The sequence below is a fragment of the Pinus tabuliformis genome, chromosome 6, assembly GCF_031772625.1.
Source record: "Pinus tabuliformis cultivar Carrire ecotype Pingquan chromosome 6, CPIR1, whole genome shotgun sequence".
Taxonomy (NCBI): Eukaryota; Viridiplantae; Streptophyta; class Pinopsida; order Pinales; family Pinaceae; genus Pinus; species Pinus tabuliformis.
The window spans coordinates 755,674,323-755,746,411 of record NC_142292.1 but is presented as its reverse complement, the minus strand read 5'-3'; positions in this window follow the sequence as shown (position 1 = coordinate 755,746,411).

Below are 72,089 nucleotides of genomic sequence, written 5' to 3'. Positions count from 1 at the left end.
TTATTCTTGGGCATTGTTACTTTTGGTCTTTTACGACTCTTCTCAGTTCCAATGTCATCCTCAGTAATGACAACATATTCTTCACTGCTAGTTTCAACTTCCTCATCTTCAAAAGTAACATGTCTACCTTTGCTAGATTTATCCACTAGAGGCTTTTTTTTTCTGATCCCTTGGATGTAGTTTTGTAGCATCATGAATTACTACATTTTGCTTGTTTTTCATATCTTCTTCTGACATTGAGTAGAAACTGCTGACAACTTTCATAATATCATACTCTATGAAATGAATGTCTCCCAACCTAATTGAATAACTTTCAACAAAATTCTGCCAAACAAAATATCATATGTCAATAAAAACAAAGTTATAAAAATATAGTGAGACAATTACAAGAACACAAAACACAAATATAAATAACAATACTTACGATATTTTGTGTCATTTCATTTACAATTTGTTTACACAACTTTGTAGATACCTCTCTCGTGTCATACAATGAATATGATAACTGGTATTTAATCCTTTCATGTGACTTGGGTGGTTTTGTAAGTATGTAAACAACTTCATTGTCCGGTACCAAACACATGTCTATGACATTTCCCATCACTTCATAAATTCCATTATCATTAGGTATATCAACATATAGATATATCTGCACATTTTGGCTTTCTCTTTCTTTCACATACCAGACATTTGTTGGAAGTTTCACTTCTTTTGATTTCTTCCAGTATGAAATCATCTTTTTATTGTTTGAGGCACTTGAAAGATGTGTAGCCATCAGCTCAGGTGAGGTTTGTTCAACAATGTTTTTTGAAGATCCACCTTTAAGAGTCTTTGGTCTAGAAAGATTCACATAAATCTTCTTTGATGTCATTTTCCTGAAGAAAAAAAGACACATATAAATCAGTAAATCACAAAAAAATAATAACTTAAATTAACAACGAAAATGATAAATGATAATTAATTTTGTAAACCATAACAATTTTAAAAAAATAAGAAATTTAAAAAATACAGTGCCCTATCGCCCTACCCTGAAAATCGGTCAGCCAACTGAGCCGGCCGTTGGGTCTGGCCCCCCTACCCCACTTCAGCGTCCCAACAATTCCCCCCCCCGCCCACCCCCGCAAACCCCAGCCCCACCGCACCTCGGTGGCCCAACAACCCACAGGGGTGGCGGTTCGATTCCGGGAATCGACCCGCGGGGGGCGGGGGTCGCTTCCAGGAATCGACCCACCACCCCCGCGAGTGGTTGGGCAGCTGGGGTGGGGCGAGGGGCTCGCCAATCGACCCGCCACCCCCGCCGGCCGTTGGGCCGCCAGGGTGGGGCGGGGTGTCAAGCAGCCAGCCCTACCGTCCCTAACCCACAGGCTCGTTTGGATGTCGTGAGCATTACTAGGCCCACCATGCCCACTATGGACGTAGTGGGTAAATTTGGCCCACAAAAATTTTTAATTAAAAAAAAAAATAAAACTTCATTAGCCTTATTTAATTTTAAAATTTACAAAGCAGAAAAATTAACTAACTTTTCAAATGCAAGAATCCTCCATTGAATATGTTGTTGATAGCAATGTACCTTCTCCACAAATTCGCTCCAAGTCTTTTAACGAACCTCGGAAAACCTTGATGTGATGTGAGTAATAGTGATAATGAAATTTATTATATAGGTGAAATTACAGAAATGTTTTACTGTACGGGATGTGAGATTAATTTGTTTTTAAAAAAATAATAACATTTAATTTTGTTATGGCGATATAGGAAACTATGAAAAAACAAATATTATGGAATTGTTTTACAGCACGGTGAATGTGGGATTAATTTGTTTTAGAAGATACTAGCATTTGCATCTTATGTTGCAAAGGAAACGCCGTAAGGCATAGAGTGGGGAAGAATAGGGACATGTGAATGGACATTGTTGAAAGCAATGGTGGATGATAATGGGTTACAATTGCAATGGCTAGTTATGTGTATTCTGAAAATGGATATTTTGTAAATAATAATAGGTTGTGGAAGAATAGCGACATGTGAATGGACGTTGTTGAAAGAAAGGGTGGATGATAATGAGTTGCAGTTGAAAGTATTAGTTATGTGTATTTTAAAAAAGCACAGGGATATCCATAGGCATCGTTGGGCTATTGATTCCTTCCTTGTCTGACTTTGGGATGTCATGGCTGAGCTAGCGCATCATATAAACAAAGGATAGATTCGAAAAATTTATAAAACGGTTCCCTTTTGGAATCGAAAATCATTCGATTTTGCCATTTCCATATGGCCCAGATTGTTAACAAGGAAATGGGCCTCCACTTGCAGTACATGTTGCTCCATGCTTTGGAAGCCTCATAGATAGAAGGAGCATTGACGATGACGAAACCAAAGTGAGTAGTTAAGTTCTACCAAATCAACTGGGATTGAGGACATTGTAGGAAAATATGCAAATTATTTTCAGAATTTGATCTACAAAGGGGGCATATGGCAGGCCCACACCATTTGCGCTTCTGGAGATTCTCCCAAGTGAGATTCCTGTCATGAAAAACCAGCCAAGAAAAAATAATGATTTTTAAAGGGCATCCAAATTTCCAAAACGCTGGGGGAAAAATATTATGACATGTATCGGACTCTGATAATAAAATTTGGAGATATATATGCTTTGCATATACAGCCGATGCACCACTGAGACCTTTCCAAACGAGGCAATCCCTATCTGACGAGCGATACAATCCACGCGATTGCAATGAAATAGTGATAGCATTCCATTGGGATTCCAGAGCACCGGGTAATTGCATTTCTGTAGCAGTTTTCCAGATTGGAATAACACCATCCCATTTTTTTATTGCACTGGCCCAAAAGAAATATCCCCTGCTGTGTAAATTTCTCAAAAGTTGAGAGGAGATACGGATCTTTTCTCCCATACCTGCGAATTCATCAAATCCAATGATAATATTGGATCCGGATTGGAATTTCCAAATAAAATTTTTTCTAAAGAACGACTCCAATCTTTTAAAACCTCTCCATATATATGAGCCGTTGGTGGATCTAGTGGAGCGTTGTCTATACCAATATGTCATGTCTTGCTCATCCATGTACTTAGCTCTAATGGTTTTGCTCCAGTTGGATTCATCCATAATCGCTTTCCACATTGATTTACATAGAAGGGCTCTTCTAAAGGAGTGTAAATCCAATATGCCCCAACCTCCCATATTTTTTGGCCGTGTCAACTTCAAAAGCTTGCTGAGGTGATATTTTATCTTCTCCTTCTGTCCTCCCCATATGAAATTAGCTATCATTCTGTTTAAACTGTTAATAGTAGATGAAGGGATATAGAAAAGGTGTGCCCAATAAACCATGATTTGTAGCAGCAGGGATTGTGTGAGAATGGCGCGACCTCCAATTGATAAGCACCTGTATTCCCATGTAGATATTTTCTTATAGAACCGATTTGGAATACATGACCAGTCGGCCAATCTGTAACCCAAAGGTTTCAAATTGAATCCCAGATGTTTGAAGCCCTTCAGGATAGGAAATGCTTTAATGTTGAAAAGATCTGTTAGAAATGTGCTTATACCTCCATTCACATCAGCGACATAGAATGAAGATTTTAAATCGTCGATATACATGTCGGTGGCTTTTTGAAATCTCCCAAAGATTTCATAGATACATATCCATGTTGATTTGCACAGTATGGCTGACGGAAGGATATCATCAACAAAAAGATTATGCGACATGAATATATCCCTGCAAATGGGGAGAGGCTTGTATATCTCTTGTTGGATCGCTTTCTTTATGTGTAGGCTCAGAGATTCCATAACTAGAATGAAAAGGAGTGGAGATAGGGAGCAACCCTGACGTAAGCCCCTGGCCGCTTTGAAGAAAGGAGTTGGGACACCGTTAATTAGGACTGCATAATTTACTACCACCACATAGGCCATGATCCATTTGATGCACCTAACATCTAGGCCAATCCTAGCTAGTAGGCATCGAATAAAGCCCCAGTTCACACAGTCGTATGCCTTTTTAAGGTCGATTTTAAAAGAGCAACTTCTATTTTCCTGCTATGCATTGAGTGTAAGCATTCTTGAGTGAGAGCCACCGCTTCTAAGATATTTCTGTCTTTAAGAAACCCGTGTTGCTCTGGAGATAGATGTAGAGATAGAGTGTTTCTAATTTGAATAGCTATAATCTTTGATATGAACTTGTACAATACGTTGCACAATGAGATTGGACGATAATCTAAAAATGTGGAGGAGAGATTTTTCTTTGGAATTAGAGAGATATATGTTGAGGAGATTTTTTGGCTTATGAAACCCTGTGTTCTCATTTCCTCGACCATCTTTAGGATATCTGTCTTGAATAATTTAAAGAAGTGGATGAAGAAATCGGTGGTCCACCCATCCGGCCCAAGGCACTTGTCTTTCTAGAATGATTTCAATGTTGCCAATAATTCTTCTTTTGAAACTTCACCAAATAGAGCTTTGCTTAGACTTTCATCAAACATAGTGGGGTATGGGTCTATTCCCCATAGAATATCCTCAATATCACAGACAGAATCCTCACTGTAAGCCCTTTTGTAAAATTTCACAGCTTCTCTAGAAATAGCCTCCTGTGAGGAGTGAGAATTTCCTTCCTCATCCTTGATCTCCCAAATAGCGTTTGTATCCCTTCTCTTATTTGCAAACCTGTGAAAAAACTTGGTGTTTTTATCTTCCTCTCTGAGCCATAATGCTCGACTTTTGAGCCTCCAAGAGGCCTCTTCTTCTAATATCTTTTGTTTTCTTTTTTCTAAATCCCATATATGTTTTCTGATGGTGGACGTCATGGAGGGATTTTTAAAAAGTGTAGATAAGTACTCTAGTTTCCTACACATGTCCTTTAGCTCCTTTTTATTGGAGGCCGATTTCTCTTTTTGCCATTTTTTAACCTCCTTTTGAAGAAATTGTAGGCGATCAAGGAATTGCCGGGAAGAGTCATTTTCCTGCATGGGAGATAGCTTCCATGTATCATTTATAAATTTGTTGAATTGACCAACAGCAAGCCATGCACAATTGAACTTGAAAGGATATCCAAATCTGCGTCCAGCATATTTCCATTGAAAAGAAATGGGGCGGTGATCAGATATGAAAGATGGTATGATGTTCATGGTAGGAGCCCATATCTTTCTGTCAGTCTTTCATGGTAGATAAATTTGTCTAATCTTTTCGCCAGGAAGGAATTGTTGGATCGCCCATTGTCCCAAGTTGGTCCCTGACCAATAGGCAAGATATCAATAAAATTATTTTGTATAATAGATTCCCGAATGAATCTCCCCATCGGATCATATTTCTTTCCATTGCCCCATATTTCGTCATTACAAAAGGTGCAATTAAAATCTCCACCAATTATCAAAGAGTCAATCTCAAGTAGTTCAGAAGAAAGAAGATAATTCCAGAAAGGGTACTGGTTTTTATATGGAGCATAAATATTCAATATGTGAATGGGGTCTGAAGATCCACAGAAATGGGCCAGCACAAGAATGCCAGCGAAACATTGAAAAGCAGCAGTCTTAATCCATTTAGGGTCCCATAATACAGCTAGTCCTCCAGACATGCCCACAGCATTTGAAGCGACCATATGCCATGTTGGTAACATCCGCCTGAAGTAAGAAATGGTTTGTGAGCTATCGTGCATGGTTTCCTGTATAAGAAGCATTTTAGATTTTGAAGAGACAAAAAGATTTTTTAGGGCCAGAAATTTGGGGTCAGCTCCAAGGCCCCGAATGTTCATTGATAGAATGTCGATCATTTGGGAAAATCATTAGGCCGACATGCTCTAAGAGGCCTTTTAAGAGGAATATCTTCAGCTGCAATTTCTGTAATAGGAATTTCAATTAAGGAAAGATCTCGGGTTGACGAGTCCTGTCTTCCCTTCCTACCCCGAAAGTGTCTACTACCACGCTTCACTTTGCGGCGGACAGTTATGTTTCTAGCTGAATTAGGGCTAATATTGGGCAAGGGGGAACGATTGGGTCGATGGACAGTTAATGGCTGAAATTTTAAAGACGCTTTTTTAAGGAGGTCAATATCCTGATCAAAAGAATTACGGGGAGAGGTTCGAGGGGATAGTGGAGGGGAAATAGGGATATATGGAGCCTTACCTTTATGGTCAGGTACATGTCCAAGGGATGGAGGTTTAGGGGAGTGAGCTATATATGGAGATTTATTATTTATATCAAAAGAGCGACCAAGTGAGGGGGAAGACGGGAATCTTTGGATGGGTGGAATGTGAGAGGAAGGGGATTGGGGTGATGAAGATATGTATTGAATATGGGCAGACGCAGGATCAATACATGGAGGCTTAGAAGATGCAGGAGGGAGGGGAATCTCAGGGTCTGGTTCCAATTCATGAGGTGGAGAAATATTGGAGAAGCCCGTTACTCTGGCCGATAGGTCAAAAAAGGACAGCGAGGGAGTCTTAGAAACAGTGGAAGAACGGGGTCGATCAGAAAAACAGTTAGAATTACGATTTGTATGGTTCACAGATACAGATCGAGATTGCGGAAGACTGGCAGATCAATCTAGGGAACGGCCTTTCAGCGAGGATAGGACGTCATTAGTTATGACTGGAGCCCGATAGACCTCCATGGTGTTAGGCCATTCATATGCCGAATTTTCTCTTTCATATGTCGAAACAGGAATATTTACAGCATGGAACTTTTTCTTCTGTTTACCATTGGGGCGACGAGGACAATTACGAAAAAGGTGTCTAGTTTTGTGACAATTTGAACACCTAAATGGGACGCCCCAATAATCTAATCGTTGTTGAATTTTGGACAGCTCCCAAGTTAAATCAATAGACTCTGGAAAACCCCCTTTGAATTCCTTTTCTATGAGAATCTAGGCCACCTGCTTGTCTTTTGCCCCAATACACCTAGGATCGACGTATATGAATCGCCCAATAGCATTTCCTATTTTTTCCATAGATTCTTTGGTCCACAGTTCAAGAGGCAGGCCAGGCAATTTTGGCCAAATGTAATTGTTTTGGGGCGTGCAACGAAGCGGATTAAAACCAATAAACCATCTGTGCAGAGCTAAAAAGCTCTTCTCTTTCACCCAGAGTTTCGAATAGATAATTTCCAAGTAACGTACCCAGAGGAAGTGGAAAGTAGATATTTTATTGAAAATGATTAATTAATTCTTTTAACTAACTTTACATTATTTGATAAGAGAGAAGTAGATTAATTAATTCTTTTAACTATTTATTGTATTGAAATATATTTTTTATAACCTAATATAAAAGAAATATATAATTCCTTCATAATTCTATATAAATAATAAAATAATTAAACATGTATAATTATTTTAATGTTAATATGAAATTTAAATAGAATATCTATAAATATTAATAAAAAAATAGTAATAAAAAAATATTTTAATTTCTATTTTAATTAAAATATTTTTATTTCAACCTTTTATGTATAAAAATATATATTATGAAAATATAAATTTGATTTAAATTTTAATTTAAAATAATATCATAAAAAAATATTTCATTATTAAAAATAATTAAAAAGAATTTCATTATTAAAAATAATCAAAAAATATTTCATTATTAAAAATAATCAAAAAATATTTCATTATTAAAAATAATCAACTCTCTCAAAATTAAGATTAAATTGATCTATTAATTTTTCATTTACATACAGAAGAATCTCAAGTTATCATTGAGATAAATAAATCTCTATAGTACATACTTGTTATATCTATATATATATGAATGAAGATCTTTGCTATGATTTATATTACTGTGGCAATGCCATTTTTCCACAACAAATTCTTTTATTAGTATTTAATACATGACCCTTAAATTTTTCATATACTCAATCTTGACTTAAATACACATGAGTGCATTACAGTTCACTTTAGTTACATTTAGAATTAATAACATCACATCAATCACATGATTATTTTTCATATACTCAATCTTGACTTAAATACACATGAGTGCATTACAATTCACTTTAGTTACATTTAGAATTAATAACATCACATCAATCACATGATTTATCCATGGAAATGGTACATATGATAATTAGATTGCCACCAGGAGGATCTAAATAATTAAGTTCCAATGTACTAAGTTAATGTAGGTTCTCCACAAAACATGTATATTGGGAAATGAAATTACAATGAATGATTCTCTATGCAACACACTAGGAATTGGAAATGATAATAATTCTAATAATTCTTTGAATGTATGGTTTTAATCCCATACTGACTCACTAACGTACTGCTCAATCTCCTTGACCTATGTGATACACTAGACTTTGGTTTTTTTTTCGAAACTCCTTTGCTTTCTTGATCTCCCATAATCCTCTACCTCTCCCTCCTGGCACAATGTTCTTTAATTTCATGTACCATGTTAACATGTGGTCTAATAGTGGTATACAATTGTGCCACCTTTTTCTATTCATCTAGTACCTATTTAACATTCCAAACTTTCTCACATACAAAAATATTTTGTTTGGGATCCTCCGATCCAACACAGTGAAAGAACGTAATTCGCATAGAAGGATCAACGTCCATTCCCATTCTCTACGTAGTTCCACACTATGAAACTTTTGATTGATTTGTTTGGCATCCTAGATCTTGATTGACTACTTCCACTATTATGATTATTATCACTATTCCCTTCACTATTTGGATTTAATTATAATAACTTACTGGGTGATCTTACTTCTTGACGTAGGTGATAAACTCATCTTAAATAAAATCTCTCTGCTTGTCCTCCATTTATAAGGCCGGCATAGTTCGCCCTAATTTGCAGTAGGTGGTGATATCATACCCAAAAGATTCGCTCTCCTAATGGATATAGATTATGCCAGATTGGCTGGATCGGGCTACTTTCTAAATTTAACTTGACTCGACTACCTAAATTTAATGTACTTTAACAAATACAACCTCTGTCTGTGCTAAGTTTGCCCTATTTAGCTGTAGGCGGTGATCATACTGGCTCTCCTAGTGGACATAAATTCCGGCTGCTTGGCAAAATCAGGCATTACTTCTTTCAGTCCATCGGATTTATAGAATCGATCCATCCATGCGCTCAGCAATGGCATTTTCTCTGGATCTATTAAAACGTTATCGGTAGCCTTTGATAATCAATGACAATCACTGACAAACCACCCAATGCGATGTCAAGCAAGCCAAGACCTCACTTTTTTTTTCGAGGTAATGAATGTTGTGGAAGCCACCTGTAATCAAGAAATATGTTATATTTACTATCTGTTTTTTTAATTTTTATTAATACAGAAGCGTTTTTTATTTAAAAAAAATGGCGTTTTTTATTAAAAAAAAATGGTTCCGAGATAACTCATAATATTGAACCAACAACAGAATTTGAAGCCCAAAACCATTCACATTCCGGATTGTTTTCCAAAATGCAGCAAGGTCCCGTATAAAATTACTCTTTACAAGTTTTGTATTTTATGCAACACTTTATACTAGGTATAAAGGATCTTTCCAAAAAATTAATTGCATTTCATTCTGGTTTCTATTACATTCTATATCAAAGCTTCCTTTTCATTATGGTTTCTGTTACATTCCTAATCAACGCACATTGAACAGCGGAATGACAGCTACAGTATCGGAGAGATTCATTAAAAACTTGTTGGCAAGCGAAAAATTTTCAGATGCATATACATTTTTTTTATCTGTTTCTTTCTTTCTTTTTGTACTAGCAGCCTGTTGCTTCTTGGGTTCAAGCCCTAAACGACTCACTATAGGGGATTTGAATCTGAATCTGTGTTGTTTCAACAAACTTATTAACGAATTGAAATGCCCCTGGGGCTACATTTTTTCTCTCTTATCTTTGAACCTTTTTCAATTTAATTTAATAATACATCTACAAAATTAGCAACCGTAAATTTTGAGTATTCTGGACAACAACCAAAAAGGGGAAAAAAAGAAGCGTTCTTTACCACACTTTCACTATGGCACCATGTTTCCAATTCGCCACCGGTCATTTGTAAAGCTCTCAAATTCCGAATTCGAAGACAAGAAGGCAGGGAAGTGTCCGGACACTTACTCCAGCAAAGCCATAGAAGCTGATCCGCTTGTTTCAGAAACTCGGATATGCTTCTCAAACAATCACCTTCGGCCCTCAATAGCTGCAACGTGCTCATATCAACATAAGGCTGCAAAGAGTTGTGGAACGACTGGTCAGGTATTCCTTGAACCCTATTTATCCCGCGCACCTGAATTATTATCTGAAAACTGTTAGAAAACAATATGGACTTACTCGTAAATCCAAACAGTATTAACAATATATAACTTGTAAAATTTTCAGAACTAACATTTTGATTCAAACACGTACATTTGGTTGTATAACCGCATTACGAAAAAGGTCGTCAGTGGGGCGCCAAAGACGACGATGACATCTCGGAAGTTCTCTATCAGCGAAATCTCTGCCCAAGTCTCTGAGGTGATTGTGCATTTTTATACGGTTTTGACAGTCGATCTCCAGAATACACTTGTACTCTAGGTTCTGCAAATTCAGCTTTCCTCCCCAACCATATCCGTCCCATATGCTTATGGCCAGATCTTTATCTTCTTCTATGACGAAACAGGCAATATCTAAGAATATCTCTCTTTCCTGGGTGTCGAGACTGTTGTAACTAATCCTAAGACTGTTTTGTATTTCGAGGGGAAGTACTAAACCCGATAATTTCAGCAATTGGGCTTCCCAATACTCTAAATCTTGTTTATAAAGATGAGACCCTAGCACTCTGAGAGACAATGGCAATCCATCACACGCATCCAAAAACTTTGCAACCACTTCTTCAAATCCCGCACGGGGTTCAGGCTCCTGAAAGGCATGCATGCAGAAAAGCCTTTGTGACTGTTCTCTGTCGAGGCCTGACAGCTTGTAAATCAACGAGACTCCGTTGGTTTAAAGAAAATCCCTATTGCGAGATGTAAGTAGGATTAAGCTATCGGAACTAAGAATATCTTTAAGAGGTGAAAATAATGCTTTTAACTGCCTGGAATCATTGATATCATCCAAAATTACGAGGGCTTTATAACCCAAGAGACGATGAGAAAGCTCTGATTTACCTTCAACAATGTTACTAACTGTCAGATCCCCTGAAGTCAAGCCTTGGAGGAGTTTATTTTGCACAGAAATTAAAGACGTTTCGGCTCTCACATCTTCCAAAAAACAAGATCCACGGTAGGCTGACCTGTTGCGGTTAAAGAACTCTAATGCCAAGGTTGTCTTCCCTACACCACCAGAACCCACAATCCCCACAACCTTGGTCTCCCCGCTGGGTCGCTGCTGCAGCATCACTGTTTTCTCAAAATCTTGTAGCTTTTCGTCCAAACCAGTTGGATATTAAGCTACAAAGAGTTGAGGCTTTCTAATTTTTTCTTCCACCAATTGATCTGCGTTCTCCAGGAGTTTGCCTTCGTCGCTGGTTATTCACAGTAAAACCAAACGTGAGTGCGAAAAACTTCGTTTATCAATACAATCAAACTATTAGGGACACAGAGACTAAAAGTTCTTACCCATAATATGCCTTTAGCTCCAAACCGCAAGTGTGAAACCTCAAGCAATGCTTTTTTCCAATCTGCAATTCTTTGTTGTGGGTATCTCCTTTTCTTTTCATGACCTCGCAAGGCTTTACCATAGACTCCATTGTTGCCCGCCGCGCAACCAATAAATCTCAAGATTTGACCCAATAGTCCATGTTGCCTGTCATCTGTTCTGATCCATAGATCACAAGGATTAACATTATAAAAGATTGGAATAACAGTAAGAATGAACTAAATTACCTTATCGTCTACAAAGGCAGCCCAGAAACGAGCAATGGCTCAGTCATATGGATCTTTGGGAATTCTTGCGAACAGGGTTCGATTTCAGGAGCAGCTCGCTCTTAGCTCTGAGATTCTCTTCCACGAACTGGTAATCGATACCTAGCAAATGCTATGCGAACCCGCACAATGAAGGGACTCATAGTCATACCGAACCGCTTTACCTGCCCCTTTTCTCCGGGTTTTTTTATTTCAGTTTTATTTTAGTTTTCGATCAACGATCGAAATTCGTTCAATCGTCTAACACCATCCATCTAAGGGTGAACAATAGGACACGGCGGCGGCTGGGGGAGTCCATTTCAGATGGGAACGCCTTACGGCGTAATTATAAAAGTTAAAAAAAACATTCATTTGTCTTGTAAATATTATATAGTTTAACTATTAAATTAATTAGGTAAAAGATTTAGTTTACAATTTTAGATTTAAAGATTTATTTCATAAAAATAAAAAAAAAAATTTCAATAAATTATAGAAGAAAATAATGGAGGGAAATACATGAAATGAAATTTTTAGAGGAAAAAATTTTGGCGAAAATTTTTGGAAGGAAAATTTCATTCTTTAATCTATATAATATCATTAGAAGAGTTTGCATTTGTATCATTCAACCTCTTCTATTTGAAATGGATGGATTATTCAGATAGTGAAGTTTCTCTTTGTGAAGCATCAACATTTTCATCGTGTAACAACTCTATTCATATTGATGAATATAACATAAATTCTTCTATTATGAATAGAGAGTCAATTCTTCCACTTAGTCCTAATCCTAAGGACTATGGGAGCAGCACAGATGAAAGACGAGATGAATAATTTCAAATAAATAAAGAGTCACGGTTTCCACTTAGTCCTAATCCTAAGGATTATGAGAGCAACAGTGATGAGGATCATGATGAAGAATTTCAAAAGAATGGAGTGTCACGATGTCCACTTAGTCTTAATCCTATGGACTATGAGAGTAGCAGTGATGAAGAGCATGATGACGAATTTCAAAAGAATGGAGTGGCACGGTGTCCACTTAGTCCTAATCCTATGGACTATGAGAGCAGCAGTGATGAAGAGCATGTTGAAAAATTTCAAAAGAATGGAGTGTCATTGTGTCCACTTAGTCCTAATCCTATGGACTATGAAAGCAGCAGTGATGAAGAGCATGATGAAAAATTTCAAAAGAATGGAGTGTCACTGTGTCCTCTTAGTCCTAATCCCATGGACTATGAGAACAGTAGTGATGAAGAGCATGATGACGAATTTCAAAATAATGGAGTGTCACGGTGTCCACTTAGTCCTAATCCTATGGACTATGAGAGCAGCAGTGATGAAGAGCATGATGAAAATTTTCAAAAGAATGGAGTGTCACGGTGTCCTCTTAGTCCTAATCATATGGACTATGAGAGCAGCAGTGATGAATAATTTCAACTGAATAGAGTGTCACAGTGTCCACTTAGTCCTAATCCTATGGACTATGAAAGCAGCAGTGATGAAGAACATGATGAAGAATTTCAAAAGAATGAAGTGTCACGGTGTCCACTTAGTCCTAATCCTATGGACTATGAGAGCAACAGTGATGAAGAGCATGATGAAAAATTTCAAAAGAATGGAGTGTCACAGTGTCCTCTTAATCCTAATCATATGGACTATGAGAGAAGCAGTGATGAAGAGCATGATGACAAATTTCAAAAGAATGGAGTGTCATGGTGTCCACTTAGTCATAATCCTATGGACCATGAGAGCAGCAGTGATGAAGAGCATGATGAAAATTTTCAAAAGAATGGAGTGTCACGGTGTCCTTTTAGTCCTAATCCTATGGACTATGAGAGCAGTAGTGACAAAGGACAGGATGAAGTACTTAGTCCTAATCCTAAGAACTATGAGAGTAGTAGTGACAAAGGATAGGATGTAGCATTTTTAGTAAGTAAACAGTCACATTTTCGATGTAGTCCTAATTCTATGGACTATGAGAGCAGCACTGAAAATGCACATGAGGAAGAATATCCAATAAACATAGAGTCAAATCTTCCATTTAGTCCCAATTCTAAGGACTATGACAGTAGCAATGAAGAAGGGGAAGATGAGGAATATCCTCCAAGTCAATGTTTGACAAGCACAGCTAATCATAGTGTGGATAACATTCCTCAGAATGATGATGAAAATGCTTATACAAATGATGATCCAATGGCGAAGATGTTTCCAAGAAATATTGTATCGAGGAGTAGGAGCAAACCTTTTCGTATCAATCCAAGATGTTCTAGTTATACAAGGGGTAGAGTAGAACATCTAATGAGAAGAAGTTCTATTAGCGCTCTCATTTCAAGTGAATGTTGTCAAAAAGATTACTTGAAACATATGGATTTCAAATTTGCAATAGAGAAAAGGAAGAGATATTTTTCAATGAATAAAAGAATGAAAAATTCATATTTAGTTGGGTGCATGCAATCTACATTGTCAGGTTATGGTTATCATATTGGGTCTTTATTTATCTATAGAAAGGTTTTAGAAATGTTTCATTCGATGGGTAGTTTTCGTCTCTCGAGAATCCAAGAAAATTTGGAAAAGGATCCCACATTTTATTCAGAAGTACATCATAAACAACAGTTTGGGCCATTATCAAATACTGCAATGTCATGGATGAAAGATTTCTTTTCAAAGCATGGAGAGTGCATCCCAAATAGAGAGACAATACATATTCCAGATAATTTTTCAAGACGAGAAATATACAACTTATACAAAGAATATGCAGAATGTTCTGAGGGACATGATCAGTTTATTACATATCAATATTTTGTGAAGGTATGGAAGAAAGAATTCAACAATGTCTGTATTCCTAAGAAGACAAGGATGGGGATTTGCAGTACATGTGCTTCTCTTAAATCAAAAAGGGGGAAATGTGAAGGGTCAAAAAGTGGTAAGCACTCATAACTTTAACTTTTAAAATTGTATAGTCATCAACTATGAAAACGTATTTCTTAATGGCTTTCTTTTATGTTATGTAGATTCAATTGTCAAAGAACTTCAGGAGCATCACGAACAACAAACAAATGAAAGGAAAAAAGTTGTACAAGCATCGAAAGAAGTGTTATGATAATCCAAATAAATATTTGTGTTTGATAATTGATGGTATGGACCAGAAGGAAACACTTTTACCCCATTTTGTTCGCACGCCCAAAAATTTACAGGAGGAAAATTTTATTCAGTATCACTTGGTCGGTTGTATGGTCTTCAATGGGAAAATGTTGCCAAGGGTGTAATTCATAGCTCCAAATATTCATAATGATGAAAATCTAACAATAACCCTAATTCATGATGTGCTTTCTCATTGGTCTGGTAATCTTCCTGAAGTTTTGTATCTAAAATTGGAAAACACTTTCCGTGAAAACAAAAATCAGGTTGTTTTTGGATATCTAAACATGCTTGTTGAATTGAGAATTTTTCAGAAGGTAAAGGTTGGTTTCTTTCTTGTTGGGCACACTCATGACCATATCAGATGTTCAGTCGTTTTTCAGTCACATTGAGGAGGAAGGAAGTTGGGAGCTTGCCATCATTAATTGAATGTATTAAGAAATAATACATGTCAGAGCCTAATTTTGATGTGTTGGAAGAAATTGTTGACATGTTAAGGTTTATTCTGGGATCGCATGGTGAGGAGAAATGCATTGAACAACTTAATGACATTAGCTTCCAACATCAATTTCGTATCAAAAAAATTGATGGGAAAACACTAATATGGGACAAGAAGTATTCAACTACTGCAGAATGGGCACCGTCATCAAGTTTGAAATTTTTGAAGTTCATTCCAGATCATCCAATATTTGCATCAAAAATATCGTTATTAAAATCAGTTGGTGAAGTTCATAATGCATGCAGACAGAATAGAGATATAATTATTATGATTGCCTAGAAGAAATTAAAAAATGTATTAGATATACATATGAGTACTTTGACATTGCTAATTCAATTTGGTGGGAGTCATTTTTCAATAATCAAAGTGATATCATTTCAAAAACAACAAATGAAGATATACCTTTGAAAAATCCATTTATTTGGCCACAAAATGTGTCAGATGAACATGAGGAAATAAACATTTTTGAACAACAACAATCTCAAGGTATTATTAATTCTTCACAGGAAGAGGAAAGAGAGATGTATATTGGTTCTAGAAGATCTCATGCACAACGTGAAGCCATGGAAGACCTTTACAAGGGTTCAATACAGGATATTAAGGAGGTTTGCATGATCGCAGTGCTAGCAGATGGAGATCCCAATGGCTATCCATTCTGGGTTGCTAAGGTTATAAAGCTATTTACAGAAAATGAGGATGTTACAGGTGTTGAAGTACATTGGTATGCCACAAATACACACCCATTCAATGGTGTGTATAAGCCAGAGATGGTAGTTGACAAAAAAGTTCGCGGAAAGAGAAAAAGAAAAAGGTACAAATATAAATCGTTGCCACAAAGACCTCTTAAAATTGGAGGATGTTGACATACTTGTTTATGACTTCAATTTAACAAAGAGAGGAACTCTTCGCTTCAAGATGATAGAGATTCTGAAAAGGTTGTTACCAGAGGGAACAATGTCGAGATGGGAGTCTGCTAAAACCAATCAAAGACGTGGAAGAATTTTGAAACCTGAAATGGTGGGCATGCATGTGGACTCCGATGGGGCACTAGTTGATGAAAAAGAAGAATATGGAACATCTTCATCTGCATCCAGTCATTCATTTGAAGATGTGAATTGTGATGATGTGCAAGAAAATATGAGTGATTTTGAATAATTGTCTAAGACAGTTTATATAACTGATGTTTGCATTGTATCTTGAAATAAAAATTTTGATTTCCATATGGTGTTAAATCAGAAGTTATGAGTCATTTTTATGTTGTTGGATTATATGTCTTAATTATGACGATTTTTATTGTTTAGAATATCTACAATGCAACATTAAATTAGAGATATAATGTATGTTTCATTCAATATACAAATAATGACATTTTGATTAATTTAGTCATGTAATTTGTTCATAATGTCATGGTTTTTTAATTTTATGGTTGAAAATTTTCCAAATTTTTTTGTATCTTTAATGTTATGGTTGAAAACAATTAGAATTTTAGTGATCTTTAGTGTGATGTTATTATATGTTTAACAACATGGATGAAAACTAATAGAATTTTAATGTATTTCAGATCCCATTATTTTATCTTTATGGTCATTACTAAAACATGTTGAATTTATACTTAGGAAAGAAAAATGTTATTTTACCAAAAACATTAGTGTGTTTTTTTCCTCATAAACAACTATTTTTTTGCACATAAAAATTCGGTTTTACTGGCATTTTTTATAAATGTTGAAAATTGACCCTAAAAAAAAACCATCATTCCAATATCAACACTTTTCGTTTTCAGGGTGTTTTTTGCACGAAAATTTTGTTTTCACTGCCATTTTTAAAACATGTTCAAAATTGACCCTAAAAAAACCATCGTTCTAGTATACACACTTTTCGATTTTAGCACTGTTTTTTATGTTTTTTCAAGGTTTTTTGGCTAGAGTTCCCATTTTGAATTTATATTTCCCGTTTCAAAGTTTACATTGTTAAAGGCTTCCAACCACCAATTCAAGCCTTCCAATTGGCTCCCACAGGTTACAACAAATATTATCCAAACCGATCTAAATCTAGACCCAACACAAGACAAAATACATACCTTACTGCTCACTATTTTGGGTTTGTGTCTCTGTTGTTGACCTTGGCCTGGTTAGGGAAAGACACCAATCCCAATTCTGCTCTCTCTTATAGCACATCGTCCCTCTTAACAACTGTGGGTTCTATCATATATAAGGCTCCTTTTATACACTCAAGTTCTGGGCTATTTCTAGCCCCTTTTAATTCCTAACAGACCTTAGTTAGGGTTGTGTCCCTCCTTCAAAGCCCTATAAAGTGATGCAGCCTTCTAACACCATATTACCGACACAAAAAATACTCCAAAACAGTCATGGACTTACCTTGCTTTTCTCAACCCTCCTACAAGATGGAAATGGCTCCCAAACAGTGTTGAAGATGCTCACCTAAGACTTCTTCTCCTTCGTTGGGCCTACCCTTTCCTCCCTGCAGCCTAAACAGAAGTTTCCTTATTTTCAAAGAGCTTTCTTCTTGTTATGTGTTGCACTCTTGGATGTCCAAATGATCTCTCCTCACCTTCTATTTATACACTATTGAAGGGCTCCACGAGTTCACCAAGAGACATGAATTTTGGCATAATTATCTTCAAGCCTACATGACTTGAATGCCCAAAAATCAATTGTTAACTTTAAAAATTCATATACCATCTTCTACAACTCATATTTCAATTATTTTTGTTGTGTTTGATTCTCCTCACCATCCTCTATCATCTCCATCCATCACATATGGAAAATTCCTCATGGTTTTGGCCCAAACATCAATGGGTGCAAAACCCTAACCTTGGGTTCCATGCCCACAATGACCTATTATGGTGCTCCAACCTCCAAACCCCGAACCCTAGGGCTTGGAGTACCTCCCAAGATATCAAAACCAATACTCCCTCTTAGCGAGGGAGGTACTTCCAAGACTAGGAAGTAACTCATCATCATCATCATCACTACTCGCAACACTCGCCCAATGCTTGGTGCTCACAACTATAGCAATCCCTGTAGTATGAACTATGCCTCTCTTGGAAGTGTCGCTATCATTAGAAGATTCATGTTTCTTCTTCTTTCTTGTATCGCTTTCCAATCCCTCCATGATTCCTTCTTGGCATATGTAGAAGCAGCCTTTCTCCCCACTAACAACACGCTCTTCTTGGGCTACAAAATCTCCCTTTGAACCTGCAAACTCCCTCTAAAACTCGATCCCCCCTAAGCCTTTGAAACCTGGACTTTATTCTCTAGAACCTTTACATGTACCTCTGAAGCCCGCACCTACACTTGCTTCTATGGAACCTGCACCTAGTCCTCCTCCTTCTTATTCTCATGATCCATAGCCTTGTCTGTCAACCTGTATAGACCATGCTTTCTAACTCCAATCACAATACTTGCAGAGCTAGAGCCTCTAGATCTGAGTTTTTCCTTCCCCTCCAAGAATAAGACCTCAAACCCCTTCTTCTCAATCATTGATACAAATTTCACGCTATATCTGAGTCTTGGTACAAACAATACATCCTGGACCAACATCACCCGTCCTGACTCCATCTTGAATGGAACAACTCTCAATCCTCAGATCTCCTTCTGACTCTTATCACCCAACACCATGTGCAACTTTGATTCCCACTTAGCTACAGTATTGAATACCTTTTGTGACCCTATCATATGTTTTGACGCACCATTGTCCATGTACCATCCATCCTCATCGATGGTACCCTACAAGAAATGAGAGATCATAGCAAAGTCCTCCTCCTCCAACCTCATGGTGAGAGCATCTATCTCAACAAATGTGCCAACATCGGCGACCTACTTCCCTCTCTTCTTCTCATCATCTTCTATCTTCTTCATCAGACATCTCGATGAAAAATGACCCATCTCGCCACAGTTAAAACACTTGACTTTACTCAAGTCCTTATTTTGCTTACCCTTCATTCGTGTTTCAAGTGCCACGTTATCATATGAAGCCCTCTTCTTCGAATAAATATCCTCGTCTCGAAATTCTTCCTGAATGAATTCATCCCACAGCTTATTCCATTCTAGAAACTTCTCTTTGGCAATGATCCACTTGATGAAGGGCTTCCATTCCTCAATGAACCCTTTCAAATCAATCCTCACCATATCAAAATCTGAAATAGTCACATTGACTGCAACAAGCTGATATTTGACCTAAGACAATCTCATCAGATACGAAGTCACTCCCTCACCCTGTATCATCTTGGTGGACTTCAACTTATCCTCCAATACCAGTACCTAGTTCTCGTTCTTATTCTAGAACAAATTCTGAAGAGCCATCCACATCTCATGTGTAGTGTTCTTCCCGGACAAATGAGGTATTAGGGGGTCCTTCACACCATCTAGGATGATCAATCTCGCCCTTGTATATAATTCCTCGTACATTTACATCTCCTTAGGGTCTATTGGATCCTTGATCTCTTTCTCGGCGAACTCCCAGATCCTGTTGACCTGCAATACCAATTTGATCCTTTCCTTCGAAGGACTATAGTTGGAAAGCCCATCCAACCTGTCCTCATACCGGAGACCAACTTGCAACTTCGACATTGTAGTGAGCCTTATAATGTGACCAACTCCCTCTTAAGTTGTACTTTGATGTGCAGTCTTTGATTCACTGTCTTCCAAAGTAGCTCAGACACGCTCTGATACCATGTTGAATTTCACGACCCTAGTGCTAGGAGAGAATCTTAAAATCTCTAACGCTACCAAACCAATAATCTCCACAAATCTACTTTGCACAATGGAATATAAATAGCATTAAATCACACATGCATAATTATCGACAACTTTTTACAAAGTTTTCAGCCCAACTTCATTATATTAATCAACATATAATACAATTGTCAATGGCTTTCGTACAATGGATAATGGCACACAATTATCCACAAGTACAAGGATAAAAGATACAATGACAATCTTGCTACAATATCAGCATCTGTGTCATATCTCATCATGTTGGTCCTTTTCTTTCGTTATAATCTCTAGCTACCCCTTAGTCCATCAAGAAACAACACATAGAGACTCCAGGAGGGTTTCCACCTATCACTGTTACACGTCACTTTTGCTACAATGAGCACAGGTTGATCCAATCTGCTCTTCTAGGCTGGCCAATACCTAAGCTCCAATCTGCCAATCTAGTAGCTTCTTTTATCCATCAAAGAGCTACACATTAGGCTCAATCCTTCACTGAATGCATAGTTGTCAATGTCCTTGTCACACTGATCTAGGGCTACTTTGGACACCAACATGTTGCCCTCCAACAATCCAATGATACCCAATACAACTGTCACAATTCCACTATGAAATTTTCTCCTAGGAAAGGCTTCCAACCACCAAGTCAAGCCTTCCATTTGGCTCCCATAGTATGCAACAAATATTATGCAAACTGGTCTAAATCAAGACCCAACACAAGGCAAAATACATACCTTATTGCTCACTTTTTAGTGTTTGTGTCTTTGTTGTTGACGTCGGCCTGGTTAGGGAAAGACACCAGTCCCAATTCTGTCATCTTTTACAACAAACCAACCCTCCTAACAGTTGTGGGTTCCATCATATGTAAGGCTCCTTCTATAAGTTGAAGTTTTGGGCTATTTCTAGCCCCTTTTAATGCCTAACAGACCTCAGTTAGGGTTGTGGCCCTCCTTCAGAGCCCTGTACAGTTATGCGGCCTTCTACCATAGGATTACCCACACAAAAAATACTCCAAAACAATCTTGAACTTACCTTCTTTTACTTGTCCCTCCTGCAAGATGGAAATGGCTCCCAAACAGCCTTGAAGATGCTCATTTAAGCCTTCTCCTTTGTTGGTAATGCCCTTTCCTCCCTGTGACCTAAGCAGAAGTGTCCTTTTCAACAAGATTTCTTCTTTCTATGTGTTGCACCCTTGGATGTCCAAATGATCTCTCCTCACCTTCTATTTATAAGCAACTGAAGGGCTCCATGAATTCACCAAGAGATATGAATTTTGGCATAACTATCTTCAATCCTACTTGACTTGAATGCCCAAAAAATCAATTATTAACTTCAAAAATTCATATATTATCTTCTACAACTCGGATTTCGATGATTTTCATTGCGTTGGATTCTCCTTGCCATCATCTATCATCTATATCCATCACATGTAAAAAACGCTTCATGGTTTTGGCCCAAACATCAATACGTGCAAAACCCCAACAACACATATTTCAATAAATTTGGAATTAAATAGTGGATATAGAATTTCAAAATAACCAAAAAAATAATTTCTAGTGATGTCCTTGTAATAAAAAATTTCCAATTTTAATGAAATATGTGTTCAACCTTGGGTTCCAAGCCCACAATGACCTATTGTGGTGCTCCAACCTCAAACCTTGAACCCTAGGGCTTGGAGTACCTCACAGGATATCAAAAATAAATAAATAAGGGGTCTTAAAACCCTCAGACCCGCAGCTCAAAGAAAACAGAGATATTCCAATCCAAATAAATGATGAGAAATGATCCCATCTCTCCTTTATTTATAGATTTCTCATGGGGCTCTCTCTTCATTGATCTAATGTGATGGTTTACAAGTGTAGCCCCCAAATTGGGATTTTTGCCTCAGGTACCCCAAAATTTACCCAATGTTTCCTGGAACACATTGGATAATGGTTTTCCCCCTTTATTAACGGATATAGCCTATGGAGTTGGATAGGATACTTTGTCCTCCCTTGGGAAATTAATCCATAGGGAACATTACATGTTGGAAAATATGGAGACTTGTAAATTATAACATATTTTCCTTAACTTGATAATTACTTGATATTTTAGTTGGTATTTTATTACTTCTTTAATATTTTTCATCAAGCAATTACCAAAACAAGAAGATCACAAAGAGACAAAGTACACAAGATATAGGCTTTAAGCCAAGGCAAAACCCATCCAAGGGGAAAACCAAGAAAATGATTCTCTTCTTCGTTAGAATCTGCTATACAAAGAGACTTCCAAGACCCAATCCAACCCTCTGCAGGATCTGTTTCAGAACATCTTCCAAATTTTCAATATTGCAACACTGCGATTGCAACTTCAGCCCCTGCAACAAACTTTTGGCCTTGCAATTTTGGCCTCCTGCAAATGCTTCAGAATTTTGGCCTCCTACAATTAGCAGCTTCACAAACCCTAGCGAGACAACAAAATATAACCCTTAACAAATTTTGACTTATTCTCCTCTTTTTCGTCCTCTAGCTTCTCTTCTTTCACCTTTGATATTGCAGATCGAACTTTCTTGAGATGAGTGTCCAAATGAGGTCAAGTTCCCCTGTATTTATAACCTTTCTTAAGGGTCGAATTCCTCCTTTTAGGCCGACTTAAGTTGCTCCTTGGGCTGATTTGGTCGTGGGCTTATCCATGGCTTTTTCTCGACAAAATAAATATTTTTCTTCATAACAATGACTCCAAATGGGACTATGACACATGACCAATATTATTCTTTACCCTAGAAAGACCTAGAAGACCTAAAAGCACAAAGAACATGCTTTTGACTTAATCTTGAGTATGAAACCCAAACTCCAAAATAAAATATAGTTTCTTTTTCTTTCACTTTTCTTTCTTTATAATGAATATACAATGTTAATATTACAATTACATCATAATGAAGTCCGAACCTAGTTACAATTTTCAACGCTCCCTCTTAACTAGAGAGGTATTTGTGGTACAAAGAATCTCAATCTTGAAGCAGTCTCATAAGAAGAGTCGAATTGATAAGACATCTTTTTTCAAGCATGTTTATATCTTTAACCAGCATTGTCCCCGATCTTGGAGACTTTACGTGAGCTGCCACACTACCTCTCAAGGTACATACCCAATCTGGATGTCTACAAGGTATGTCCTTTTAGGACTATTCTTATCTTGGATTCCCAAACCTAGATTCTCATAGAATATTGGCCCTCTTTGACTACCCTTGTCTTGTGTGTACTACCTCATCCTCAAAGAGTACCTGTCATCAACTTCTTTCCCTAGATTCTCCAACCCATAAGAAGTTTAAATCTAGATGCTTATCTAATCCTCCAGACTCCATTCTTTCCTTATGGCTTTCACTAAGACTTATGTTTGTTAATCATAGTCTAGTGATTAACCAATAAAGACAAGAACTAGCTGATATCACTCCCTCTCAATTAGGGAAGATATATCCACCAAACCAAGATTACCTCTTAGTTACTCAAGCTTCTTGTTTGGTAATGCTATAGTCAATACGTTTGCTACCTATTCATCTGTAGGTATATAGTGTAGCTCCACGACCCCATCTCATACCAAGATTTTGATGTACTGGTACTTGTTGTTTATATGCTTCGTATTAGCATGAAACATCGAGTCTTCCATCAATCCTATGCAACTTTGATTATCACATTGTATCCATGTAGGGTTGAGCGGTCCTTCAAACAAGTATGATAACAACTTTCAGAGCCAAATTTCTTCCCAACAGACCTTGTTTGCAGCAACATATTCAGCTTCAGTGCTACTCAAAGCAATTGTATCATTCTTTCTGCTCATCCATGAAACCATGGAAGATCCTAGGTTGAAGCATCCACTTGTTTTTCTTCTTCCATCTATCTCACTGCCACCCCAATCCAAATTTGTATATCCCATGAGATGGATTTATTTACTAGTATACATCAGGAAGTGAAGTATAGTCCCTCGAAAATATCTTAAGATATGATTGGTTGCAATCCAATGATCATGCTTTAGATCTATCTAAAACTGACTAAGGACATTTACTGCAAAACATATGTCTAGTCCTGTATTTACTAGATACAATCAAGGACCCAATCAATTGTTTGAAGCAAGTAGGATCCACTGGACTAGAATCTGAATACATCAACCTTTTCAAGTTTGTAATCATAGGAGTCATCATAGGCTTGTAATAAATCATGCCAAACTTTTGAAGTATCTTGATCACATACTTACCTTGACCAAGATATATCTCTCATGGATTTTTCCATACTTCTAGTCCCAAGTAATAATGCATAATCGCAATATCCTTCATATCAAACTCAGTTATTAACTGCTTCTTGCATTCCTAAATCCGCTGTTCTACACCTGAGACTAGTAGATCATCCACATACTGGAGTATGATAATTGGTTCACCTTGGACCATCCTGATATAGAGGTTAGGATGAAATACTCTTGGTAAAACCAAGTCTTAATAGGTATGCATCCATTCTTTCATACCATGCTATAGTTGCTTGCTTCAAACCATATAGAGCCTTCTTTAGTTTGTAGACATGAGTCTCCATCTGAATATTTCAAATCGTTCAGGTTTCTCAATGTAAACCTCCTCATTAATGGTCCTATTTGGGAAAGTTGTCTTGACATCCATTTGATGGATGTTCCATCCCATAGTAGCATCTAATGAAACAACTGATCTTATTGTTGTGAACCTAATTTTGGGAGAAAAGGTTTCCTCATAATCAATTCCTTATTTATGTGAGAAGCCTCTTGCTACAACTCCCATATACAATGTTCTTTATCCTGTAAATCCACTTTGAAGTTACTATAGACTTGTCACTTGTCCTAGGGACAATTTCCCATACATCATTCTTCATTATGGACAGGTATTCCTCCTGCATAGCATTCCTCCACTCTTGATGTTTAGTTGCATATTCATAGGAGGAAGGTTTCACTTCAATAAGCCTTGTCATGTATGCAACATATCCTAAATACCTTTTTGGTCTTTTACTTTCCCTGGAGGTCCTTGATGTTGTATGTCCTTTTGCTTCTTGAAGAGTGATTTTCAGGCAAACAGGCCTCTTCCAATTTTCTGGGACAATTACTTTTTGTATTGGCTCACAAGGACCTTCAACATTTTCTTGAGTATATGTTTTCTCTTTACCATCATTGTCCTAGAGATATCCTCAAATATAGGTATCTCTTCTTCATTAGAATCATTTAGAATATCCATTGATTTCTTATAAGTTATTCTCTCATCAAAGATGACATTCATATTTACTTCAATTTGACTATCCTCCTTAACATAGATTCTATATGCCTTTGATGAAGCACAATACCCAACAAAGATGCCCTCTAGATTGGTAGGATCCAACTTATTTCTCTTTTCCTTGGGTATATGAATATACACAGGACATCCAAATATATGAAGATGATCCACACTTGGCTTCTTTCCTATAAATGCTTCTTTCAGAGTCATAGTGTTGAGGATCTTGTGAGGAATTTGATTCTAAAGGAAAATGGTTTTTGATGACGGGCAAAGCCGACAATACCCACATTATGCAAATAAAATTTCATGTCACTGGTCCCAGGCCTTAATCACCTGATCCATGGTGAAAACCTTCTCAAATAAAGGGTTAAGGCCCCTTAATTAAATCTCATGCAGAACCGTTTATTTGACTATTCAATAGTCTGAACTTTAGTCAACCTTTCCAGCAGAAAGGTTGTTTTAAGTTATAAATTCCCCAACTCTACATGCCAACTCATCATTTATCACAATCGTGGAGATTCAAAGGACTCTTAAGAATATAGCATTCAAAACTCCCGATTTATGATATGTGATTGCTCTTTCCTCCATTCCATGACCTTGCACATTTTCTGACGCTTACTTTTATCGCATTTAGCCTCCACCATAGATCACTCCATCAAATCAACTGTTTTCGCATCATATCGCCACTTAAACCCATTCATCCACCGAAACTCAAATCACTTAACTCGCATTTGATAAACTTCTCGGGTTCACTCAGGCCCAAGCCTTATCGGCTTCAATCTGCACGGTTGATCTCACCCTTCAATTCGACGGTTGATGATTCACCCAATCAACCAACCTAATTGGTGATCCTCCACCGTTGATCAAGGCACTTTTGATCCAACGGTTAACACCGATATCAGATGGGAATCTTGCGCGACGTTTAACTGCCCTTAAGGAGCTGATAAGGAATATAAATCCTTGACCTATAAATGTTCGGATCTGATTTCGAAATTAAAGTTCAATCGCTTTATGACCCGATATTCGTTGGATATAAGAGGCCATCTAATCTACGGCTCACGAGACTTCAACTAGAACATGGATTAAAAAACGGCCTAACCCCCGCAGTTGACTGTGGCCTAAGATTTGAATATGAGATCGACGGCTAGGAGTGAGTGTGGGGCTTCAACCATGATCAAGAAATCCATACACTCCTACCTCCGCAGTTGTTGAACATCGTCGATCTAACAGATATTTCGATCTGACGATCCAGATATACTTCTGTGATTCACCTTCTGCAAGCACTTGGGTTTAATCTCCATCGTTCATTTCTTTTACTTAATGTTGCGCGACTTAATCTTGGCCACCCATCACCTTCAGCCTCGTTCATTGATCTTATAGATCCAACGACTCTTGTGCATCGTCACCTCATTTCTTCATCCTTCTCTTTACTTTGGCTTTTATGCCATTTCTTCAGTGTTCCTCTATGGTTTTGGCTTACTTCAGGGTTTCTAGTTTTTGGTTGTTCTGCAACACAACTCCCTCCTAAGCTTAACTCTGTGTACTCTTATTCACTTCCATCCTTGAACTTCACTTGGATCCTTTGATTAGATTCATCGATCAAACCCCAATCCTACATACTCCCCTTCTTCTCTGTATTCAGCTCGAACTTCACCTGCATACATATACTATGCAGAAACTTCTAATTCACACACAATTCATAACTCCATTAATCAATACACACCACACAATTCAAAATCAAATTCTTTTTATTGATAAATAAATATTTACATAAGAGTATCTCTCTCTCTCTGGCCTGATATTCTAATCAGTGGCCTCTGTTTCACAATCTTCCCGTAGGCTTACAGTCAACTTCTTCACACTCTAACTCCCTAACTAATTAACTTGACTAACTCTTTTTATGCCTTTTAGGCTTACATTTATACAAAAGGATTCTACAACCAATTCCTAGTTTAGATCCATAACCTTCTCAACAAAATCCTAAAATCTCTTCCTTATCTCTAAGGATCATCTCTAATCCACAAAATCATGAACTAACTCCTAATCTAAGTTTTACAATTAATTCTCAAATCTCTCAATCTCTCAACTATCCTGATTCTCTCATGTTCTCCTACATTCGAGAACATTTACAAATATGCCTCACTATACTTAATTAAATCCCTATTCTAGCTTCTCTCATTAAAATCACTCAAAAACCTTAATAATTACATTAATTCAACACTTAGAAAACCAACTTCCTTGGAAACACAAGACCCCCTATGTCTACTAAAATACAATGATTTTTCTTGAGTTGAATGCTCCTGCGTCAGACTCCCAAGGTTGAAAACATTCATGACCTCCTGATCATGTGTCTTCATATGCTGATAGAAAACCTCCAAGGTGCCAAACTTTAGTTTGTAACTGTCTGAAAGTTTTGCACCTTTGCTGATGTTGTATGTCTGTTGTCTTTTGTTTTATATTCCTCTTCTTGTCAATTAGGTTCAAGTTCTGATTGATCATCGTTCCTGTTGTTATTTCCCTCATCCTCGATTGTTTCATCATCAACTACCATAGTTCTTCAATCTCCATTTCCAGCACATCCTTGGGCTGGTCCATACTCTGCCATTTACTGCTATCTCTTCCTCTCTGCTTCAAGTCGTTGTTGTTGTCCACTAACTTTGGCACCTTCACATTCTGCATCTCATTGCACATTGTCCATTCATACTCAAACTGTTGATTACTTTCCTCAGCCTTTTCTACTTCAGCTTCTGCTATTACTCTTGATATTGCTCCAGGTACTACTGTAGATATTTCTTCCACCCAAGCTTCCTGAATATCCTTGAAGATATCTTCCTCTGCAACATCTAATTTCTTCTCCTTGTCTGCAACAAAACCTGTAATCATAAAACAATTGTTAAAATAAAAATCATAAGGCTTCTGTGCCTTTTCTTCCTTTGGCAACAATTCAGCTTGCTACTCTAATTCTTCCTCCTCTGTCAGCACATCAGTATGTTGTTTTGAATTCTCAACAGAATTCACAAGACTATCAACTAGTCTCTCCTCCACACCATCTATTTCAATGATGTCTTCCTATCCTTGTCCACTATAGTGAACTTCTTCATTCTCATTCAGTTCTAATTTTACAACCTGAACACTTACTTTTTGGTTTTCTAGCCTTTTCTCCAAAAGACTTAACTCATGCCATAAATTTTCCATCTCACTTGGAATTTCTCCTAAAAGCTCTATACAATCCTCACTATCTTCTTCTTTGTCACAAGTATAACTTCTTGTTGACACTACTTCTTCATTCTTGATTAGAATAAAATTCTGATCCTCCATCTCTGTGATAGTTTTAGATGTTTGTCCATCACTCTCCCTTTGGCCATTTAAGAAAATCAATTCCTTGTTGTTCTTACCAATAGAAAATTTCTTATCATAAGACATAATTGTCTCATCTCTACTGAAGATATTTCCTCCACTAAGCAAGGAATTTATGAACTCCTTCTGCTGTAATAACTCAACTTGATCTTCATTTGAAAGATAGTCATCATCATACTTTGCTTGGAAACTTTCAGCTTCATTCAAGACAATTCCATAAAATGGTTTGTCTTCTGCAATACCTGCATTCACGCACAACTTGTCAGTTGTAAAACCAAAAGACCTCATGATCTCATTTGATGATTCAATCACCAATTCCTCCCATTCTTACATGACTCAAAAATATCTCGATGGTCTTCTCCTCAATCTCATCAAGTCCTTCACTTGATTGCTTGATATACTTCTCTACTTCTTCTTTCATAACAGAATTTAGATTCTGCATGTCTTCTTCCTCCTTTCTGTCAATATCAGCAAATTTTCCTTCTTCACGTGTTTCACCTGCAAACATACACAAATTGTCAGATTTAAAATCATGTGACCCTTTGGTCTCACTTGAAGTTTCAGTCTTCAAGTCTTCATCTTCACCCAGAACTTCACCGTGTTCTGCTTCACAAATGCAAACTTCTATTTCCAACTCAGCTTCTCTAAGTTCTTCCACCAAGCTCTTCACTTGCCTTTGTTGTAGCCTTCTCTGTAACTTATGCCACTTCACTGGATTTTTCTTCAAGACCCAACCTTGTTTCTATCTTTCCTCTAGTATCATCCTCAATACATTGAGGTGTTCTTTTGACTCAGCAATCTCTTTGCCAAATTCCTCTTGACTCATCCTCTTTCCATTTACCTTGGCATTCTCTTTCTTCACTTTTCTTCTGTTGTGGTCTTCCTCAGAACCTCCACTATGACTATCAATAGTCATCTTCTTCTCCATCTCTATGAGTTCCTCACTCACTCACTATGAGATGCATTAAAGCCTTTGCAATAGCAATTCCTCCCTACTTCCACTTACCTCACCAAGCTCCCCTATGTACTCAATCTTTTGGCAAGCACTTGGTTCTTTGTCTCTGGAACCTCTTTTGAGCGCTTTTCTCCACTCCTTCTAGGCTTCAACTCATCTGCATCTTTTAAGAACACAATTTTCCTCTTTATCCAACCTCTGTTGGAATTCCTCAAGGTTCTACCACATTCTGCTTTCATTCAGAAACTTTTACCAGCTTCTTTTATCCCTTAGCAATTCTACCCACATCCTCTATGGAATTTCCTTTGTGAGCTACAACAATACCTCTGCAGTAACAAGTCTCCTTCTTGCTACATATGCCTCACTAAGCTTCTCTCCTCTAAGCTCAGTCTTTTAGCATTTCTCTGGTTCTTTCCTCTGGAACCAATTGAGCACTCCTTGCTCTAGGTTGTTGCAGTCTTCTCACCTTCTTATGTTGCTACCTTCAAGATCTCTGCATGATCTTGTTCTACCATTCTCCTGCACTTTGAATGGATTGTTCTCTGTCTCTTGCATCTGTAAATTTTGTTGCACATTATCTCTGTGTGCCTACTATTTGTCAGATTAGAATCTGATCTCCTCTTGCCTGCATACACATCTTAACACATAACTCTGTTCTAAATTTTCTCAAAGAAATTTTCACACAGAATTTCTTTGTGTTGCTTTGATACCAAACGTTTCAACCACAATTCTGCTCTGATACCAAATGATGACGGGCAAAGCCGACAATACCCACATTATGCAAATAAAATTGCATGTCACTGGTCCCAGGCCTTAATCACCTGATCCATGGTGAAAACCTTCTCAAATAAAGGGTTAAGGCCCCTTAATTAAATCTCATGCGGAACCGTTTATTTGACTATTCAATAGTCTGAACTTTAGTCAACCTTTCCAGTGGAAAGGTTGTTTTAAGTTAGAAATTCCCCAACTCTACGTGCCAACTCATCATTTATCGCAATCACGGAGATTCAAAGGACTCTTAAGAATATAGCATTCAGAACTCCTGATTTGTGATATGTGATTGCTCTTTCCGCCATTCCATGACCTTGCACATTTTCTGACACTCACCTTTATCGCATTCAGCCTCCACCATTGATTTCACTCCATCAAATCAACGGCTGTTGCATCGTATTGCCACTTAAACCCATTCATCTGTCGGAACTCAAATCACTTAACTCACGTTGATAAACTTCTCGGGTCCGCTCAGGCCCAAGCCTTATCGACTTCAATCTCCGCCATTGATCTCACCCTTCAATCCGACGGTTGATGATTCACCCGATCAACCAACCTAATCAGTGATCCTCCACCGTTGATCAAGGTACTTTTGATCCAACGGTTAACAGCGATATCGGATGGGAATCTTGCGCGACGTTTAACCGCCCTTACGGAGCCGATAAGGAATATAAATCCTTGACCTATAAATGTTCGGGTCCAATTTCAAAATTAAAGTTCGATCGCTTTATGACCCAATATCCGTTGGATATAAGAGACCATCTAATATACAGCTCGCGGGACTTCAACTAGCACACGGATTAAAAAACGGCCTAACCCCTGCAGTTGACTGTGGCCTAAGAGTTAAATGTGATATCGATGGCTAGGATTGAGTGCAGGGATTCAACCACGATCAAGAAATTCATACACTCCTACCTCCGCATTTGTTGATCATCGTCAATCTGACGATCTAGATCTACTTCCGTGATTGACCTTCTGCAATCACTTGGGTTTAATCAACTTCGTTCATTTCTTTTACTTTATGTTGTGCGACTTAATCTTGGCTGCCCATATCCTTCAACCTCATTCATTAACCTTATAGATCCAATGACTCTTATGCATCATTTCTTCGTCCTTCTCTTTACTTCGGTTTTTATGTCATTTCTTTAGTGTTCTTCTGTGGTTTCGGCTTACTTCAGGGTTTCTAGTTTTTGGTTGTTCTGCAACACAACTCCCTCCCGAGCTTAACTCTGTGTACTCTTATTCACTGCCATCCTTGAACTTCACTTGGATCCTTTGATCGGATTCATCGATCAAACCCCGATCCTACATACTCCCCTTCTTTGTATTCAGCACGAACTTCACCTGCATACATATACTATGCAGAAACTTCTAATTCACACACAATTCATAACTCCATTAATCAATACACACCACACAATTCAGAATCAAATTCTCTGTATTAATAAATAAATATTTACATAAGAGTATATATCTCTCTCTCTAGCCTGATATTCTAATCAGTGGCCTCTGTTTCACAATCTGCCCGTAGGCTTACAGTCAACTTCTTCACACTCTAACTCCCTAACTAATTAACTTGACTAACTCTTTTTATGCCTTTTAGGCTTACATTTATACAAAAGGATTCTACAACCAATTCCTGGTTTAGATCCATAACCTTCTCAACAAAATCCTAAAATCTCTTCCTTATCTCTAAGGATCCTTTCTAATCCACAAAATCATGAACTAACTCCTAATCTAAGTTTTACAATTAATTCTCAAATCTCTCAATCTCTCAATTATCCTAATTCTCTCATGTTCTCCTATATTCGAGAACATTTACAAATATGACTCGCTATACTTAATTAAATCCCTATTCTAGCTTCTCTCATTAAAATCACTCAAAAACCTTAATAATTACATTAATTCAACACGTAGGAAACCAACTTCCTTGGAAACACAAGACCCCCTATGTCTACTAAAATGCAATGATTTTTCTTGAGCTGAATACTCCTGCATCAATTGTCATGCATGCCTCTCCCCATATTAATTGAGGGAGATATTTATCATGTAGCATAGCCCTAACACATTCCTCAATAGTTTGATTCCTTTTTTCTGCCACGCCATTTTGTTCAGGATTATAAGGAACAATGAGCTCCCTCTTAATCCCTACTTCCTTGTAGAAAGTTATTAATTCCTTTGAGGTGTATTCTCCACCATTATCAGACCTTAGAGTTTTGATCTTTCTCTCGGTTAGTTTTTCCCCCTCATTCTTGAACTCTGGAAACTTTTTTAATACCTCATCCTTATTCTTGAGAAGGTATATTGAAGTCTTCCTTGAGTAATTATCAATGAAAGTAACATAATATTGATGCCCACCAATAGATCTAAAAATTTCTTTGATCTGGTGTCACTACTTGCAAATGGTTTCTTTACGTTCTTGCCTAGAGAACATCCCTTACAAGTCCCTTCAAGTACATCCTTCAATTCGGGGATGCCATTGGCCGTTTGACTTAGATATGGAAAAATATTACAATAAAGGTGCCCATACCTTTTATGCCATAGTGCAGAGGGACTCACATCTAAGTGAAATAGGGCCTGGGCCAAAGGTGTATAGAGTCTATATGATGTCCCCTCACGAATCCCAATTACCCTCACATCATCAATACTTGAGCCCTTGCCCCAAACCAAAACCTTGTCATCAACAAAAGAAAATCTATCACCCTTATCCTCTAGAAAAGAAATAGAAAGTAAGTTTTTCTTCAAACTTGGAACATATAAGATGTTGTTGAGGTGAATGCTTCCACCTGACTCGAGCTCCAATGATGTAGATCCAGTGCCTTTCACTGGATAGCTCTTGTTATCTCCAAGTTTGATTGAATGAGATGAGTTACCCTTAGATATGGTTTGGAGTCGACTACATTCTCCCATCATATGTTTCGAGGCACCATTGTCAATAACCCATACATTCTCATCCTTGAATGTGTCATAAAAAGTGGAGAAAAAACTTCCATTTGTTACTTCCTTTGCAATCTTGGAGATTATCTTTAAACGACAATTCTTGATCAATGTAGTGAGATTTCCAAGAAGCTTGTAACCCTTCTTCATAACCCTTTCCATAGTGCCAACTGCAATATGATCTCCAGTGTCCTTCTTGAACCTTAACTCTAATACCATGTTGGAAAATATGGAGACTTGTATATTACAACTTATTTTCCTTAACTTTATAATTATTTGTGATGTTATTTGGTATTTTATTACTTCTTTAATAGTGTTCATCAAGCAATTACCAAAACAAGAAGATCACAAAGAGACTAAGTACACAAGATATAGGCTCCAAGCCAGGGAAAAACCCCTCCAAGAGGAAAACCCAAAAAATGATTCTCTTCTTCTTTAGAATCTGCTTTACAAAGAGACTTCCAAGACCCAAAGACCAAATCCAACAAGCCAACCCCCAACAAGATCTTCTTTAGAATATCTTCCAAAATTTCAATACTGCAATATAATTACTGCAACTTCGACCCCTGCAATAGAATATCGGCCCTGCAATTTTGGCCTCCTGCAACTGGTAGCTTCACAAACCCTAGCGAGACAAGAAAATATAACCCTTAACCAATTTTGATTTATGCTATTCTACGTCCTCCAGCTACTCTTCTTCACATTCACTATTGCAGATCGAACTTGCTTGAGATGAGTGTCCAAATGAGATCAAGTTCCCATGTATTTATAGCATTTCTTGAGGGTTTAATTCCTCCTTTTAGGCCAACTTGCACTGCTCGTTGGGCCGACTTAGTGTTGGTGTTATCCATGGATTTTTATCAGCAAAATAAATATTTTTCTTCATTACAATGAGTCCAAATGGGACTATGACACATGACCAATATTATCATTTATCCTAGAAAGACCTCAAAAGACTTAAAAGACCTCAAAAAACGAAGAACGTGCTTTTGACTTAATCTTGAGTATGAAACCATACTCCAAAATAAAATAAAATTTATTTTTCTTTCACTTTTCTTTCTTTATAAAGAATAGACAATGTCATGATTACAATTACATCATAATGAAGACCAAGCCTAGTTAGACTTTTCAACATTACAAACCCCCATTCTGACATTGCTTGTCCTCAAGCAATTGCATATTTGTGTGTTGTACAATATTTCCTTCAATTCTAAATAGTGAAAACTTCCTTCAACCCCTACAGTTTTCATAGTGAGAACATTATCATCCTTATTCAGTGCTTGTAGCCCAATAACCAACATGTCGGTTGGAGATGTCACCATGCAATAGTCACTGCTTCCATTCACTGGTTTATAATTCAATCCTGGGTCAAGAGTACAAATATGTGCTACTACTTAAGCAAGTTCTACTTTTAGACATGCATTTTCAACCTCCATTTTACTTGTTCCAACAATTTCATCACTATCACATCATTTATCAATCATCTAGGGTTCATATTATTTACCGACATTTATAGAACCCTCTTCATTTGGGACTAAATGATAGCTACTTTTAGATGAGGAGAACAAGTTTTTCACTTACAAATTATGATCACCCTTAGGAAGTGGCCCTGCTAAGGCTTTTGGAGCCAAGCACATCAAATCTCCATCATCAACGTCAATCAAGTTGGTTTCAAATAACCCATATTTTCTAAGACATCCTAAGGAGTATGTGCAAGAATATATTTTAAGGCTTGTCCTGGTCTAATCACATCGGTCTTTCTTATTCTATCCATTTTTTCTGTCTCCTCACCTACTTGCCTTATACAGAGTTTTATTAAAGTCCTCCTTCTAGCCACCTCTATAAGGAAGTCCTAATATGTTTCACCAATTTTTCAACTCAATTCAACAAATATCTCATCCTTTTGGTTTTGCGGAGTCTTCAATGCTTCTTCCCAAACAAAATCTTCATCAACCCATTGACCTTGTAATTTCCTTAAACCAATGTTCAAGATACCAAACTCTTCCTTAATCGCCTGCACATTCCTTTCTTCTTGAAGGATCTACTTTTTGAGGGAATCCCACCCTTGATCTAGAATTTTACTATATTCTTTAATTCTATTAGTGTAGCCAAGTGATTCTTTCATGTCACGCACCATTTTTTCTTCTTGTAAAATCATACTCTCATGCTCAATTCTATTTTGTATCTGGCATTGCTTCTCATCGATTTTTGTTAACCTGTCTTTGTGAAACATTATTCATTGAGGTAGCAGTACCTTTGCAACTTTCATGATTTGCCTCGATATTTCTTATAAGATTTTCCAAACCTTTCTCTTGTATGATTGGTCTAATTTCAGGATTTTGAACAGCTAGACTTGTGTATTACCAAACAAGCTTGATTTTTCATTAGGCGCGTTGAATGGTGTTCCTCCATAGCTTCAATCCACTTGTGTTTCCTCAAACATGAGAAGAATATTGACCCCCTCCCCTTTGGATTAGTTATTTTACTATTGCATCTCTTTTTGCAACATAATCAATCATAAACTACACAATGGCCTTAGCTCCACTTTCAAGAATATGCGTTGGTGGTATCTCCAATGGTGTCTCTTCACCTTTAAATTTTTGAAAATTTGTAAGCATACGAAAACAGTTAGGAAGGATGTTTATTTTCTCATTGCTTCTCAAAAATGCCAAGATTTCTAATGGATCATGGGAGCTTCTATAAGTCAGCAAAATTGTTTTCAACATTCAACTTAACAAAACTTGTGGCAAGGCACAAACTCTCTAGTATCAATTCCAATTCATTGAAGCTTACATCAATTTCTTTCAAATTGGTTAAAGAACCCATGGTTGATAGAAGGCTTTTTGTTTTGTTATAGTGCAATGTTAGGACTTATAATGATTCAATCTTTCCAACAGCTTCAGGCAAAGCTTTAAGTTGATTGTAATATGCTCGAAGTTAAACAACACATTGACCAATTGTATATGGTAGCTCTTTAATTTCATTTGTCTCAATACTCAGTATTTTCAAATTGTTAAGTTGTCCAAAAGACTCGGGCAGTGATGAAAGTTGATTTTAACTCAAGTCCATGGATACAAGCCGAGAAATCTTTCCAACTGAAGTAGGAAGATTATGTAAGTGATCACCATGCAAAACTGGATCAGTTAGACTAGACAATGCACTGATGGAATCTAGAAGATTCATCAGTTGATTTGCATGAATATCAAGTTTCTTTAACTTGGAAAACCCTTCAATTGACCTGGGAAGGGTCAATAATCTATTTTTAGAAAAAATGATTTCAATAAGATTATTAATCTTTCCAATTAATTTGGGAAGCCACTAAACTTATTCCATCAATATTCCTTGAAGATCCAACTTCTTGGCACCTTCCTTGGCAGTTATCTCAATAAGGTTAGCAAGCTTTATTAAATTGAGCTTCTATCCTCCTTCAGCTTCTATATTGTCTATAATCAATCCCACAAAACTCATGTTTTCTACTTTGGCTCCAACATAATTCCTTTTATCATCCCCTTTAGATCCTGATCCAAGTGGCTCCAGGGGCACAAACATGACAGAGAGGGCTTATGGAAGCTCAAAACTCAAAGTGATCAAAAAATTTTCAAATTAGGACCAAAGCGTAGATCTTGTCGTCCTTATCACAGCAATGCGAATGGTTCGTCAATCCGAGCTCGTATGAGGGAGAACGAGCCAGTCAAAGTTTTGGTCAAAGTTGGGTTGTGGGCCACGTTTAAGTGTCCTACAATTTGACTGGCCTCGGGGCATGAAACCTAGCTCCCGAAAGCTATCAAAATTGTGGCCTCATTAATTTGCCCAATATCCCTTCTTTTCTAAATATTTGAGAAACACCCCTATTGTAATAAAAAATCAAATATATATATATATATATATATATATATAGATGAGGTGGAGGGCCACCACCCCCGCCACCCCCAAAATATATTACATAACATAAATTTTATTAAAAGGGCCAACGGGCCATGACCCCCGCCGGCCCAACTGCAACCATAGTCCAAAATGTTATATTAAAATTGGGGTCGGCAGCCATCACCCCGCCGAACCCTCCAAACCTCCACCGCATATATTAAAACATAATGTTCCAACGGGGGTGGGCGGGCCACCTCCGGTGGACCCGACCCACACCCCAACACCTCCAAACATGCCATAGTTTAAATGATGAGGCCAGTGGGTATCGAGCATGTGCCAGCCACATGAGCTGGCCCGCCACCATGTGGCGGCCCCATGTACAACCCATGAACCATCGTACCACCAAAACAATGTGCTAAGAAATATAAATGTGCAACCACATAAATGCACCACGCCCCATTTTCAAACGTGTTATGGAGGTTATGGGGGCAAGCCGCCTAATGGGAACCCGAGTCCCCAAAACAAAATGTTTACAGTTTTTTGTAAAACAAATGGCGTATTAAAATGGAGGGGTCAGGGTTTGACCACCCGACCTCCTCCTTACTATGAGGACTTCATACCAATCCACCTACAACAAATTCCTTGGTAACTCTGCCCAAAATTTAATATAAACCAAGCATTTGCCCAGTGCACCAAGCATGGAGGAACCAGGAGCGCGCATGGAAAGTGAGGCAGGGTTTCTTTTAATTAATTTATTGCAGGTGGAACCATGGACCTGAGAAAAACACAGGCCGAACCATGATTGGGCAAAATTCTCAGGAGGGTGAAATTTTTGCAATTTAATTTATTGCAGGTGGAACCATGGACCTGATAAAAACACAAGTCGAACCATGATTGGGCAAAATTCTCAAGAGGGTGAAATTTTTGCGGTGTCCAAATTGGACAAATTTTATGTCGATCTTACACCTCTCAGCGACACAAACCCGATGGCGCAGTCAGTTTCCTAATCTGAGCAGAATATTTGCAGAGGACTCAGTGGAGGGAATCTTTAAGGAATCTAGGGGGAATCTAAAAGATTCCTTGAGCCCCAGATTTCCACTTTCTCAGAATTCAGAAATTTGACAGTTGATTTTGCACTATTTGACGCCAAAAATTTGATGGTGCATTTAGATTTTCCATTTGATCACTTAATGTTTTGGCCACTTTTCAAAGTGGAGTGCAAGTGTCAGTATTCATGAGCGAGCAGGCATTTCCATGGGATTCGATGCTGCGACATTGATTGTACGACCAGCTTCAACAGTTTGACATCCTTTGCTTTAGATGGCTCCAGGATGTGAGGTATATGCAGTGTGTTCATGTACTTATTTTTCTAAGCATTGTGTTGTATAGATCCTTGTTTGATGTTTGATGTGGGATCTTGTTTCTTACTTGTTTCATGATTCCTGCTTGATGTGACACGGAATCATTTGTGGGATGTACTTGTTGTCATGATTCGTCATCTTTCATTTGAGACCCCTTTGTCATTATGTTGATGGGATACTCATGTGTCGCCATGTATTATTGCATTGAAATCCCTTTTATGCCATGTTGGCAGGATGTTCATTATCATCATGCATGAGTTTGTGTCATACTGATAGGATTCCTTTTTTACTAAGAGTTGCTACAGCAGAACATCTCTTGGAGCCACTCCTGTGTGAGGGAATTTTCCTTGTATGATAGCAACCTCACCTCTTATGTACATCATCACTATTGACAGCACTTAATGCAGTGGCCTACACCATCTTGACATCAGGGCTTGGAGACGTAATCCCTCCTAGACGAACTCCGTTATCAACGGCTTATGTTTTCATGTGTTTATGAATGTCATGTTCCTCTTCTTTACATCGTGCAGATGTATTCATTTATGTTCTTTTAAAAATGCAATTTAACACATCACGGAAGTAAAAGGTCTTGGAAGGGTCCTTTGTCACAACCGGACCTGGATCAAGAGGTATTAGAGCGGTCTTTGCATGGATGTGAATTGCAAGCGTGAACAATGGAACGTGCAGTGACAGTGGATGAAAAAACGATGTACGAGACCATGCTCAAAATTTCCAAAAGAGTGGAAATAATGTATGAAACTCTACAGAAAGAGACAGAGGAAAAGGAGTGATTTCAGCTTCAATTGCAAGCCACGGAAGAGGCCTTGGAAGAACTAAAGCACAATAACCAAAGTCTTCAAACAGATAATGTTAAATTGAAGATGCTTTTACAAGAAGATAAAGAGGAGAAACATAGTCTGTTACGACAGCTACAAGAAAAGGACGAGGCCTTAGAAAAGTTGCAGCGTGACCCACGTGAGGTAAAAAGTAGTTCTCCATCTTCATGTATGTTTCTTGATGATGATTTTGTTGTTTTTTAAAATCATATCACAGGAATTGGCTCCAAATTGTTGAAGAAAATGGGGTATGAAGGAAAAGGCTTGGGCGTTATTGGCCAAGGCATTGTCAACCCCATCAAAGTAGAAGAATTACCCCGTCAGACAGGACTTGGGTATGTCAGAAAGGAAGTTGGGGAATGCACCGACACAGCTAGCAAGCCACCAACAATAGATGATGAGAGGCCCTCATCAGTTCTTTCCAAATCGACAGAGGAGGTAAAAGATGTTGATTTCCTTTCGATTTCGTCTTCACATAGTATGATTTATGTTGGAGATTTGGAGATCATAATTACAAAGAAAAACATGAGGCTCCTTACCAGGATGAGGTGCAAGGAGGAAAAAGAACTTCGTGTTAATAACCAAGGCATAACTCAACCATTGGAGGCTGTGTAGAGACCTAAATTTGTAGGCTTGAGATACACTGAGGGAGAATGCTCGAAGGTGCCATATTCTTCTGAGACATTATCGAAATCGTTGAGGAAAGGAATGATGGGAACACATCCCCATCATTCCATGACAGTGCACATTGCAAGGAAAGATTTGAGGCAAACTCTCATCGTCATAATGACATCAAAGACGGCAAGGAAAGGTATAACCACTCTCGAAATTTGAATGTTCATTTCAATTATAATCATGTTGTTAATGATGGGCATAAATCAAGGCATCGAAAGACATGTACCTTTTGTGGATTACATAACCATACATTTTCTAAAAGTTGGAAAAGAATGGAAGCACACAAAAGGATGAGGCGTGAAAAACCCTCTCAACAGCAGGTAAAGCAGAACTGGAGGAAGAAGATCTATTGCAATCATTGCAATAGAAATAGCCATCAAAGAGCCACTTGTTGGAGGCTCCATCCACAACAGCGCCTTTAAGACAAAGTGTCGGTGCATGAACCAGGTGAAACAATTGTTCGACAAGCAAAACCACCACAGGGGGATGACCCATTCACAGCAATAAGTGAAAAATGGTTTCTAGATATGTTAGCGTGTCATGGTCGTGCTTTTGTAAATCATGTGTTTCATTTTAAAATGTAAACGTGATGATGTGTTTTCCATCACTTGTTTAGCAACAATGATGTCTGGTCTTATTTTGAGTTGCATTTTAAACTTTGAAAGTAATGTTTTGTTTCCATCACTTGTCAAAGAAAAAATAGTGTTCGGCCTTATCTTTGTAAATCAGGTGCTGCAGTGATCATTTGTTTTCCATCACTTGTTGGAGCAACAATGATATGTTGGCCTTGTTTTCGTAGCTGGGGTATTGTGTCCATTTCGATGTAAACTTGACCACCAAGTATGTGTTATAAACTTGTGGCAAGCATGGGATTCTTGGGTCATTAGTAGGTCATGAAAGTCAAGCATGTAATTTGCATAATGGTACTATAGGTTGCAAAGGTTGCAGGTGTCGGCTCGTCGCTTAAGGCTCCGAAGAAAAAAGGTGAAGGGGATGTAAGCGAGACTTTCATGACGCTTGTGATGCAGACTAGGTACAAAAAAAATTGCAGATTATTTTTCATGTTTTTGGAGGACCAAAAGCTCCTTAGTGGGGAGGATTAATCCAAGGGGCTCCAGGGACACACACAGGACAGAGAGGGCTTATGGAAGCTCAAAAATCAAAGTGATCAGAATGTTTTCAAACCAGGACCAGAGCGTACATCTCGTCGTCCTGATCACAGCGGTGTGAATGGTTCGTCAATCCAAGCTCGTATGAGGGAGAATGAGCCAGTCAAAGTTGGGTTGTGGGCCACGTTTAAGTGTCCTACAATTTGACTGATCCCTAGGCATGAAACCTAGCTCCCGAAAGCAGTCGAAATTATGGCCTCGTTAGTTTTCCCAATATCCCTTATTTTCTAAAGATTTGTGAACACCCCTATTGTAATAAAAAATAAAATATAAAATATATATATATATATGAGGTGGCGAGCCACCACCCCTGCCACCCCCAAAATATATTACATAACAAAAATTTTATTAAAATCGCTGACGGGCCATGACCCCTGCCAGCCCAACCGCAACCATAGTCTAAAATTTTATATTAAAATTGGGGTCGGCGGCCATCACCCCATCGAAGCCTCCAAACCTCCACCGCATATATTAAAACATAATGTTCCAACGGGGTGGGCAGTCCACCTCCGGTGGACCCGACCCACACCCCAACACCTCCAACCGTTCCATAGTTTAAATGAGGAGGTTGGCAGGTATTGAGCCTGCGCCATCCACGTGGGCTAGCCCACCACAATGCAGCGACCCCATGTACAACCCATGAACCATCGTACCACCAAAAAAACGCGCCAAGAAATAAAAATGCGCAACCACATAAATTTACCACGCCCCATTTTTAAACATGTGCTATGGAGGTTATGGGGGTGGGCTAGCCAATGTGAACCCAACCCCCCAAAACAAAATGTTTACAGTTTTTTCAAAACAGATGGCATACTAAAATGGAGGGGTCGGGGTTTGACCACCCGAACTCCTCCTTACTATGCGGACTTCATACCAATCCACCTACAACAAATTCCTTGGTAACTCCGCCCAGAATTTCATATAAACCCAGCCTTTGCCCAGTGCGCCAAGCATGGAGGAACCAGGAGCGCGCATGAAAACTAAGGCAGAGTTTTTTTTAATTAATTTATTGCAGGTGGAACCATGAACCTAAGAAAAACACAGGCGAACCATGATTGGGCAAAATTCTCAAGAGGGTGAAATTTTTGCATTGCCCAAATTGGACAAATTTTATGTCGATTTTACTTCTCAGTGACAAGAACCCGATGGCACAATCAGTTTCCTGATCTGAGCAGCAGATTTGCAGAGGCCCTGGAGAAGGGAATCTTTAAGGAATCTAGGGGGAATCTAAAAGATTCCTTGATCCCCAGATTTCCACTTTCTTAGAATTCATAAATTTGGCAGTCGATTTTGCACTATTCGACACCACAAATCTAATGGTGCATTCAGATTTTCCATTTTCTCATTTCATTTTTTGGCCACTTTTCAAAGTGGAGTGCAGGTGTCAGCATTCATGAGCGAGCAGGCATTTCCATGGGATTCGACGCCGCAAGATTGATGGTACGACCAGCTTCATCAGTTTGACATCATTTGCTTCAGATGGCCCCAGGATGTGAGGTATATGCATTGTGTTCATGTACTTCTTTTGCTAAGCATTGTATTGCACAGATCCCTGTTTGATGTTTGATGTGGGATCTTGTTTCTTACTTGTTTCATGATTCCTGCTTGATGTGACGCATAATCATTTGTGGGATGTACTTGTTGTCATGATTCGTCATTTTTCGTTTGAGACCCCTTTGTCGTTATGTTGATGGGATACTCATGTGTCACCATGTATGATTGCATTGAAATCCCTTTTATGCCATGTTGACAGGATGTTCGTTATCATTATGCATGAGTTTGTGTCATACTGATAGGAGTCCTTTTCTCTTGGAGCCACTCCTGCGGAAGGGAATTTTCCTTTTATGATAGTGACCTCACCTCTTATGTACATCATCACTATTGACAGCACTTAATGCAGCGGCCTACACCATCTTGACATCGGGGCCTAGAGACCTATTCCTTCCTGGACGAACTCTGTTATCAACAGCTTATGTTTTCATGTGTTGATGAATGTCATGTTCGTCTTCTTTACAGCATGCAGATGTATTCATTTATGTTCTTTTAAAAATGCAATCTAACACATCACGGAAGTAAAAGGGCTTGGAAGGGTCCTTTGTCACACCCTGACCTGGATCAGATCCACTCATGACAGAGTACCTGTTAAGAAACGTTGGATTTCTAGTTTCCCTAGAATCCATAGTGGCAGCAATGTCTCCATGGAAAACACCATTCGCATCAATTTCCTTGTTCTTCCAAGGTCATGTTATCTCAACAGTACTTTACATACCAAATTTCTTACCCACACTACCATGAGATATGTTTGTATTAGAACTTGTTATAGTTTTAGCCAGATCACCTGCCAAATTATCATTTTTTTCCCTCAGTGACTTGTTTCTCAAGTGTAGGATTGTTGCAATCCTTTAAGAAAAGTTATCCTTGTGAATTACATTCAAAAATCCCTGCAACAGTTTTGTTTTTTTCACTACAACCATTGACAATCCTTGCTTCAACAAAATCTGATTGGATATGATTTCTATCGTTGAAAATAATCCCTTTTCCTAGAGTATCCTCATGTATTCCATCTCCTTTTCTGGTATCTTCTTCCTCTTCCTCATAAACTGTTGAAAACTAACCAATTGTCGATTATGCATCCGCTTTTTCCCCTTCTTCTTCAAAGTCATCATATTGATGGTCGTTCCCACAATTACTAGTAGTTGTTGAATTTAGAAGAGGAAATTGTTGATGTATGAGGACTCTTTCATCTTTATTGACAAGGTACAATGAATTATTAAATTGATTTAACAAATCCATCACTATCGAATCTTCTTCCAAAACAGCTTTGGAATATAATTTGGGCATATATGAGGCATTTGAATTTTTAAGATTCTCCTTGTCTGACTCATCTACAATACCCAAATTGTACAAGCTCCTTTTATTCTTTGCATCTTTTAGTACCCAAATTGTACATGCTCTTTTTATTCTTAACATCTTCCTCTCTTGCTAGATTTCTGCAGGCACTCATTTGATTTTTTTTATAGCCATGACCAATCATTTGGGTGTGCCTTTATCCATGCTTCAATTTGTTCTCCCCTTTCTATATTGCCCTTGACATGATCTTCAATTTTTTGCAAAAATTCAGTGTTCTCCTTCCCCAAGGGGGACACTAATGCATGCTACCACATTTTCACATAACCCTCTAAGATAGTAAGAGAGCCAACTCTAATACCACTGTAATATCCCAGAGGGATTTTTTCACTTAGGGTTTTATTTTTTACTAGGGTTTTCAATAAACCAAAAAGGATTATAAAACCGCAGTGTGCATTCACCCATTTATCTAACAATAGGTATACATCTATGTAATGCACGAATAATATAAAGGATCTGCAACAACAATATGATTCCTCAACAAACCAGAATGAGTTAGGGTTGACCACACAATGAATAGCAGATGCATTCAACCAATGATCCACTAGTAAAATTTTGATTTGCAATGTCGAGCGGGAGGTAGCTAAGTGAAGAAGGGGGAACAAAAAACTAAATCTGATTTGGGTCTGGATTTGTGCTAAAAAGATCATGGTAGATGTTGCACTAGAGTTTTCATGTCAGCTATAGTTGTGGGGGGCTCAACCTCTCATCCCCTCCCCCTCTTCCAACTCGTTCTCCATTGTGCGCCCCCTCCCCTAAATTTGTTGCCTTCAACAAACTGATACAAAGCTAAGTTCGATCGGTTTGTGAAGAAGTAGGAGTGCCCCCAAGTTTAAGGTAAACCCAGTTAAATCTAGATCCATAGCCATTGCTCTACATGAAAGAGGCCCGATAGGCCAATTTATGGGTATATGTCCATCTCCCAAAAGCCTCAAGTAATGGGATCAAAGAAACTAGACCCCTCTGGTGAAAGGGAAAATAGAAAGTGCAAAGGTTTCTACACTTTTATCTTTGAGCTCAAGGAAGACAGGATCTCATCTTTAGAAATGGGACATACTTCATGGGAGCTCAGGGATTGTATATAGATAGATGGAACCTCAACTTCAATCCAGAAAATGATGTTCCTTCTGTTGTCCCTGTCTGGGTTAAACTACCTCACCTCCCACTTCATTGATAAGATGAGGAAACCCTGAGGAATATAGGAAACTCTTTGGGTAAATACATTGACAAAGATGATGTCAAATACTTCATGTACGTTTGTGCCAAAATATGTGTGGAATTGGATTTGGAAAAAATTCTTCCATATGAAATCCAACTCACTTTGGATGGGTGGTTAATCCTGCAACCTATGGATTAAAATCATCTCCACTTTAAATGTCAATATTTCCATCCATATGGGCACTTTTCGAGAGGTTTCCCTAAGAGAGAAGAAATTTTGTTTTCCCAAGTTGATGAAGGCTAATGGCATATTCAAAGGAAAAAATGAGGTTCTCCTAGATGGGCTATTACTCAAGGAGGAACGGAAACTCGTAGTCCTCATACTACCCAGAGTAGGCAAACAGTCGACCCTCCACCATTGGAGTGAGGTAAAACTAAATTTATGAATTTTCAGAATCCCTTTGTGACCCTGGAAAAAGTGCAGGATGATGAAGACCCAAATCACACTTAGAAAAAGATCACACTCAAACATCTCCCCCAGCCAAACCATCAAAAAGAAATGTGGAAATCCATGATCTAGAAGATGCATCAACCCCTCCAGTTGTCACAGAACCATTGGCATCTGAAGAGGAAGATGAGTATGAATCCTTTAAGAAAAGGAATTAATTTATCGAAAATATCACCTCTACAGAAGACAAATCGGAATTTGAAATTGAAAGAGAAGTAGTCAAAACAAAATCAAAAAGGAAAAAAGAAGAAAATTGAGCAAGAATATTGCCAAGAACAAGTAGAAAAGGAGATAGAAAAGGGGACACAAAAACTTATAAACAACCCAACCTTTAAGATGTCCAAAAATCAAAAGAAGAATTCCATAACAGATCCCTCCCTGGGGGAGGCTCTAAAATAAAAAATAAATATTGAATACAATCTCTTGGAATTGCAGAGGGATGGGTAATGATAAAACAGAACAAGTAAAAAATCTAATAAGGCTTCATAATCCTCACATTCTACTTCTCCAGGAGACTAAATTGGGAGAGAAGGAAGCTCTTATCAAATGTCGAAAATTTTGGAAAAATACTAATGTGGTAGCGTCAGGATCAAGGGAGGCTTCGGGTGGGGTGAGCTTATTATGGTCGTCTACCATATTTCATCTTCTCTATGAGGAAAAAAATCCTCATTGGATCAATACCAAATTAAAAACATCTACCCATGGGAAAAACTTGCAATATTTTCAACATTGACATGCCAAATAATTACTAAGCTAAAATGGAGTGTTGGCAATCCATTCTTGGCAAAAATGATTCCATTCAGAACACAAATCTCATCTTTGGTGGGGACTTCATTGTAACCATTCATCAATGGGAGAAAAAGGGAGTATCTTTAGTTCATGATTAATTCCAAGAAAAAATGGAGGATTAATAGCTAAACTAGACCTATTTGATGTCAAACCCTCTACATAAAAGTTTACATAGAGCAACAAACATTTGGGACCAGGCTACATTACTGCTAGGTTGGATCGTTTCTTGGTAAGTAGTGATTTCCTTTTGTATCACTTATTTGTCTTTTCTTCTTCTTCCTAAGCTCATTTATGAAAACTAAGGAGGCTTTATAAGACAAAAACATATTATGGATAATATCGTTCTTGTCCAAGAAGAAATACACTCTAGCAAATCTAGAGACAAGGGGATGGCAATTAAGCTCAACATGACCAATGCTTTCGATATAGTCAAACATTCTTTCCTCTTATTATTCTTAAACAAAATGGGATTTTCTTATCTCTTCTCCTTGGATAGCACCAATGGTTAACGAATCCTCAAAGGGTTTTTTTCGATCCTCTCATGGATTGACACAGGGTTGCCCCCTCTCACCCTTTTTGTTTATTTTAACAGTGAAATCATTTAGTAGAATACTTGAGCATGAATATGTCCTCAACAATCTCCCTCGAATTCACTTCATGTAAGGCATTCTAAGCATCAACCACTCTCAATTTGTTGACACAATATTATTAGGGGGAGTGTCTTACATAATAGCCAGAAGATTCAAATATCTCCTAGATGAATTCATGACAGTCTCAAGGAAAATTAATGAGGGCAAGAGTCAATTATACAAATATAATATTAACACTTGATTGCAAGGAAGAATTTTCCACCCTCGACATTTCTGGCAGGGATGTTTGGAACAATGTTAAATATTTGGGGATTCCAATTAGCTTGAATATGATCCCCACTTCTTGGGGAGGATGTTGATGTCAGATCCCAGATCGAGCATCACATCCTTAATCTCATGCCCTTCCACCAAAGCATTGAGCCTAAACTCCCTTCCAGTCCTCCGCTCCCTCTTCTTGACCCTGTGGGAGTGTCATTCTGAAAGGTTAGTGGTCATACGCCCATCTGACTCACTTCCACCCCCGATTACCATTTTGAGGGTGTTTCGTAGCTTCCCTGTAAGCTTAGCATCTTCCAAAATGTCGTAAATGGAACCATACATCAATAACCTTCTGAGATTGACCTGAAAAGTATTCCTACTGGTGGTTTCCATGACCCCTAGGGCCACTGTATAGTGTTAGAATCCCACCATGGAGCATCTTCTGCAGCTGGAGGCATCGGGGGTGCAGACATATCTCGAAATGTCTCAGCAACTTCTCTGTAGAACTCCTTGCACTAGGAAGCGCAAGCCCCTCCGGGTCCTTCTGTTGCGCAGGGTGAAATGGTGAAGCTCGGGTCTCAGCCTTTCGAACCCTTGGTTGATAGGGGTAACCTATGTCTTCACCTGTATGAGCCCCTACTTTGGTAACAATATTGATGGTTTGTCTATATATTTCGTCATCCTACCTCAGCTTTGAGTTAATAAGTTTCGCACCCCTCTAGCGGGCACGATCTTCCCACTTATAGTTAGTTCTCATTGTCTTGGTCGGCATTCATTATATACGTAATTACGTCATTCGAGATAGGAACCAGAATCACCCACCTCCTCTTTTCAATTTACTTATTGGGTCTCTCGTAACTAAAAAAGAGTTCGACAGGCTCACCCTTGCCCTCCTAACGTCAAGCAAGCGGGTTCATTTGACTTACTTTTTGATCAGCTCCCTTGGCGGAGGTTTTGGACATTCTCCCTACGAGATTGGCCATTTTAGCTTGGCGGAGGTTTTCGACCAGCTTCGAGTGATTTCGTCAAGCCTCTCCCTTATGGTCGAGCCTGCTTGCGCATCCTCGGGTTCAACCAGCAAGCGAGAACAAGCCCCTTGGTTCATCGACCAGCCTTTTGAATTGAGGGGAAGAAATCGATCTATCATTCATGGCATAATAACATATATAATATATGCATTCACGCTCTCTCGATCGAATAGGGTGAGGAACGAACGCTCGACTATAAGGATGCGTAAGCAGGCTCGACTGTTAAGGAGAGGACCTTTAGGTGCTCGACCATAGGACCTTTAGGTACTCGACCATAAGGATGCGTAAGCAGGCTCGACTGTTAAGGAGAGGACCTTTAGGTACTCGACTGTTAAGGAGAGGGAGAGGAGAGGGCCGCCATCGAGAGGATGCGTAAGCAGGCTCTCAATCTAAGGCCGCCATCTTGATCTCTCCAAACCTAACGTGATGGTTAGTTTACCATCATGAGGCTCTCTATCTATAAACCCGGACAGCCGGCAGATTCGCTCTGTGCGAGCCAGAGTAAGCCCCTACCTAGACTCCCCGTAATATCGTATACAAATAGATCTAATTATATATGTAATTATGCATTTCTTCCCCTCAACCCTGGGCGAGCCCTGCTGCCCGATCCTCGGTCTGTCGTCCTCCTCATTATAGTCGATCCGCTTCATTTGCCTATCGTCGCCACATATTTCTGATCTAGAAACACTAATTTCTCTCGTCTCGTTGGGGTCTGTTCACACCATATTTCCATATTACCTCAGATAGGGGGGGGAAGTCATTTACGACGGCTTTTTCTGGGCTTTTCTTTTAGCTCAAAAAACTCCTGGTCGTTTTTCATGAGTTTATACGATTTACAAGTGGCTGTTACGGAAAGGTTCGAAAAGCGAAGCTTTCCTTGCACTAGGAAGCGCAAGCCCCTCCGGGACCTTTTTCCATCATTTGAAAATGAGTCGCGCATAAAGGAAGTCGTTTTTGCGAAAGCACTTTCCGTAACGCGGATACACCACCAAAATACTGGCCTTTTGTTTTGACCATAAGCCCCCCCATAATCTTCAGATAGTCCTTCATTTTTCTCACCTGGAAAATCCTATCGCCTGTCTCCTGGCATTTCTTGCAGGCACATGGGCGGAATAGAATACTGTTGACTTTCCCCTCTTCCAATTCCCCCACCCTTTCCTTTTGGCAGATGTCTTTCTTTCTTAATTGAACACAGGGGGAGGGGGTATTTTTTCGAATAAGGTCGATCCCCGCATGTATGTCGTGGCTATAAATGCTAACCGCGCCCTGTAAGCGCTTGGGGACGTCCCTGGGTAATATACCCGTTAGCATTCCAATAGCCTGACAAAATGAATGAAAGAGATCCCTCTTGAGGAGGGATATCAGATTCTTCCCTAGTTTGTCGCAAGGTAAATAATAACGGATTAACCCGAGGGCTACCATTTTGTATCGATAGCTAATGGCCACGGGGTTCTTTCCCAATCCCAATACAAACTTTTGACTTGGCTTCAGAAAGCCCTTTTGGGTTAGTCGATAGATTACTCTATCCATTGGTACTTTGAGAGTGAGGTTACCTCCCTTTTTATCCACGTAGCCCACCTCATTGAGCCCGCTGAGAGGAGAGCCCATCACTGCCAACCGGTGTTCCCACCTCATATAGCACACCCCCACACATAGCCCACCTCATATTGACAACCAGCCGATTGCCAATCATTCACAAACGGTCAGATAAAGATCCAGAGGCAGCCGTTCTCGAGTCCGGGGCATCCCTTCTTTTTTGGTAGCTTGTTTGAGTCATATCCAGTCCAAGCTTCAGTTGATCCGGTTCAAGAAGCAGATCTGGTTGGAGATCGAAATCGATACCTAGCAGCAGAGATAGAGACAACTATAGCAACAAAGCAAGCACTAGAACCAATTGAAGTTTCTCCGCCTTCACCCGTTGATTCATTTTACCAAGCAGCATCTAAGCCCGGAGCAGGAGCGGGAAAGGCATCTGACCAAGTTTCTCCCATTGGATTCAGTTGAAACATAACCTAGCAATAGAGCCATAGGCCGAGGTAAAGACAAGGGTAGGAGCACCAATCGCAGGTGAATATGTACTTGGAACTAGATATGGAACCACGCGAAGGTCTGAATAAATAGCTCGTTAGGTTTACTTATGAATTTCGGCAGGACCCCGCTCAAAAGCCGCTTAATTCATTCTGGTATGCCCATGCGAAGGTGATAGTTTGGCTGTTGGAAGTAGCTCCTTGTATGGCTGGTTCATATGCTTCTGAAACCCCTGCCTTTTTCCTAGTCCTTGACTCGGAGAGCATGGCTTACTTTGTTCTATATACCTTGATGTTGCTTTGACCATCTCTCGCTGCTTGGTCAACAGAATCTGGATTTGGATCTCAATCTCCTACTGCTAAGTGAATAAAAAGGTTCTGGCACGGGGTATCTTACATACGATATTATGGGAACTAGAAGGGAAGCTATGACGGGAAGGGATGCTGGGCAAGATGCAAGTTCTGATGGTGGTGGATAAGCTGGATCGACTGACTCTTGACCGGCAGCTAAATCGACTGGATCAAATGCATCTACCTCTACCTCTGTCTCTGCATATTTATGTAGCTGTAGACCCATACCCATAACCCACCAGCGAGCCAGATATCCGTATATAGAGATCGAGATCCAGTTTCTGATCCAGTACCAGTATATCCTGTTTCAGATCCTCCAGCAGCAGCATTCCTTCCAGTAGCATATCCAGTAGCTAAGGGAGAAAAGTCAGCATCGTGCATCGGTTCCAAAACAGACAAGAAGACATCGGTGAACAGACAGACGAAAGAAAAAATATCCACCACCTGTATCGAGTGGATCGACAGCATCAACTAGCGGCTCTCGGCAAAGATCTACGGCGATGATGTTATCCCGTGTATCGGCTAGCGGTAGCAGTAATCGGTACCTACCTCGCATGCTGGCCTTCCTTCCCAAAGAGTTTGTAGATATGATTGACTTTGACCGCTTACAGTTCAATCTCTCTATCTGGGTAGACGCACTCACTCACGCTCTTAGGTAAGAGAGAATGAGCTATAGATTCCATTCAACCTGATCCTTCCCACCCGATTGGATAGATGTAATTATAGCCGCTTTGGCCCTTCCTTTCGAAAGAAACAGTAGGTAAATCCACCCGGTAAATAAAAGGATAGATCGGGCAAGCTACCTTTCATTCTCATACTCAATGGGTTGGCCCTCTACATGTATGGGTACTGCGAATTCACCCATGTCGGCATCGGTTGAGGAGAATCATTTCGACGTTCTTCAACACACACCGACTGAGACGAAAATGGTTGGGTGCACGGGAAGTGCAGAAGACCTTTTATGCTCTACCAAAGGTCCCGGAGGGGCTTGCGCTTCTGAGGGCAAGGAAGTTTAGCAAAGCTTCCGGCGTGACTTGAGCCGGCTGATTGGTTCTCGGACCGGAGATTGGTTTCCCAATGATTAGTTTTGGGGTGTCGCCAGATGAGTTATATCGGGTTGGTTAGCAAAGGCCGCTAATGACTGATCCCCGCTATTGAAGGGTTATCTCTTATACAAATGGATAGCCAGATAGGTGAAGATAAATAGAGATTTGTGGAAGAGAAGCAACTCCTAATACCTGATTGAAAGGCAAAGAGTGGGAGCTGATTCACCATCAACATTCCAACCAAGCCAAGGCTGGCTAAAGCGTATCATTTCGTACTTGACTTAAAGAACGAATAGAATAGGGAGAAATCCACTTGACTACCATCCATTCATTCATCCAGCCGCCCCATGTCATCCATAATCGGGGGGAGCAAGGAAAGAGTAAGGAAGCTTCCATGAGGAGGGCGCACTATATAAAAAGCATAGGTATAGGTAAACAATGATATCTCTCCAAATATAGAAAGTAAACCACATGTGGACCCACTAAGTACCCTTTAGAAGATGCGAAAACAGATCCAGTCCCTGAAAATTGAACTCCGTAATAGAAATTGAAATCTCCCTTGCACTAGGAAGCGCAAGCCCCTCCGGGACCTTGCCGAATCACATCCGCTGCTGGGAAGGCGGCAAGAAAGAAATCTAGTAGGTGTGCAACGGGTGAAACAACCTTCCTCCTCGCTGCTGATCGATGTACCCGCCCAGCTGTATGGGGAGAGGAGTGAGTGAGATCCCCCCAGATAATGGCTCTGGGCCCGTTCTTCGGCGGGAGAATAGCTAGATACAAAGTAACAAGCTTGGAAGTGAGGATAGGAACTATGGAATGTGGGGAAAAAATTATCGGCGTTGGAATGAAAGGTCCCGGAGGTGCTTGCGCTTCCTAGTGCAAGGAAAACGGCATATATAATACGAAAACAAAGGACGATCTTGAACCAATAGACCCAGTATTAAGGCTAAGGGATAAAGTATAATTCAAAGTATTGGGCAACTAAAATATATGCGGGCGTGCAGAAAATGCATAATTACATATATAATGTGCCAGCGCCTAACTTCCCACATCAGAAGCCCTGATATCAAAAACCAAAGAACCTATCCGAATGGAAGGTTGCGTGAGTAAAAGTTCGACATCGGGTACTCAAACCAACCGACTGACTGTGAGGGGTGAAATATCTCTCCTCCCCCAGCTTAGTAAAAGTGGCATGATCGATGAAATCGCCCAAGAGCAGTGGATAAAGCAATTGGATTCATATGCTTGTAAGTGATAGCCTTCTAACGTAGACCAGTCCAACCAATGACTGACTTACATAAGTATCAAACCTGTCATAAACGACTGAATTATGTAAGGAGCGAAGCCGCTTGTCCCTCCGGGGGCAAGGTAATTAATCGTCACAACCGGAGAAGCGCCAATCGAAAGTGTGGAGTATCTGACCTGATTGACCCCTACCAGTTCTATTGGCCCGCCGGCGAAAGCCGGAAGCTTGGCGGATCCAACGCCAATGAGAATCACCTTTAGACAAAGAAAAGGGTCCGATTGGGAAAGATTTCCCGTCCAATTGACACAACGGGGGACGCAAACCCTTCTTCTAAGAGACTGGCCACTGTGCGTTACCAGTTCGATAGAAAAGGGCGAGTGAGAAACCTACCAGATGATGGCTATGGGACCGTCTTTCGGCTGGCGGTAGAATAGCTAGATACATAGAAACAATCTCTTAAGTGAGCAAGTTACCCAAGGTAAGCGGGGTACAACCTATCGAGGGGAGAGTGGCTATAGGCAAGAAGTACCACATATACTTAGATCAAATGCCAACCAACCTTCCATCCCGTAGGATAACACGAAACGGAAGTCCCTCTGAATGAAAGAGAGCGTGAATTTCAGTCCGACATCAGGGCATCCCAACCTACCAAAAGATGTGAGGCGAGAAATCTCCTTCATTAGAGGGAAAGTTGTAAACCGATCGATGCAATCACCCAAAGGCAGTGGGCGAGCAATTGGCGTACACATGCTCGTAAGTGATAGTAATCCTAATTGTTCCTTGAATAGGACCACAATAAGTGAATAGCTAATCGAGAGGGTGGATGACTAATTGCCCCCAACTTATTATTATTCTTTTGAGGATAACCGATCGAGACCCGTTCAGCTTTCTCTTTATTGAAACCCAGAGCCTATTGGCCGAGGATCTCATATTAATGAACACACACTCGATATCAAGATTTACAAGGAGCGAAGCCGCTTGTCCCTCCGGGGGCAAGGACCGGTAGGGGCTTGCTTGACGTTAGGAAAGCAAGGTTTACATCGCTTCTGAGACTGGTCTCGTTTATAAGAGTGGTATTGCTTATTCGGTGAACGGAGTCAAAACCTGGTCGACAATGAGATTAGGGCGCTGCCTTTCTGCCCCGCCGTGGAGCTTTACCCTCTCAATCCCACCCTTTGTGGGGAATTTTTCCCTCTCCCTCTCCTTCCCTGGTTAGGTATGGCGGGTATTTGTACACCATCCAGCTGCGATGCCGAGTCCATTCCAGGTATCTGGATATCTGGTAGAGTTGTCCCTCTTTCAATTTAGGGAAGGCTCCATGCAGTTTATAATAAAGTTCCTTTGGGCCAGGGGGATTAGTTCTTTTGATACCCGCATGGTAGTGGATTTCCCCCACCTTGGACTTGATTTCAGCCATGAGAAATAAGGAGGCATTAGGAAGAAGGTGCTTCATTTTTGAAAGTATTCTAGTTTGGGTGTTATCGATATAAAAGGTAATCATTCTGTCATCCGAAGGATCGACAAACCCCAAAGAAGATAGTAAGGCCTTCCTCTGTGATGGGCAGGTTTGAAGGACCTCTAAGGATGACATAGCGGTAGGGGACTGAGCTAGATCATCTACTATGCTGTATTGATGAGTGGCTCTTGCATGCGAATTCTGAGCGGTATGACGTAAAGGGATCTTCGGTACCTTAGGGGGTAGATCAACCTTAGGTCACGGTATCTTCAAGGGGCCACTACTAATGGGTGGAGAGTTGTTGGTATCAGTTGGCATTAGCTCAGCTATTAGCCCATATTGTCGACTGTGAGTCACAAGGTTCACTTTGGTGGAGTCCAAACATCAAATTTGATTGGAATGTCCAGGAGGATGATTATTGGACGATTGGCCTGAAGATTGGTTCTCGGACGTACTCACTAGGCCTTGTGATGGAAAAGGGTTTATTAAAACAGTTAGTTGGTTTACAGGTGGGGGAGCCGGTTGGGTACCAGGTTGACCCTATCGGGCCCTAGCTTGGTCAGTTGCTTCCTTTAACTGAAGCAATTCTGGGAGAAGAGAGCAATTAGCCCATAAACACCACAAATAGTGCAAGAATGATTGGTCTGAAGCATGATCCGAGATTCAGCTATTGACTGCCTACACCTGATAGTAGTTACTTACCATACGACCTAGACCTTTTAGCCCTGGCTGGATGGCTGGCTTTCTTTCTAGCTTTCTTTCTGGCTGACTAACTGACTGACAGGAACTTCAATGGCTGGCTTAAAAGTGGGAATTTCACTAATGAAACCTGGCGTTGCCCATCCAGAGTCATACTAGCCGTACAACACTTGTGGGCGGCGTGTTCGCTAAGGCACTTGACGTTCAACCCCTCGACTTTAGCCGTATCCGTTGGTCATTCATTATATATGAGATTATACCACCATCGCTGATTCATTCACTTACGATATTAGAGCATCGCTGATTCATTCACTAATTCGTTCATTCATAGGCTTTTGAGATTCCTTTCATTGCCATTGCTCCATCCATGCATCGATCCGCCAGCCGGGTGACTGTTCAATCGCATCCCGCCATCCGGGTAACAACGATGGGAAGGACCTCCATCGCTCCATCGCTCCATCGATCCATCCATGCATCAATCCGGTGACTACTGGGCACTACCGCCATCCATCCGGGGAACAATGGTCAATACAGCCGGTGACTACTGGGCACTACCGCCATCCAGCCAAGACTGTTCGATCCCGCCCGGCATTTCCCTTCCCGCCATCAATAAATCCATAACTAAATCCATCGCTCGATCGATCAATCCGGGAAACAATGGGAAAGACAGCCGGATAAGACAGTGAAATCCCGCCATCTGAGTAACAATGGGAAGGACCGCTCTCCGGGGTATGATGGTAAATACCGCCGTCCAGGTAACGTGTAAGATAGCGTGTAAGGAGGCCAACCGGGTAACGTGGAAGTAATAGGGTGTAAGAGGGTTGGAATAGGTTGGAAGTAAGAACATGGAAGAGGGTGAGCCAGGCAACGTGTAAGGCAACGTTCTATAAATGTGTAAGTAAGCAGTCCGCAGTCAGGAACAAGCCACTAACTTACCTCACTCGGGAAGGTAAAGCAAGCCAGCCAGGCGTAAGGTATAGCCATCCGAGGGAAATGGGAGCCAAAGCCAGGGGAATGGGAGATAAAGCCAGACAGCCCCAGCCAGGGAAGTAGAGGGAACGTAAGTAGGGAAGCAGACAGTATAAAAGCCAGGGTACGCGTAACAGTCTGGAAGCCAGATAGGTAACGTGTAAGGAAGAAAGCCAGGCAACGTGGAAGTGGGGTTTGTCTTAGGCATTTTGTAAGGCATAATCCCCGACCGTACTTGGCAGTTTGCTCATAAGCCCCGGCCGTACTTGTCGGACTTGGCCTTCAATCCATTCGTGAGGAAGCGAGAAGCTACTCTCTTTTGGGCTATGGGTCCTAAGACACAATCCAACCAAAGGGAGAGTCGGGAGAGACAGATATCGTTGCTCGACCAAAGGGAGAGTAAGGATGGATATTAACACCCTTACTTACCGGGTTGGAAGGCGAAGCCTGACCTCACACCCACTCCTATTGACGGGTTGGAAGGCGAAGCCTGACCTCCCTCCATCCATGGGCGCAGCCTTACCTTCCCTCCATCCATTTCGCTATTGCTCCTTGTACCCTTTCCTCGATATAGTAATTGACTCGATAGAGATAGTCACCCGAAAGACTTACTCTGACTCTTAAGGGAGCTCTGCTCAGGTTTTACAGAATTCCATCCGTAATAACTGAACTCTACGGCACCGAGGAATCGAACCATAAGTCACATAAGAGCAAGCATCCGTTGAAGCAATTGCTTTTTAACCAGAACCAATTGATCTCCAGCTAAGTGAAAGCAACAGAGCGAGCATCCTTTCCTCCTGTAGAAGCACCTGTGATTTACCTCGTTTACCGAGTCAAAGTCCCAGGTGTTGATCTCCTAGTTCGATAAGCAGTATAAGTTATGGTTTTTATATGAAATCAGTGAATGATCTAATTGATCACCCGGCATCAGTGTTAGAGGCCCGGATGCAGTAGATTCACCCGCAGCTTAGATACCTGGCTAATGACCGAAATCGTATGAGTTAATACGTTAAATAAACACTTTATGCATGAATGAGATATCTCTTTGTATACGATATTATGATTGATGATTCGAGCGAATCGTACCTATAAACCGCCTAATTGATGGTGAAATGGTGGTAGTTATATATGAGCATATGGTAGTTGCGGCTTCATAAAATAGAGATTCAGATCGTAATGACATATATAATTCAATGTAGACCGATTCACTTACTCGATCTATCTCTCTTTAGCCAGCCTATGTTGCGGTAGTTTTCCAGAGGCATGCATCGAGAGTGGAATCTCGTCTGAAAGGATGCGTAAGCAGGCTCGACTGATAAGGACCGGCAACGGGGCTCGACTGATAAGGACCTTTAGGTACTCGACCCCAAGGGAGAGGATGCGTAAGCAGGCTCAACTGTTAAGGAGAGGACCTTTAGGTACTCGACCCCAAGGACCTTTAGGTGCTCGACTGTTAAGGACCCTTTAGGGGGCTCGACTGATAAGGAGAGGAGAGGGAGAGGATGCGTAAGCAGGCTCGACTGTTAAGGAGAGGACCCTTTAGGGGGCTCGACTGATAAGGACCTTTAGGTACTCGACCCCAAGGGAGAGGATGCGTAAGCAGGCTCGACTGTTAAGGAGAGGACCTTTAGGTACTCGACCCCAAGGACCTTTAGGTGCTCGACTGTTAAGGACCCTTTAGGGGGCTCGACTGATAAGGAGAGGAGAGGGAGAGGATGCGTAAGCAGGCTCGACTGTTAAGGAGAGGACCTTTAGGTGCTCGACCATAAGGATGCGTAAGCAGGCTCGACTGTTAAGGAGAGGACCTTTAGGTGCTCGACTGTTAAGGATGCGTAAGCAGGCTCGACTGTTAAGGACCCTTTAGGGGGCTCGACTGATAAGGACCCTTTAGGGTGCTCGACCATAAGGGAGAGGAGAGGAGAGGACCTTTAGGTGCTCGACCATAAGCCCCCCACCCAATAAGTAAACCCAAGAGGGAGAGGAGAGGAGAGGAGAGGAACTTTAGTTGCTCGACCATAAGGACCGGAAACGGGGCTTGACCTTAAGCCCCCCCACCCAATAAGTAAATTGAAACTTTAGTTGCTCGACCTTAAGGACCGGAGGGGCTCGACTGTTAAGGAGAGGCCCGGTAGGGGCTCACCATTCCGATGGTGAGGGATTTATCACTCGACCATAAGGATGCGTAAGCAGGCTCGACTGTTAAGGAGAGGACCTTTAGGTGCTCGACCATAAGGATGCATAAGCAGGCTCGACTGTTAAGGAGAGGACCTTTAGGTGCTCAACTGTTAAGGACCCTTTAGGGGGCTCGACTGATAAGGAGAGGAGAGGGAGAGGGAGAGGGCCCTTACTTCTTCATAGGGGTCACTCACTATTCATATGGTGAGGGATTTATCGCTCGACCATAAGGATGCGTAAGCAGGCTCGACTGTTAAGGACCCTTTAGGGGGCTCGACTGATAAGGACCCTTTAGGGTGCTCGACCATAAGGGAGAGGAGAGGAGAGGATGCGGAGCACGCCCTTTTTTTGATTTATTTGAGAGGGGCCACCCAATAAGTAAATTGAACCTTTAGGTGCTCGACCATAAGGGCCGCCATCGCCGCCATCGATTTATCGCTCAACCATAGGCCCGGTAGGGACTCACTATTCATATGGTGAGGGTGCGTAAGCACACTCGACTGTCCAGGAGAGGGATTTATCGCTCGACCATAAGGGCCGCCATCGCCGCCATCGATTTATCGCTCGACCATAGGCCCAGTAGGGACTCACTATTCATATGGTGAGGGTGCGTAAGCACACTCGACTATCCAGGAGAGGGATTTATCGCTCGACCATAAGGGTCGCCATCGCCGCCATCGATTTATCGCTCGACCATAGGCCCGGTAGGGACTCACTATTCATATGGTGAGGGATTTATCGCTCGACCATAAGGGCCGCCATCGCCGCCATCGCCGCCATCGAGAGGAGAGGGCATTTGCGTGCATTTTACGGCGACTTTACACACCCAAGCGGGTTCCGTGTTAGTGCCCTGCGTAGGCTAAATATAACCCTAAGAATTTGGCCATTTGGGGATGCGCTTTAAGGCTCGACCATAATAAGCAAGTGGTGGGTTGGGGTAGGATATACCTTCTGATCCAGATACCACCTTAGATCTAGCTATGCTTGCGGACCTGTGCTACCTATTATATTCTTGACACATTAGGGAGGGTAGGGATCTCCGTCTTAATACACTAAACTGGTCTCCCGATCGATGTTGAACCTAGTAAAGCAATAAGTGCTTTAACAATATGTCCAGCTGAACATGGTGCCAGCCAGCAGCTGCCTTGTAATTTCCCCACGCAAATAAATAGGGATATGTTCTTCACTCCCACCCAAACGTGTAATTAATTTGAAGCGATTGACCCTGGTCTGTCCGATCGATTCAGCAATAAGTAATATGAGCATCCATGCCATCAAACAATATCTGGAGCAAGGGGCGACAGCCATGGTTCAATCAAGCAAGCAAGAAGTGCCCTAACCGTTCATCCAGCTTCATGCAAGAATCCCAGAGCTGCCTGCCTTTCTATATCCCCACCAAAATCACTAGGGGTATGTAACCCATTCCCAATCAGTCTTCCTTAGAAGCGCTTCATACCTTTACCGATTTGTAACTGGTCCTTTCATCTGGATCCAGAAGTAAGTCCACTGGTCCATCTTCGTTGAAAAGACTGTGTCCCTGAACCCACTAAAAGTGTCAGGCTCTGCATGCGCTGAACCAGGTATCCTCCCACACCCCCTATAGAAGGTCATCTTCCTTTCGAACATCCCATTGAACAATACCAGCTTTATTCAACTAGAAACTATCCGGATCTCCGAGAGCTATTAGCTTTAGCTGCCCGTGAAAGAGAACTACAATCAATCCATCATTATGAAGTTATTGACCTTCCGGTTGAATCCCATCCCATCCGGCGCTTCTAAGGTAAGGGAAACATTGCTGACTAACTACGTGGATTCTTGGGGCTCCATGTCCACTAACTACCTTCATGGGCTTCCAGGGGCGCTCTTTCCTTCTTCTCTCGCTGGCGGCGGCTTAGCGTTTTCTTCTTGTTTTAGTGTTTTCTTCTTGTTCTCGCTTAGCTGGCTTCTCTGATGGCTTCTCCTCACGTGGCTTCGATGGCTTTTTTTGCGGAAAAACCTGCGAAGAAGCTGGACAAATCAAGTCTGGTAGAACCAGTGGTTACAGGCACTAACATAAAGCAAGTGGGCACCCATTTCCTTCCTAGCGATGTTGTTTTAATTTATCAATAGTATCCGGGGGTTCATCCCGGCCCGAACATTAGCAATAGTACAACCGTAACGCTGGTTAATGTTGTATCCCTGTGCAGCTCTATGTGAAGCCCTTCTATCAATCCATCCATTCAATGCAGTAAGATTGGTGCATTAGTAAGTTGGGAAGTCAGTAAATATGGGTTGGAAAATATGGGGGGGGGGGTTTAGTGATAACACTTAAAAATAGAAGGAAGGTAGTAGGGTAAAGGGTTAATAGCAAGAGTGCCATATCTACAAAGCATTCCTGGCTTCATCAGGGGATATATAGATGCTGCTTCAGACAGTAATCTTAGTGGGTAGACACTATCACTATAAACCTTTAACCTACTCTTCAGAGTCTTCAGCTTTTTTAAGACATTATTAGGGCATCCCACTTGTATGAAAGCGAATCTCCTTAGAGATGTAGGTCGTTATAACGCCGCCTACAACCTCACTCTCTTCCCGCCGATGACAAACTTCTGCTGGTCATCCTTTGGATTGTCATACCCTTACAATGCCGCAGCAAGGTTTCAGGCTTACAGACCCCTTGGTGACTACTGAACCTTACCCCTTCTGGAACGAAGGGATCTTCTTTATACCTTCACCGGTTGGTTTATCTCGGGCGGTTATATATGTTATTTCCCCATTCATACCACCCTTGAATTTTCTATGTTATATTGGGTGCTGCGTGGTTCGCCCTCCTCTCCCGGCTCGGTTGGTTGGTAATCTCCGTGCGTGGGTTCCCCGTCTTCGAGCTCCTCCACTCCAGGAATAAAAGAAAGATAGAACAGGGATAACAACTATTATTCTGCCTTCTCATTAATCAGATCTTTTAGTGCTTTCAAATCAAGAACCAGTAGCGATTGAAACCTCCCCTCCCCCTTCAACAGATCAGTTTTCGAGAGTTGAAACATTTGAATGAGATCTATTATCTGCTTGCTGCCTATTATGCGCTTCTGGGTCAACTGCTGTTTATACTGACCTGCTTGCTTTCGTGTGAGTAAGAACCTCCTGTCCTGTAGAAGTAAGAGCAGCTAGCTTAAGGATCAAGAGCAGCTGAAGTGAAGTATCATCAGCACAGCGTGTGATTGCCCAACCAGTTGATCCAGGGCCAGCAGCTCGATACCAGCCTTTGATCCCATCCTCCATCCTATCCAGCCATAGCACGCCTCGAGATCGGGGAAATTCCATAATGAAAGGTGGCATGGCTCTACCGCTCCACCCAAGGAACGAAGTATACGCTGAACCAGACCAGGTTTTCTAATAAGGGTATGTGATTAAGTTGTTAGAAGATGGGAAGCACTGAACCTTCTCTTCTTCGTTGTCCGAAGACGCTAAGTTACAAATATAGTTCCAGTTGCCCGAGATGATAAGCTTGACCCAGAAGCTTATCCAATTCCAGGCGCAGATCCATATACAGATCAATCAGAAGTGGAGACAGTTGACTAAGTGAAGGCATCACCCTATCAATGGTAACATTGATTCATCAATGTAGGGTGGGCGTGGGAGCGAAGGCACCAGAAGTGGAGGGGGCATAAATAGAAGGCGGCAAAGAAAGCATTGGCATCATAGGCAAAGTAAGAGACAGTTCTAGTTGGGTTCAAATCCAGTTGATGATCGAGATCGATATATAATGCCCGCATCGAAGGGGCCCCGGAAGCACCACAACATTGGTGGCTACGCAGCTGTCCCTATTTCTGGTAGTCGAGGTGCTGCTGCCATCCTCTGCTGACTCGGATGCTTTTAGGGAAACTCGGTTAATTACCTCTTCGGGATCAACTGTTCCAGGTCATATACATTCACTGGTTCAAGGTATTATTATCGCTTAGCGCTTGTGCTAAGGTGTAAAACAGATTGACCATAGGGAAAGGACCTCTCAAGCTAGAAGAACAGAGGTTACTTTGTACTCTCTACGGATGCATGAATAGGCGGGTCGGTCAAATGCTGGCATGGGGCAGCACCGACTTCATTATTCTTGCTCACTCATGTAGGGGAAGGCTCTTCTCTCTAGATGCCCGGGCTTACATAAAGTGGCAGTATAGGCTGGGCCTTTGTGGAAATTGACTCTTTCTTTAAGTTAGACACCGTGTAAGAAAATAGGTTGTTATTGGTCGGTCCTAAAGGTAAGAGTAGATTGCTCCTCTGTTCCCTACTAATTGCGTAAGAGCCTAGTTTTCTCTTCCCTCTGGGTGAGTCGCTTCTTTCTCCAGCAGCTATTGCTAAAGTCGGGGTTGGGGGTTTTACTGTATTTACTTATTGGGTGGGGGGCGGCTGCTGCGGGCTGGGATAAGAAACCGGTGCTCGTTCCAAATATGGGGGCAGTATAGCGGGCAGTAGCAGAAGGAAGGGCGGGTTGTTTCGGTAGCGCTTATTAACAAGGCTCCTTTGTTGGTATCATTTCTTCCGCGGAATATTCTTTGCTCTTTCCTCTCCTTAACAGTCGAGCGATGGCAGCCCCCTTGTCGAGAGTTCGATTCCTCACCAAAGTGCCGCGGGTGGGGGAACAAACAGATAAGTACGGTGATTGGATTCGAGAGCGTAATTACATATATAATATATGCATTGTCTGGGTTCATTACATATCTAATGAATGAACGCATAATGACATATCTCATTCATAACTTCACGTACAAGGACAAGGTTCAATTTACTTATTGGGTGGGGGGGGCTTATGGTCGAGCCTGCTTGCGCATCCTTCGTGATTGATCGATTGATGGGTGCCGACCACGCCATCAAAGCGGTGTGAAGCAGGTTCAATGCCTGCAGAAGGGTGAGGAGCGAAAGCGCTCACCCACCTCAATCCCCGGTGAGGAGCGAAGGCAGCGGATTCTCAGGGTCTAATCTGACCGGAAAGACCCGTTGGATTCTAGTTCTCTTTTCCTGCCAACCAAGGCCCGGTAAGGTGCTCGACCATAGGACCTTTAGGTACTCGACCATAAGGTCCGTCAGGGGCTCGACTTTTAAGGAGAGGGAGAGGGAGAGGATGCGTAAGCAGGCTCGACTGTTTAGGCCGCCATCACCTTTAGGTACTCGACTCTTTTTTTACTTATTTGGGGGGGCCAATAAGTAAACCCAAGAGGGAGAGGATGCGTAAGCAGGCTCGACTGGCCGCCATCACCTTTAGGTGCTCGACTGATAAGGACCTTTAGGTACTCGACCATAAGGGAGAGGAGAGGACCCTTTAGGGAGCTCGACTGATAAGGACCTTTAGGTGCTCGACCATTAGGGAGAGGAGAGGTCCGGCCAACCTTGATCCTTCGGCCAACCTTGAGCCATCGGCCAGCCTTGATGGTGGGCCCCATCCTTGACCCTTGAGCCCTTGATCCTTGAGCCTTGACCCTTGAGCCTTGAACCATCGGCCTACCTTCGGCCAACCTCCATCACCTTATCAACTATTAGCGTATGATCCTCAAATGGGTGAATCCTCGTATGTACCGCTTCCTCATTATAGCTACTGTAGAGGTGGGTCAGATTCATGAATAGTATGTGGTTAAGTTTATTCAGATATAGTGGAGTTATTACGCTTTATAAGGGTGAATAATCGAAAATGATTTGTGGATTAGTGGGTGCCTACTTAGTATATTTTGGTGCGTTTCCGCTTCATGTTAGTTTGACTCTCTTTAGAAGTATTTGATGGTTAGTATTATGTATATTCACTTAAAATGTGATTTTTATTTGATATATTTCATTTTTTGGGGGGTAGCTTAAAATACTACCATTTTGTATTAGCAACATAGCTTGATTGTTCTTCGTTTTTTTCATATTTTTACTAATTTTATCTTCATGTTATTTACCGTAGAGAGAAAGGCTTCAATCGTATTGTACTTTTCACTCACTGAGCCGAAGGCTCAGTGAGTGAGCCTGCGGTTCAACACTAGGACTCAATGAAGAACCCTCAGGCCCTCATTCCCTTGCAACAGATCACCCTGAAGAAGTCAAAGAACTGAACTCAGGTTTCAGAAGTGTCCACAGGGGCGCTATTCCAGAGGCCAAAAATCCCACCGAAGACTAGGATGCAGAACTTGAAATTAGCGATGCGGGAGGGTGAGCTTGTCGAACTCTCGACGAAGGAGAGGACGATGATCAATTCAATCCACGAGAGGGAGGGAAAGTCGACCACTTGCAGAACTTTAGAACAAAAGACAAGGTTCTCAGACTAAGCTTCAAAGGCCACCCCAAATGCGCATGGATTTCTCCCAAAAATCAGAAACTTCAACTGAAACTTCAGAAGTAGGCAAATTCTGGTTGACGGATGCTGAGTGTCTCTTCCTCGGAGGACTTGACTGCGCCTTCCCGATATGATCGGTTGGCGGCAGGCTGGATCGCCTAACGGCACAGAGATCCGCCTGCATAATGAGGAAGCGTTACATACGATGATTCACCCATTTGAGGATCATACGCAAATAGTCCTCTCCTTAACAGTCGAGCCTGCTTACGCATCCTTAATAGTCGAGCCTGCTTACGCATCCTTATCAGTCGAGCCCCCTGTCGGGTCTTTGTACGTGAAGTTATGAATTATATATGTCATTATGCGTTCATTCTACGTAATTACGCTTTAGCAGACAATGTTGCTATTATATATGTAATTACGTGATCTCAGAATTGATCAAATCATATCTCGGTATCTGCTGTCAAACTAGAAATATTGTAAGTAAAGGGACGAAGTCACTCACTATTCATATGGTGAGGGGCTGTGTGATCCTTCCTTCCATCATACCTACCTATGTGGTATGGGTAACCAACCGTATAGCCTAAAATAGAGAGGTGAGCATATCTAAATCATAGAGGTAAATGGAAGACCCGTTCATCTGAGCAGGAGTCACAGTGTTTCTTCGGCCTGTGTCCCATCCTTATTTGATTTACTCCCTCCCCTCCTCATTGGCCTTTTCCAAAGCGCTGAAAGCCACTTTTTACCTCCAAAGCCGTACCATAGCTCTAACCTCAAATCCATCCTCAATGGCCATTTCCCCTGCCCTTGTAGGCTCACCCTCACCATATGAATCGTGAGCCGATGGCGGCCCCTACTGTCGAGAGTTCGTCCCTCACCCTACCGGGCCTGCCGGGCCTTGCTTTCCTAACGTCAAGCAAGCAATAAATTCCTTGCCCTCAGAAGCGTCAGCCCCTCCGGGACCTTGATTGAATGCTTGCTGGGTCTGCTTCTCGGGTTCTGGCTAGGCTCTTGCTTGGGTCTGAAGGCTTGCTTCAACTACTTATCCTTTGGCGGCGGTTTGAACATCTTTACCTCTCCTCTCCCTTATGGTTGAGTACCTAAAGGTCCTTAACAGTCGAGCCCTCTCCTTAACAGTCGAGCGTTCGTTACCTCACCCTGCCGGGGGCACCCTATATAGATTGGCCATTTTACCTTTGCGGCGGTTTGAACAAGGAGAGAGATTTATGACTGATCATTATATATGTCATTTCATACATGACCAGAGAGATGTGAGTGAGATAAGGTCCGGATGGAAGAAGTTCACAATTCGATCTCTCAAAATAGCATAATGACATATATAATATATGCATGATCTGCTAAAGCGTAATTACCTATCTCATTCAGGCAGGGAGATCGTCATGATCGAATTCATGACGATCTCCCTGCCTGAATGAGATAGGTAATTACGCTTTAGCAGATCATGCATATATTATATATGTCATTATGCTATTTTGAGAGATCGAATTGTGAACTTCTTCCATCCGGACCTTCTCTCACTCACATCTCTCTGGTCATGTATGAAATGACATATATAATGATCAGTCATAAATCTCTCTCCTTGCACTAGGAAGCGCAAGACCCTCCGGACCTTCTCTCAGGAGCATCTCTCTGGTCATGTATGAAATGACATATATAATGATCAGTCATAAATCTCTCTCCTCGCACTAGGATGCCAAAGCTAGTAGTCTTTTGCTGGTCTTGCCAGTGGGCGGGCTGTCACTACTCAGAGGGGGTATTTCATAAGTGGAAGGCAAGGCAGTCAGGCACGGGCATAAAGCATAGAGGAAGGATGGAGATAAGGTGAGGCAGACTCGGATGAGACGAGTTCGGGTCAGGCAAACTCAGGTGAGGTAAACTCACATATGGGGACTGAAATCACATCTATTTTCTGATTTTAGAAGCCAGAGCAAGAACGTCGTATGATGGGAGACGAGTCATAGGTAGAGTGGAAGCGATGATAGAACACAACGGAGACGGTTTTTGACATTGAACAATCGACCAGCCTCCCCACCAAATAAGTCAATATAGGGCTTTTACCCACCTTTCTCTTGCTTTATCTTTACAAATCAAAAGATCCTATCCTGTACCCAACCCTTCCCACAAAATAATGGAGGAAATAACGGTATGGATAAGGTAAGGAGACGAATAAGAGATCAGAAGTGGGGAAGGAGACATTTCATAGAGCATACATAATATTAGTTACTGAATTTGTGATAGCGGGGCTTAAACTTTGAATACTATTGTTAGTTGTGCACCCCGCCTGGAGGAGGCTTTGTGAAATTTGACCAGCTTTTTAGCAGAGTTTCAATCAATATATACAGACAGTAAGGAAAAGCGGATGTATATGTGTGTGGAAAAGCGCTTATCCTGCCCTGACCAATAACATGATCTAGGCAAGGAGAAAGTCCTCACCATACCCAGGCTTGCTTACTTTAACCCTACCCTTGCTGTGACCTTATCAATCAAAATCTCCCGACAGTCAGGAAAGCGATGGCGGCCCGGTGGTTCTTCAAGTTCCTCTCCTGTTAGTCGAGCGATGGCGGCCTTTTAGTTCTCAAGTTCCTCTCCTCTCCTCTCCTCTCCCTTATGGTCGAGCACCTAAAGGTCCTTATCAGTCGAGCCCCCTAAAGGGTCCTCTCCTTAACAGTCGAGCCTGCTTACACATCCTTATCAGTCGAGCCCCCTAAAGGGTCCTTATCAGTCGAGCCGATGGCGGCCAGTCGAGCATGCTTACGCATCCTGCCAGTTCAATTTACTTATTGGGTGGCCCCTCTCAAATAAGTAACTAAAAAAGCGATGGCGGCCTTTTAGTCGAGAGTTCGCTTTCATTTTACTTATTGGGCTCTCAAATAAGTAACTAGCTGCCGGACCTCTAGTGGTGGCACCAGGTTCATCACAACACTTCACTTCCTATGAATCTCCACGAGATTCTATCTACCGGGAGCAACATATACAATATGGTTTCCATTGGTGATCGGGTGTATTGAAATTACCCTCACCTCATCATGATCAGGGTTAGAAACAAGCAATCTGGTTCGGGACCATATTCTATTTCCTCGTTCAGTGGTGTGTGCTTCGCCCTCTTTTGGTTCACCAAGTTCACCCGAATGAATTAATATCATATATTAGTGGGTGGGGTTGAGCGAAGTGATACCATGTAGGAATTCGAACGGAATCTCTCTGCTTTCGAATTCAAACTACGTGAAAATGAGCATACTATTTCCCAGTTCCGCACTCTTGATCATTAGTACAGGGGCTATTTTCCGGCCAGCTATTGGATCCCACCGGCATCGCATATGATGGTCTCGATGTCGAACGCCATGCATCTAAGCGATCGTATACATACAATATTATCGAAACAACAAAAAAAAATGAATGAAATGAAGTTAGTTGGGGGGGGGGATCCATCCCCGTGTCCAGAACCTGGTGATATCAGGGAGATCGTACTGTGCTATTATTCTAGGTTCATCTAGATTAAGGTAGCTAGCATATTGGTGGTGCAGGGCCAGCCAAGCCGCCCCATCATCACTATGGATAGGCTCTATACTATCTATCGGGCAAGGCCGACCTAAAAGCTGTTGACTGGAATAGTTGAATGCAGCCGTCAATATTCCGACCCAAGCCCGTGTATAGAAGGGGCAATAGGGCATTTCACGGGGTTTGGTTAGAGCCTCCTTATGAGGAACCAGGTTATATGGGGTTTTATGGGATTTCAATATGGCCTAAAATAGCCTTTGGCTATCGCTGAGCCTCTATGGTGGATAATTATGGTATAGTTGATCCAAAGGGTGTAGAACCGTCCACGAACGTGTACTGATTTGGCTGATTACCCCTTAGCCTTAGGGTAGCTATTAGGGGATTGCTCAACCCTTGCCTGGGGTGTTGGCATGGTGGGCATGGTGTGCATGGTGGATTAGGTCTGAAGAATACCTACTGAGGTGGGCATGGTGGGCTGGGTGGGGGTGGAAGGTTGGACGTGGAAGGCTTAAGGCTAAAAGCATATGGTCAAAGGTTGTCGGCGAAAATGCACTTTGTCCCTTCTATCTCCCTACGCGGCGAAAATGCATTAAGTCATCTTGTCCCCTCGTTCTCCCAAATTCAAGCATTGAAAACCAAGTATCGAATTTCTCTTATTAACACTCGGGCGGTGGACTGGGATGCGAGTGAGGTTCGAAACCCTTTCAATTCCTATTCTGTTCGTTTATACCCACGACGATACTTGAATGTTGCTGCTAATACGTATATAATGGGCATTACTTGCTCGACTTAGCCGCTCACTTATCATATCAAGCGGATGGTTTAAGTGTTCAGTAGCCGCCCCTTGCCATCATAGACCACTTGGATAGGTAGATAGAGGCCCGGAGGGACTCACTATTCATATGGTGAGGTATTCATTCCAAAAAGAGTGAGTTCTTGGCCTAACCCCCTAGATATGATGCGGGAACAAACCCATAGAGCTGCTAGTGAATCTAAAAACCTTAGTTCTAATTTCATTCATATTAATTAGCCTGCTAGAATAAGGAATTATAGCGGGTAGGGCTGCCCCCCGGGGCATTAATGTTACGCCGCAGGGGTGGGTGGAAATATAACGGGTGGGTGGGAAGCAATAGTCCCAGGGTGGGAGGATAGCTTATTCTAGCAGGCTGATGCCATAAAGGGTGGGTGTCGGTCTGTTATGCATATATATATATATATATATATATATATATATATATATCTACGTACGTAATAACGCTTTGCCAACTCTGTGGATAGGTGCTCTCCCGCTTAGGCAAGGCAGCAGGGTGCTTAGAGGGGGTCAGGATAGATAGTGAGGTAAGGCAGAGAGCAACGAGGCAGGAAGGATGGCTCGCCTGACATAAGGAGAGGAAGGCATAATTACATATATAATAACAGCATTGTCGAAGGACCCATTTGACAATAACCTATTGAAAGCCAGGCTTGGTCAGGACTTGATTTAAGGACCTTATTGGGTTTATCAGGACCTAACTGGGCCCTTTCTTTCTTCCCCTCAAAGAGCATAGCGAAGGGAAGTTGGATCCGACACTACTAGCACTTAAACTGTTAGGTCCACTGAATAAGAAACTGGGTATGGAAAAAGGCAAATATGCTTACGAGGTGCTGGCTCTTAAATAGGCTCTCCCTTTTGCTTACATGCCCCATTGCAAGCTCAAAAGCAGAGATGAGTTCGGTCGAAACGGTCACTCCGAAGGAAGTATAGGTGGACGTTTTGCACAAACGGAAAGGGGGACATCATGAGGGTTGGAAGAAGCAAGGCGAACTACAGAGTACCCCCATATATGTGATTAATCAACATTGAGATCAGATTCCTGGAATGGATAGTGGGGAATTACTTAGAAGCTCGTGTATGGAAAACTACTACCTCCTGCTAAAGAACTAGCATCGGATCTATGAGGAGATCTCCAACAGACTCTGGATTTAGGACTGAAATTCTCACTGATGGCTTGGATGCTTCTATCCCTGCTGATGAATCTGCTCATGGCTCGGAAACTGCTACTTGGGGTATCTAGGTGGTGACGGTGGACTGGGCGTACTGAATACGAACGAACTTACAGGCGGGTGGCTGCGTGGCTACGGGGCGTGGCTGCGGGCGGATTGGGGATGCGCGAATGTGAGAATGGCGGGCGGGATGCGGGCGAATTGAACCAACTATGGATCCTTCCTTCTCTCTTCAGTATCGACCCATCCATCCATTGGCCCATCTTTGAGTATCTGTTTCCGTCCGGTGTACCGCCCATCTCTCACGAGGTATCCAGTGTCTCGGCTATGCGGCAGCTTACTCCCCCGGATTATAAGTCCTATCGGCCGTACATACTAGCTTCTCCAAGCAAATCTTTTCATCACATAGAAAAAAGAAGGGCCTTCGGACGAAAGGCACGTATGGTTCCTTCAGAGCCAATTCCTTCTTTGTAGATTGACTGAACGCTGAAACTCGGGAACGGAAAACGGTACTTATAAGGTTGCCCCGCTCCCTCTCAATGCCAGGCACTCGTTCGATGCACTACGCATACCTTCCATATCCAGATCTCATTGCAAAGCTGTCAATAGCAGATTCCGATCGAGATCAAGATCCAGCCATTGAAGCAGACAGCACCTACACTAGCAGCACCCCCACTAGCTTCAGTAGTTCCAGCTTATCCACCGCCAGTACCATTAGTAGCAGCATCCTCACTAGTTAGAGTTATTGACCCACTTCCCCACCACTATCTCCGGGTCAAGCACCTAAGGCAGTCGCAAGAGAAGCAGAGGTAGCAGCATACCTTCCAGCTCCATTTCGAGATCGAGAGTCCCTGTAGCTTCTCTTCGCCCGGTTCCATTTCTAGTTCCAGTCCCAGCATACGAGCCAGCATCTCGCCTAGTGGCGTCCCTTCTTCCAAGTCTATACCCAGCAGCTTCCCCACCAGTGCATGCATCCCTTACTGTCCCATCTATTCTATATGAACCAGCAGCAAAGCCAGCAGTAGCAGTACGAGTAGCAAGGGCAGGTGCACCAGTAGAAGCAGAGCCATAAGCTAAGCCATAAGCAGGGGCATGTGCACCATTGTCCCAGCTTCTATTCGCCCAGTTATAGATACTCCGGTCGCAGTTGCAGAACCATACCCCTATATAAGTTCCAGGTCGAGATTGAGTCCCATATCCATATCCAGGGGCAGTTGACCGGAACAAACCAACACCTGTAGCATAGGCAGCGGCAAATTAAGTCACGGAGGTAGTAAAGAATCAGCAGCAACCATTCTACCAGCAAACAGCACGGGCATAGCCATAGGTTAGCAGACCCCGTAGTAGTTTTTGTCCCAGCAGATCCAAATCCATAGCCATAATAAGATGGATCCATCCCAGAATCTGTTCTATATAAAGAGTCATTTTCTTTGTAGACCTTCAGATCTCTTCCAAGGCCCGTGGAGGCATCAGTTCCGCATCAGTTTCACCCAGTTGAAAAGCTCTTAGTGGTTTAACCAGTTCCAGTCAATGATCCAGCAGAGGCACGGGTAAAGCCAAAGGTAGTCGCTGAGAAGGAAGAGCCTCTAGTTCCATACCCAGTTTACCTAGTCTTAGATCCAAATGTAGCGCTAGAACCTACGGATGCAGAACCTACATAGGCAGAGTCCCCTGTAGCGGATCCATAAGTGCCAGAAGTAGTTGACTTAGTTTACCCGGTTCCGGGAGCAGAGAAAACGGCAGG